General features: G+C 29.5%; 6 protein-coding genes, 1 long non-coding RNA gene and 1 pseudogene across 8 annotated transcripts in view; all 8 read right to left on the reverse strand.

Moving 5' to 3' along the window:
- Nucleotides 1–5,499, reverse strand: part of LOC145973629 (cytochrome P450 4C1-like) — a 13,307-nt gene extending 7,808 nt beyond the window's left edge. Inside the window, exons 1-4 of the mRNA XM_083103148.1 lie at nucleotides 5,368–5,499; nucleotides 4,144–4,439; nucleotides 881–990; nucleotides 557–647 (exon numbers count right to left, since the gene is read on the reverse strand). Coding sequence (XP_082959274.1) covers nucleotides 557–647; nucleotides 881–990; nucleotides 4,144–4,297 — 355 coding nt within the window. The 5' untranslated portion in view covers nucleotides 4,298–4,439; nucleotides 5,368–5,499. The remainder of the gene's footprint in view (nucleotides 1–556; nucleotides 648–880; nucleotides 991–4,143; nucleotides 4,440–5,367) is intronic.
- A 2,943-nt stretch (nucleotides 5,500–8,442) lies between these two features.
- LOC145973246 (cytochrome P450 4C1-like) lies at nucleotides 8,443–9,868 on the reverse strand. The gene is made up of 5 exons (XM_083102492.1): nucleotides 9,712–9,868; nucleotides 9,564–9,632; nucleotides 9,150–9,318; nucleotides 8,790–8,969; nucleotides 8,443–8,715 (listed from the first exon to the last, which is right to left on the reverse strand). Exons 1-5 carry the CDS (start codon nucleotides 9,835–9,837, stop codon nucleotides 8,549–8,551), a joined length of 711 nt encoding a protein of 236 aa, XP_082958618.1. The 5' UTR covers nucleotides 9,838–9,868; the 3' UTR covers nucleotides 8,443–8,548.
- A 214-nt stretch (nucleotides 9,869–10,082) lies between these two features.
- On the reverse strand, nucleotides 10,083–17,869 carry LOC145973247 (uncharacterized). Its single transcript, XM_083102493.1, has 2 exons — nucleotides 16,300–17,869; nucleotides 10,083–10,196 (listed from the first exon to the last, which is right to left on the reverse strand). The coding sequence occupies exons 1-2, from the start codon at nucleotides 17,179–17,181 to the stop codon at nucleotides 10,083–10,085; spliced, it is 996 nt and encodes a 331-aa protein (XP_082958619.1). The 5' UTR covers nucleotides 17,182–17,869.
- A 485-nt stretch (nucleotides 17,870–18,354) lies between these two features.
- Nucleotides 18,355–25,766, reverse strand: LOC145973630 (cytochrome P450 4C1-like; annotated as a pseudogene). Its single transcript, XR_014439522.1, has 12 exons — nucleotides 25,561–25,766; nucleotides 24,934–25,043; nucleotides 24,599–24,689; nucleotides 22,236–22,421; nucleotides 20,868–20,961; nucleotides 20,240–20,342; nucleotides 19,968–20,073; nucleotides 19,626–19,724; nucleotides 19,471–19,539; nucleotides 19,051–19,219; nucleotides 18,672–18,851; nucleotides 18,355–18,599 (listed from the first exon to the last, which is right to left on the reverse strand). The product of XR_014439522.1 is annotated as a cytochrome P450 4C1-like (transcript).
- Nucleotides 25,767–30,497: 4,731 nt separating this feature from the next.
- On the reverse strand, nucleotides 30,498–39,520 carry LOC145973631 (cytochrome P450 4C1-like). The gene is made up of 13 exons (XM_083103149.1): nucleotides 39,401–39,520; nucleotides 38,198–38,498; nucleotides 36,673–36,782; nucleotides 36,324–36,414; nucleotides 34,993–35,178; nucleotides 34,393–34,486; nucleotides 33,751–33,853; nucleotides 33,486–33,591; nucleotides 33,140–33,246; nucleotides 32,992–33,060; nucleotides 32,586–32,754; nucleotides 31,802–31,981; nucleotides 30,498–31,727 (listed from the first exon to the last, which is right to left on the reverse strand). The coding sequence occupies exons 2-13, from the start codon at nucleotides 38,349–38,351 to the stop codon at nucleotides 31,570–31,572; spliced, it is 1,527 nt and encodes a 508-aa protein (XP_082959275.1). The 5' UTR covers nucleotides 38,352–38,498; nucleotides 39,401–39,520; the 3' UTR covers nucleotides 30,498–31,569.
- Nucleotides 39,521–43,862: 4,342 nt separating this feature from the next.
- On the reverse strand, nucleotides 43,863–44,921 carry LOC145973248 (uncharacterized). The gene has a single exon (XM_083102494.1). It carries the CDS (start codon nucleotides 44,919–44,921, stop codon nucleotides 43,863–43,865), a length of 1,059 nt encoding a protein of 352 aa, XP_082958620.1.
- A 76-nt stretch (nucleotides 44,922–44,997) lies between these two features.
- LOC145973632 (uncharacterized) lies at nucleotides 44,998–47,482 on the reverse strand. Its single transcript, XR_014439523.1, has 3 exons — nucleotides 47,447–47,482; nucleotides 45,785–45,915; nucleotides 44,998–45,516 (listed from the first exon to the last, which is right to left on the reverse strand). It is a non-coding gene; the product is annotated as an uncharacterized LOC145973632 (long non-coding RNA).
- A 220-nt stretch (nucleotides 47,483–47,702) lies between these two features.
- On the reverse strand, nucleotides 47,703–53,577 carry LOC145973249 (cytochrome P450 4C1-like). The gene is made up of 9 exons (XM_083102495.1): nucleotides 53,538–53,577; nucleotides 52,682–52,791; nucleotides 52,351–52,441; nucleotides 50,315–50,500; nucleotides 49,128–49,221; nucleotides 48,490–48,592; nucleotides 48,222–48,327; nucleotides 47,872–48,029; nucleotides 47,703–47,792 (listed from the first exon to the last, which is right to left on the reverse strand). The coding sequence occupies exons 1-9, from the start codon at nucleotides 53,575–53,577 to the stop codon at nucleotides 47,703–47,705; spliced, it is 978 nt and encodes a 325-aa protein (XP_082958621.1).
- Nucleotides 53,578–59,171: the final 5,594 nt, after the last annotated feature.

The following is a 59,171-nucleotide window of genomic DNA, read 5'->3' on the forward strand; positions in this document are numbered from 1 at the left end:
AACGAAATCAGTTGAACGCCGTTTCGAGCGGGTAATACGAGCTTCGTTCCGAGAATTTGCATCTTCGCTTGCTGTGACCAATAGTGACTCATTAAGTTCGTAACTTTCAAAATCGGTATAAATCCTTCATTGAAGATAAAAAAAAAAGTTGCTATACTTCAATCTTTGCTCCAGAATGAAGATGTTTTGGAGCAAAAGTCCAAAAATCAATAAATTCAAAAAGTTTTAGTTGTTATTTTGTGTTTCTCTTAAATAACGTTCCACCAATTCACTAGCCGAATCTAGCCGAAATATAAATGCCGACACAATGCTCTATTGTGCACCGTGCGGTCCGAATGCCGAGTGCGCGCCGGAGATCGCTCTCTACCGGGGAGCTATAACTGTGCTATAACTGTGTCAATTTTGTCAATTGGAAATCTTTTTGTAGGCATATTTTTCATATCAAATACTTGCAAAATATCCAAAAAAGTCCGACTTGCTAGACTAGAATACTCCCTTATAATATACGACAATAAACTGTAATAAAAAAGTTTGTATGTTAACAGTGTTATGTTACCTGTACTGGTGAGGAGACCTGTGCCGAACCAAGGATGTAACATATTATATAAACGACTTTTCTCGATGTGCTTAGTGCTGCTTAATATCTTCTAAAATCACCGGAAACATCTATTTATTACAGCATTCAATCTCAGATGCACAAAAAATTTATTAATTGTATCTCATATTTTAATCTAATCTGTATAGAGTTCTGTATCAATCCTTTTTATGTTTTTAAGAAATATTTTCAGCAAATATCTTCTTGTGAAATACAAGATTCCTAAATCTCTAGCTAAAGTAATGTCTAAAAAGAATTAAATATTTCCAGAAATTTCCATATTACCTCTAGATCATCTGGATGACGGATAGACACAACAAAATCGAGTAATCCCCATAGTTTCATAATAGGATAATACTTATCATATAGTGTACACAATAATTTCCATTGTTCCACTAAAAAATATATTATAAATATCGATATAGAAATAAAATAAAATTAAATAAAATTGAATAAATTTGAAAATTATTTCGAATAATAATAATTAAAAATTAAATAAAAATTGGCAAATTAGAAACGCAGCGCAGTAGTTCGAGTGCAAGAAAGAAACAACACTTCTTTCCTTCTGATTATTCGTATATTTCAAATTAAATATAATTACACTAACAAAAGTGAACGTTTTGGATGATCTTTTAATCCCCCCTCAGTTCAATGCGATAACGCATTAAATTATAAAAATATCTGTCTTCGATAGATAACGTTAGAATAACGTAGTGTAGATAACGTTAAATTATATCTCGCAGATATCTGGTACATTTTACATTATTTCAAATAATCCTTCAAATTATTGTACAGTAATGTGCCAATGTGTTAAATCCAGGGTCTGTAAACTCCTTTGTTAGTATTTGTACCAGCGTTAGTAACGCCATCTAGAAGTCTGCTTTCAAATAATATGAACTATCTTCCGAAAAAATCAATATACTGGATCAAAAACGATAGATCAAATACGCTTGAAGACATGTGTTACAATATATTGTTGTCAATTGTAGTGTTAATTAATTGTTTAACATTACAATTGACAACAATACATTACATTATCATTACATGAGACTTTATATATTGCTGTATGAATCTTTTGGCATTATGTTTTTATGACAAAACTACGAAATTTATCTAGGCCGAAATGAAATAAATCTCGTGTGATGATCGCTAAGAATTCGTTTAAATTGTTCCGAAAATCATTATTGATATGTAAGGTATTGAAATATGAAGAGGGTTTTTCTAGGGATGGTTCTCATTAAACTCTAAATTTGTTTGATTCTTGGCTAATAGCAATCTCAGATGTTCTCGTATTACATTGAAAATGTAAGCCAGAGGATAACCATTGTCCAAGAGAATGCTTATTATCATCGATCAAAGTTTTTTTGATGAAATCTGGGATGTGACAATAAAAAGGCACGATATCCATCAATCCTACAATTATTCCTCTCTTATAGCATAGTGGATGATTCCATTTATAATTTAGATATCTCCCAGAAAAAGTGGGTTTATGATCTCAAATTCAATTAAATTATTGTTCGCGACTATCGTAACATCGAAGAAATTAAATTTATTATTCCTTCCTCCATTGTAAACTGAAATCTCGGATGAACAGAGTTGAAGATATCCAAGATTCCATTGAACATGGAAAAGGGAACCGCCAAAGATATATCATCGACATACCTGTAATAAAATAGCAAATTGAAAGAAATATGTCCAATTCCATCTCAAGTCCAATTGAATCTCAAGTCAACATGAGAGATACACAACGATATATCATTATCAATTTGTAAAAAGCACAGAATCTGATGAGTCATGTTTATGACTAGTAATTAAAATGTAAAGAGTTAATTTACGTATATTTCGTATATTGCATATATTACGTATATTATGTAATATTTCTTTGTATTCATATTTTTACTTGTTAGATTTACTTGGGATTTAACACATTGGCACATTACAATACAATAATTTGAAGAATTATTTAAAACAGATATCTGCGAGATACAATCTAACGTCTATGCGTTCTAACTAATCTACGGGTCAAAGGCAGATATTTTTATAATTTGATGCGTTAAACACTTATATAATACTTTGTAATGCATATTGTTAATATCGCGCTGAAGAGGAATCAAAAGATCATCTGAAATGTTCATTCTTGTTAATGTAATTATATTATTTAATTATATTTAATTTAAAATATACGAGTAATCAGAAGCAAGGAAGTGTTGTCCCCTTCTTGAGCTCCAATTACTGCGCCGTATCTCTAATTTGCCAATTATGATTTAATCTTTAATTACACACGCCCACAAAAAAAAAAATTTGTTTGACTATGAGTCAGAACATAGTATTCCCATGTATTTTTCGACGCTGAATCCGAATCCGATGTCCGTTTTATCGTATCACGTCAGGTTTAAGGGTAATTCAAGGTCATATCGTTGAAAAGCGCATTAATGAGGCCAAATATTGTATCTTCATGTTTTTGAGGTTGCTAAATCCAAATCCGGTGTCCATTTAACCATATCACGTCGAGTTCAAGAGTATATCAAAGTTGAATCACACTCTAACGCCCCCCTGCAGGGCAGCGCGCCTTCGCTGGCTTCGTTACTCCAGAGAATCGGAAAATGGATCATTCTACACATCCTTCATTGAGGCAGTTGTCACCATTTCCAGCATCCTCTGGGGCAGCAGGCATTCTATATGCACGCACGCACGCACGCACGCACGCACGCACGCACGCACACACACACACACACACACACACACACACACACACACACACACACACACACACACACACACACACACACACACACACACACACACACACACACACACACACACACACACACACACACACACACACACACACACACACACGAACACACGTACACACGCACGCACATATAGACCTCATGCACTCGCGCACTCATGCAAACGCCGGCGTTAGCGTACACACACAAAAGTGTGTGTCTGGTTAAAAAAGCTCAAACACGCTTATTTAATGATTTACTCACTGATTTTTTAAAGATATAAATCGTTACTGAACGTTCCAAAAAATTTATTCTCAGGCCTTTGGGTTGTTTGGGAGTAAAGTCGCTTGGGGTCTTAGAGCTCGAGGTTAGACTCTCAGACCTTCAATCTGTCTGGGGGCGCTTTTCAACGATATGACCTTGAATTGCCCTTAAACCTGACGTGATACGATAAAACGGACATCGGATTCGGATTCAGCGTCGAAAAATACATGGGAATACTATGTTCTGATTCATAGTCAAACAAATTTTGTTTTTTGGTGGGCCTGTGTTATCGATTCAAAAATTTTAGTGCTAATTTTATTGTTATTTTTAATATTAACGCATCTTAATCTTGAAAACAGACAAATAATAAAAAAAAATTAATTACAAATGATTATTCCAAAGGGAAGTGCTCAGATATGTAATCTGTATGCAATAATCTTGGTATACGTTTAGAGCAAAGGATTTATAAATTTAATATTTTTGCTTGAATGTATGCACGAATGACGAGTCATTTGTCAATTAACGTAAATAGAGTAGAAATTTTGTACTTGCCTGCTGAAACTTGGAATAGGAATATATGACCAAAAATCGGAATGCTCGGAGGTTCCGGTAAAAGATGAAGAAGTCGTCCATTTCTTCCATAATGTACGTAATAATAATATATCAATAAAATAAACATGAATAATAACAATATACTTATAAACATCGTTTCTTTACGTTGATATTCTTAACTGTTAAATTAAGCTTCTTCTCTTTATTGTTTCTTTAATTCTTCACACGTGTCACAAAATAAGTGGTATTAATTCTTCGACAAAATTGTAATTATCTTGTGATTCTAAATGGTAATCCTAAATAGAAAGAGATATAAAGAGGGAGAGAATAATAGAAAGATCACTGAAATGCGTTGAATCGTATATTTTTTTATAATTAACTTTTATTTATGATTAACTTTAAAGATTCATGAAAAAGTATGATAAATTTGTTCATTATTTATATAATAAAAATATGTATGAATCCAATAAAAATATTTTTAATTTTTTGATCATTACTTGCAATTGCTTTTTATTGTAAAAAATAAAATTTCGAGAACTTATTGCAAAATCATTAATTAGGGCGAGTATTCCTTATCTCAAGAGTTTTCTTTATATCAATTCTTATATTAATTCTTGTCGCAAACATTTAACATATAAATTGTTTTTAGCATTTTAGTATTTTAGTTATAATTTTATTTAATCTATAGCTGTATAAATGTATAAAAATCTTAAGTGATTACATCACAATATATCCACTTAAAATTCACTTGTATGCAAATATTTGTTCGAAAATATTTTATATCTATAAATAAACTTTTATTGTTTTATAAGCAGAGTTTTTTGTTATAAACCAAAACTATTTAATTTAACATTCGCAAATTGTGTCAAAACAAAGAATTATTTTATTAATTTTTATTTGATTTTTATCAAAATCATTATTCTATTATATTGTGTTTTTATATAATATACAAATTGTATAATTATCGTGATTTTTTAAAAGAATTTCTCTTTCTGTTTTGTTGTGTATCTAATTGTTAAACATATTTCTATAAAAATACTTCTGTTATAATATATATTTAATAAAATTATAACAAAAAAAATCGTATAAAACTGACAGCTTGTGATATTTGAAAAATTTATATTAAATATTTATATTAAAATTATGCTCTTAAAATAATTATAGTATTATTAACCATTGTTGGGATTTTGCAATAGTATGATAAAATTTTATTTTATATATTACCTGATAAATTTTCTAATAACACGATCAATTAGAACACTCAAATGTTTAAAATGCAATTGTAAATCTCGCCAAGCAGATATACATGTCAGCAAAACGAATCTTCTTGAACTGATAATGTAAATCTCAGACTTATACTTATAGCCGTTCATCAGTTCAAGAGCATATTAATAATCAGAATTTTATGTTTTGATATACCGACGGTTGAATAATTCCACTTTGCTTAATGACACAAACGCACACACACACGCACGTGTATATCATTAATTTATATATATACAGGGTGTCCTAGACCACCCGTACACCCCTTTTCTTTCAAAAACTAAGCATTTCAGAGAAAAATGTTTCAGACAAAAGTTGTTTGGTTTCGAGGGGGCCATAAGATGGTACCATTGGTTTGACCTTGAAGAGTCATTTGAAGGTCACGTGAAGGTTACTTCAATTTTTTTAAATGGAATACCCTACCTTTGCACGTTCTTGTAGCTCATCTCGAGAGCTTTCCAAAACACTATAATTAAGTTAGTTTTCATTAAGTACTTTCCGAATTATGAGGCTTGAAATCATTTCTTAATTTTACATAAACCGTAAAATATCTTGTAAAATATTCTTTTTTCGATTATCTTACCCTAATACTTTTATGTACAAAATAATGAAAGGAATCAATTGGTGTAAAGAAAACACATAGTTGTTTTTAAGAAAAAATATGGAATTGTTAATTGCAAATTACAGAATATTTTAATACGTACAATAAATGGACTACTTCCCATTTACCAATCCAATTGAGAAAAATCTGTTTAATATTACGAATCCCAACGAGGGATCCTCTCCTCAAAAATAATTTGTTTAATAATCTGGATCTCTCGTTGGGATTTAGAATATTAAATAAATCAAGTCAATGTTGTTCTAGTCAGTATTATAAATATTACATATCATTAATCATATATATATATATATATATATATATATATATATATATATATATATATATATATATATATATATATCATTAATAAATATCATTTATATATCATTAATCTAATGACTCGATTAGTTCGTGTCATTAAGGAAGATTGATATTGAAAGCAACATGATAATAAAACGAGATGTCACTTCCACGCCAAAAATATTGTTGTTGAAGTGTTTATAGTGCATATGTATACATATAAGTGTATATATTGTTTAAGTCTCCTTTTTTTCTATAAAAATAATTATATAACTTTTGAAAATTACGTTTATTAGAAATACAAGAATTACGAAGTTATATTCTTGATTTATCATGTTTTGAAATATTAAAAATGTTATATAATAAAGATATATGTAAAAATCATAGAAACTAATCAAGCGACGCGGAAGTATCGTGATGCCAAGTACATAACAATAAATGAACCGGACCCGACCGTTGAGAGTCACTATTTTCGACATATCGGGGCGTTATCAAATAGTTTATCCCGAATTTTTTCATAAATAAACTTTCGATTAAAATATCTCAGAAACTAAAGTCATAATCAAAAATTTAACAGCATTTTTCTAATACAATATTGATGCAAATTTTTGATTGCGACTTTTGAGTTTGAATAAAATTGGTGCTATCAATTCTGAGGTATGATAATCCTGTACCAGTTGTGACATTTTTCAACATTTACACACATACTCTTGCACGCACACATGCAAAGCGATTTTGTTTCTAATGGCAATCGCAACATTATGATTTACGATTGTAAAGGCCATCACACATGAAATTGCATAGCTGCATATGCATAACATAAGATCATGGACCAATGAGCATCGAGTATTATGTTATGTAAGTTAATATGGCGACTTAATACTCGATGCTCATTGGTTCATATGGTCTTATGCTATGCAATTTCGTGTGTGATGGCCCTAAAAATTCATTAGCAACTTTCACAAAACATGAGTGGTTGTTTAGTCAATCAGAGCTCAAATAATAATTTTATCGATGCATCAATGGTTATGATAATCAATTGTCTTTTGTTTAAAATGATAGAATATATTATTATATTTATTTATATTTATTATTCTATTTAAATTTATTTATATTTATATTTATTTAGATTTATCATTATTATTATTATTATTATTATTATTATTCTAAGCTATTAAAATTAATAACATAATATTAAAATTAATTAATTAATATTTTAAAATTGACTAATCTTCCTGTAATTTAATTTAATTTATTTTCCTTCATTTTCTTTCAATCATTCTGATTTTCGCACATCTCTTCGCACGCTCTTTTTTATTTTCTCTTATTCTATACAATTCTCTCTTTCTTTCTCTTATATTCTCATATTCTCATATTCTCTTTTTATTCTTTTCCAATCTTTTTCATTTTCTCTCATTCTATATAATTATATAATATATGTATAATATATAATAATCTCATTATATACACTGCTTACTACATAAATTGGACAGGAGAATCCATAAAGGAATCGCCGCAAAAAGTTAATGCTCTGAAGTCTTTCTTGATATTTTTCAGACGTTTGATAGAGTCTGGCGAATTGCAATATAAGATTAAACAGAATCTATGAATCTGTTATTTTACTATCATATTATCCTACTATCCTACAAGATAAAACAAAATCTGTCAATCCATTATTTTAATATTCTACAATCTTACCTTTAAGCTCGATATTTTATGAAACAAGACGCGGTCTCTCAACTTTACGGTGTAATTCCTCAGAGCAGCGTGCTTGGCCCAGTGCTGTACTTACTATATACTGCGGACTTAGTAATTATAAATGTCCGTGTAATGACCGCAAAATACGCAGATGAGACAGCCCTATTGACAGTCCACAAAAATTCAACTGTAGCTTCAAAAATCCTACAAAAAGGCCTTGACTATTTTAATCCTGAACAAAGATGTGGCGCATCAAGGCAAGCGAAGTTAAATCGACGTATGTAACTCCTACTTCTTGCAGAGATCACTTTCTAGTCAAATAATTATTTTTTAAATAAGAACCATATTGATTTTTAAATTTTAAGAATGTTAAAAATTTTCTATATCTTTGTTAGCAAACAATATCTATCTCTATATTTTTATAATTAAATATAATGTTCATATACAGTGTGTATTTTGTTTATAATTGCATATATAATATATATAAAGATTTTCTCGCAATTTGCACATTTTACATTCATATAGTATTTGAGTTTTAAACGGCTATTTGCATTTGATGGGGATAAATCTGATATGAACCGGATGAGAAGGACGAAGTATTATATCGGTCCTCAACTGAATATTCTTCAAATATTCAACGGGCTCCAAATAAAAATTGTGCACCAAAGGAGCTATCATAGCCTTCAATTCCAACATGCCGAATCGTTGACCTAATAATACATAAAATTCGAAGTCTCTCAAAAACTATCAGCATGAAGAGAAACGAAAATCACAACCAATTCACCTATGCAATTTCTTGGTCCTGCGCTGAATGGTAGGTAGGAATAAGGATGACGATTCTGCATCTTTTCTGGTAAGAATCTATCTGGATCAAATACTTCTGGATTTGGCCAAAAATTAGGATCTCTGTGAGCTCCGTAAATATTAAGATGTAAGATTGTTCCAGCAGGTACGACATATGAATCTGAAAAGTATTATAAAATTTCAAAATTTAAAATAAAAAATTAAAAAATTTCAAAAATAAGAATTTTTTGAGAAAAATAAAATGTACACAATATTGTATTTTTAAAATGTAATATAATATATTAAATTTTACGTTCGATAATATATGCTTCGTGTTATGTGACATAAAGTGATTAATTACGTAGTTTTACATCTTCCGCAGTATCTCGAAATATTAAAAACACGCTGGGATACAAACGTAGCGCTTCTCTTAAACATCTATCTAAATATGATAAATTTTGCAATGATTTCATGGTAAGTTTCCCTCCGTTCTCTTGCATCACGGTATTAACTTCAACCCTCACACGTTCCTATGACATCGATAATAATAATTAAAATATATTTTTCAATTCTTTTTATATGCATAAATATAAATAAATTTATAATAAATCAAAATATATTGTTCACATTTGTTTTGAGATGTTTTAATTTTTTCGGAATTTTTATATATTGATTTACGTATAGAAAAATTCACTGTAAAGAAAAACTTGATATTTGTATTACTTTAAATAAAAATTGCAATTTAAATAATATATCATAAAATATTGAGATGTACCTGAACATCTTTGTGTTCAGCTAATAATAACAAAGCAAACATTATGCCCGCTGCTGTAGTATCATGACCCTGTAATCAGATCATCATATTGTTTTATGTGCTTAGATAATATGTACAAAAAATTAAAAAAAATATTACATATGCGTACTTCAAACATGAAAGTATCGACTTCCTCTCTTATGTCCAAATCAGTTAAAGAACTTTCTCGAGATGCGGCTATTAAAAGGTCCAACATGGCTAGCCGTTTTTTTTTAACTAGAAATAAGCAAGGCATATTAACGATTATCACATTTTTGTATATCACGCTTTAACTATATATAACATTGTTCTCGTTTAAAATTTAAACTTCCTTAGAAATAGTAATTCTTAAAAATAGCAATAATTTATTTTTATATCGGACTTATAACGCATCATTTCGTGTCATTATATATATATTTAATGTAAATAGTTTAATTTAGTGCAAGTATAATTTATAATTTTACATTGCGAAATTGAATTTAAGTTAGAAGCTCTGATTTCTTACATACTTCCAAATACTTCGACATCTTCTGCCTCGGTCTCTTTTTCATCTTCAAGATTCTTTAAGAATCGATTATTTGTGCGATCATGATAAAGTTTTCTTTCCGCGATAACCTATACACGAAATATTTAATTTTTGTATTAAATAGCAAAGGCATATTGTATTACATTATAAATATTAATAATGTAATATGTTATTAATATTATGAGATTTATTGTAATTTTTAAAAGTGTTTGAAGGACTTGAGATAACATGACTTATAACGTACTTTCTCTGTAAATCCATGCAATATCTTCAAGATTTTTTTAGAAATTTAGGGATTTAGAATATTAAATAAATCAAGTCAATGTTGTTCTAGTCAGTATTATAAATATTACATATCATTAATCATATATATATATCATTAATAAATATCATTTATATATCATTAATCTAATGACTCGATTAGTTCGTGTCATTAAGAAGATTGATATTAAAAACAACATGATAATAAAACGAGATGTCACTTCCACGCCAAAAAAATTGTTGCTGAAGTGTTTATAGTGCATATATATGTATATAAGTGTATATATTGTTTAAGTCTGCTTTTTTTTCTAAAAAAATAATTATATAACTTTTTGTTAGCAAAGTACGATATTCTTTATGCATTAATATTCGTGAATGGAAAAAGGTAAATTATATGAACCTTGACCTCTTGTTAATTTTTCTTTATCACAACTTGTGTCTTACGTGAAAAAGTACAAAAGAACGTATCGGATCTAACGTCTATAGTATATATATATCGATAACAGTAATGTCGCCATCTACACTTTATATTGACTACATCTTAACGATCTTTTATCATTCTATCATTGCAGGGTGCATCAAACATCTATCAAATCCCCCACTTTGATCACTCTGCAATTTGTCGCAATCCTAACTTTTCAACATGCTTATTCATTATAATATGAGATAATTGTTTTGTAAATATATCCGCTACATTTTCATTAGATGAAATATATTTTATATTAATTAAACCATTCTCATGCATCTCTCTAGTAATATGATATGCAATATCGATATGCTTAGTGCGCGATCTTTCTATTTTATTTCTCGTAAAATCAATCGCTGATTTGTTATCACATCTAATAATATATGGCTTACAAGGCATATCTATACCTATTTCCTGTGTTAATTCATTAAACATCATGTTTAACCATATGATTTCCTTTACAGCTATTTCTAACGCAACATATTCAGCCTCCATAGTTGATGTTGAAATTGATCTTTGTTTATTAGATTTCCATATTATTGGATTTCCGTTTAGAAATACTACCATACCACTATAAGAATGTCTATCATCTGTATCTGACGCCCAATCTGCGTCACTAAAAACCTCTAACTCATTCGTATCGCAACTATACACTAAGCTAACATCTTTCGTTGCAGCTAAATATCTCAATACTCTCTTAGCTTGTAACCAATGTGTTCTCCCGGGATTAGAACTAAATTGTGACAATTTTGTTACCGCATACAATATATCTGGCCGCGTTGCCAACGCTATATACATTAGTGATCCAATTAACTGTTTGTATGGTACACTATTCATTTCGTCCTTTTCAACATCGCTCTGTGGACCGTCATATTTTGATAACTTTATCCCTGGTTCGATCGGTGTTTTACACGTTTTACAATCATTCATTCCGTATTCGTTTAATAATTTATTTAAATATAGTGTTTGTGATAATTTTACTTTATTTTCTTCATATTCAATAGTTATACCTAATAAATATGATACTCTACCCAAATCTCTTATTTCGTATTCTGACGCAAGTAATGACTTAGCTTCGTTTATTTTGTCAATTGATGGAGCAAACAATATGATATCATCTACATATAATGTAAGAATAAGATTATTATCGTAAATATAAACACAATTACTTGCTTGCAATCTTCTAAATCCATGTTTTATTAAAAATTTATCAATCGTATTATTCCAGTTATGCCCTGATTGCTTTAAACCGTATATTGGTTTTAAAAGTTTTGCTACTTTTATATCATAATCTTTATGTCCTGGCGGTAATCTCATGTAAATTTCTTCCTTAAGGTTTCTGTAGAGGTATGCACATTTCACATCTAAATGATGTATCTTCCAATTATTAGATATTGATATAACTATTAACAATCTAATTAACGAAATATTTGCAACGGGTGCGTATGATTCTGAATAATCTATATCCTTCTTTTGAGAAAAACCTTGTGCAACTACTCTAGCTTTATATCTTTCTATTTTCCCTGTCGAATCTGTTTTAACTTTATACACCCATTTACTTCCGATACAATTAACATTATCCGGTTTATTTAATATTTCCCACGTATTTCTATTATTCAAACTTGTTAATTCTTCATTCATTGCTATTTTCCATTTCTCGGATTGTGGTGAATTTACCGCTTCTTCATATGTTGTTGGTTCAACTATTTCCGTTAAATTAAATTCTATATTTTTGGGTTTACCTGCACGACCCCACGGATTTTTAATTATTTTCTTCGGTCTACCTACTTTACGTTTTTCTTCTGATATAATTTTATGTGATTTTTTCGATTCTACATTATCATCCGCGTGCTCTTCATGCGTTTGACTATTTTCTAATTCCTCATCTTCATCTACAGTATCTATATCTTCTACTTCATCTATATTATCGGCATTAGTAAAAGGAGTTTCAAGTATCTTTTTGCTATAAATATACTCATATCCATAAACATCTTCAACAAACTCTACATGTTTTGTTTGTATTATATCACGTTTAATCGGATCCCATAATCTATACCCTTTTGTCTGATTGGAATATCCAACAAATATACATTCTTTCCCTCTAGAATCAAGTTTGTGCCTACCCTGTTTAGTAATATGTGCATATGCTAGACAACCGTAAACCTTTAAATGTTTTACGCTCGGTTTATTTCCCGTCCAAATGCTTTCTGGAATGTCATTGACGAACGAATGTATGACTCTATTTTTAATGTAACATGCTGTTACGATTGCTTCAGCCCAAAATCTTTCAGGTAACTCGGCATTTTTAAGCATTGCGCGTACTAGATCTAACAATGTCCTATTAATTCGTTCTGCAATTCCGTTCATTTGTGGTGTATCTACGTTTGTTCGTTCATGCTTTATTCCCATTTCATCAAACATTTGTTTAAGAACTTTATTACAATACTCTAATCCATTATCACTTCTAAATCTTTTTACTTTTCTATCTGTCTCTCTTTCTACCCTAGCTATATATTTTTGGACATATTTAGTTACTTCATCTTTACTGTGTAAACAATATACTGTTACTTTTCTGGAATAATCGTCAGTAAATGTTAAAAAATATTTTGCTCCACCAATTGATTTAATTGGCATAGGGCCACACAAATCAGAATGAATTAACTCTAACACATTTTTCGTTTGTCTACTGCCTAATTCTTTACAAGGTGCTTTGGTAGATTTACTAACGCTACAACTATTACAATGCATGTCATTTATATTTATATTATCTAAGCCTCTGACTAAGTTTCCTTTTGATAATTCTTGTATAGTCTTCATGTTTACATGGCAGAATCTTTGGTGCCATTTTTCGCAATCTGTTAACTTATTAATATATGTAATGTATGTCTCGCTTTGATCTATACTATTTATATTCTTTACAACTTTCGCTTTAACAATATATAAACCATTTTTACATAAAGCTTCCCCCACTATCATCTTATTCTCTTTGTCTTGAATTTTAAGTTTTCCGTTATCTATCAAGAGTCTTTTGCGTTTCTTCTCTATTTGCGAAACTGACAATAAATTACGTCTTACATTGGGAACGTGATATACATTAAGTAACGTTAAGTTGAATCTTTTATTACCGACAAAAGTTCGTATTCTTATATTACCTACACCTACAGCCTTTAAAGTGTCGCTTGATTTACTATCTGCTGAATAAATTGTTTCATTAGCTATTGGTTTATATTTTTCGAACCACTCCCTATGTTTACAAACGTGATGAGTCGCACCGCTATCTATAAACCACGAATCATCTAACTGAGTATTATTTAATTCTAATAACAGCACACTATTGTTCTTACGTGTATTAGACGTCCAACGCTTCTTATTTCCCTTCGCATTAAATGATTTTGAATTGCAACTGTTCGCTAAATGCCCTATCTTATTACATTTAAAGCATTTTCTTTTTTCTTCCTTATTGTGTTCCTTACTGTGTATTTGATATGCCTCCTTTGGTTGTTCTTCAGTCTGTCCTCCTTCCTTCAGGGTTCGACGTTCATATTCGTTCATGAGTATCTCTTTGATTTCGGTTGATTTGAACTTTTCATCATCCAGATTTGCAAGCGCCATTACTATTCCATCATATCCATCCGGAAGACCTGATAACATAGCGTATGCTAAATCATCATCTCTAAATTCATATCCTACCTCTTTAAGACTGTCACTGCATGTCTTCAGTCTTGCCAAATATGAATTCATCGTTTCGTTAGATTCTAATTTTATGGACAACATCTGCTTCTTTAATTGTAAAATTCTTGCTCGCGATTTTGGTTCAAAAATCCTCTGTAATGCCTCCCATGCATCAGATGCCTTTTCGCAATCCAGGATATGTATTTGATGTTCAGGTTCGACGCCGAGAGCAATTGTTGCCAGAGCTTTATTCTCCTTGATCTTAAAACGTTCTTCTTCCTCTCGTGTGTGATTTTCCGACAAAACAGCTTCGCCGGTTACGTGCTGCCATAATTCTCTTTGAACCAGTGTCATTTTCATGTTAAATTTCCATGATCGATAATTCGCACCGTTTAATTTGTCAATGCGGTCAACAATTTGTAGGGACGACGAGGCCATTTTTATATGTATATGTGTGTACTTTTACCTCAGATCGAAATTTTAATGCTTCGAGAACCTTCCAAAATGTTAGGTTATCCGCTCTCTTTTTCTCGATCAAATTAACTATCTACGTATTCACCCGACCTGGGCCCATAACCTTGTTAACAAAGTACGATATTCTTTATGCATTAATATTCGTGAATGGAAAAAGGTAAATTATATGAACCTTGACCTCTTGTTAATTTTTCTTTATCACAACTTGTGTCTTACGTGAAAAAGTACAAAAGAACGTATCGGATCTAACGTCTATAGTATATATATATCGATAACAGTAATGTCGCCATCTACACTTTATATTGACTACATCTTAACGATCTTTTATCATTCTATCATTGCAGGGTGCATCAAACATCTATCACTTTTGAAAATTACGTTTATTAGAAATACAAGGATTACAAAGTTATATTCTTGATTTATCATGTTTCGAAATATTAAAAATGTTATATAATAAAGATATATGTAAGAATCATAGAAACTAATCAACCGACGCGATAGTATCGTGATGCCAAATGCATAACAATAAATGAACTGATCGATTGTAAAAATCCATTAGCAACGTTCACAAAACATGAGCGGTTGTTTAGTCAATCAGAGATCAAATAATTATTTTCTCGATGCATCAATGGTTATGATCAATTGTCTTTTGTTTATAATGATAGAATATATTATTATATTTATTTATATTTATTATTATATTTAAATTTATTATATTTAAATTAATTTATATTTATATTTATTTAGATATATTATTATTATTATTATTATTATTATTATTATTTTTCTAAGCTTTTAAAATTAATACCATAATATTAAAATTAATTAATTAATATTTTAAAAGTGATTAATCTTCCTGTAATTTAATTTAATTTATTTTCCTTCATTTTCTTTCAATCATTCTGATTTTCGCACATCTCTTCGCACGCTCTTTTTTATTTTCTCTTATTCTATGCAATGTTCTCTCTTTTTTTCTCATATTCTCATATTTCTTTTTATTCTTTTCCAATCTTTTTCATTTTCTCTCATTCTATATAATTATATAATATATAATAATCTCATTATATACACTGCTTAGTACATAAATTGGCCAGGAGAATCCATAAAGGAATCGCCGCAAAAAGTTAATGCTCTGAAGTCTTTCTTGATATTTCTCAGACGTTTGATAGAGTCTGGCGAATTGCAATATAAGATAAAACAAAATCTATCAATCTGTTATTTTACTATCATATTATCCTACTATTCTACAAGATAAAACAAAATCTGTCAATCCATTATTTTAATATTCTATAATCTTACTTTTAAGCTCGAAGAGTTACCTTCTCAAATGCTTCTAGCAATCCATCTGTTGTCGTAAATCGTTGTATACGCGCCTGGTTTTGAAGTGCCTCGTCTGGAATGCCTTCAATCACGTACTCAAGTATCTCGCTGTCGTCGATTGGTACTCGATTGCCCATAATGATTTTCTCATGGAAATATTCGTGGAAAGTCTTGTCTTTCTTCCACATACGTTCTTCAAATTTTTTCCGAATTACCACCTTGCTCTGTCGACGATGAAACATAGCTCTCAGCTCGTCCAGAAGACGATCAAATGTCATCGCAATGTATTCCGGTTTGGAATGTAGCCACTCGAGTGCTTTTCCTTTAAGCCGCATGCCCACAAGTATTTTCGCAGTATCGTCTTCCAATTTATATGTCGCTTTGAGTAGCTTGACTTGCTTTTCCCAAATCTCATAATCACTAGATTGACCGCTGAAATTACTGAGCAAATCCGCTATTGCCGTAATATTTGCTCGCGGCTGACCGGCCAAAACATTGTTGTTCGCAGCAGCAATGCTATGCGTCGATTGTTGTCGACTTTCGTCTTCTGCAATTGGCTCGGTATATACTCCTCGTCGCATTGCTTCTATTTCAAGACGTGCCAATGCTAACTCACGCTCTAACAACTCTCTCTCTCTTCTATATAAATCGATCTCTCGTTGCTGTGGATTAATCGTTAGCTGCGCATTTGACGTGCCAGCTCCTTGTAAAGAATCCCCGACATCTTCATCATCTTCTCGTCTATCGTCCAACCACGCTCCCGATGGATCAGCTTCCATTATGCGCGAGATTAATTCGGTTTTCGTGCCGAAACTGGACAAACCACGCGCTGACAGCAACTCTTTTAAGGCAGCTACCGTGAGTTTATTCAGATCTCTCATCTCTACACTACTCGAACACTTTCTCGTCCTCTCTCTTCCACACAATACAACGCGATATCCCGCGGACACACTGCGGAACCTTCTTGAAGACGATCGAATGCTCGAATATTCTTGTTCGAAAACTCTCTCGCACACTATTCGAAGATCTCTCGTCCTTTGTCTCTCTCTCTTTCGCACAACTCACAACACTGCGCGCGGAAACTTCTCGAAAATGCCCGATTAAATGTTCAAATATTCCATTGACTCGTTATTATCCCGTTATGCACCGTTATTATCCCGTTATTATCCGTTATCATCCCGGCTGAGCCCCCAAATTGTAGGATATTTTGGTGTAAGGATGTAAAATGGAATAGAATACTTTTTAGGGCAAATAACTGTTATTTATTCGTTGGATTACAGGATTAATACGAACAAAGAGATACGCTCGTCTAACGTACGTCTTCGCGCTCTCGCAACGACAGAGAGACTACTCGTATCGCGGACCGGAAAAATGCTCGGGCGACCTATCTGTTTATACCTAACTCAAGTGCTCGGGTGGTCTATCTGTTTATTTCTAGGAAAATACTCAAGCACTTGGGCAGCCCTACGGATTCACTCTCCTTCAATAAGATAAAACAAAATCTATCAATCTGTTATTTTACTATCATATTATCCTACTATCCTACAAGATAAAACAAAATCTGTCAATCCATTATTTTAATATTCTGCAATCTTACCTTTAAGCTCGATATTTTATGAAACAAGACGCGGTCTCTCAACTTTACGGTGTAATTCCTCAGAGCAGCGTGCTTGGCCCAGTGCTGTACTTACTATATACTGCGGACTTAGTAATTATAACGTCCATGTAATGACCGCAACATACGCAGATGAGACAGCCCTATTGACAGTCCACAAAAATTCAACTGTAGCTCCAAAGATCCTACAAAAAGGCCTTGACTATTTTAATCCTGAACAAAGATGTGGCGCATCAAGGCAAACGAAGTTAAATCGACGTATGTAACTCCTACTTCTTGCAGAGATCACTTTCTAGTCAAATAATTATTTTTTAAATAAGAACCATATTGATTTTTAAATTTTAAAAATGTTAAAAATTTTCTATATTTTTGTTAGCAAACAATATCTATCTCTATATTTTTATAATTAAATATAATGTTCATATAAAGTGTGTATTTTGTTTATAATTGCATATATAATATATATAAAGATTTTCTCGCAATTTGCACATCTTACATTCATATAGTATTTGAGTTAGTTTTAAACGGCTATTTGCATTTGATGGGGATAAATCTGATATGAACCGGATGAGAAGGACGAAGTATTATATCGGTCCTCAACTGAATATTCAACGGGCTCCAAATAAAAATTGTGCACCAAAGGAGCTATCATAGCCTTCAATTCCAACATGCCGAATCGTTGACCTAATAATACAAAATTCAAAGTCTGTCAAAAACTATCAGCATGAAGAGAAACGAAAATCACAACCAATTCACCTATGCAATTTCTTGGTCCTGCGCTGAATGGTAAATAGGAATAAGGATGACGATTCCGTATCTTTTCGGGCAAAAATCTATCTGGATCAAATACTTCTGGATTTGGCCAGAAATTAGGATCTCTGTGAACCCCGTAAATATTAAGATGTAAGATTGTTCCAGCAGGTACGACATATGAATCTGAAAAGTATTATAAAATTTCAAAATTTAAAATAAAAAATTAAAAAATTTCAAAAATAAGAATTTTTTGAGAAAAATAAAATGTACACAATATTGTATTTTTAAAATGTAATATAATATATTAAATTTTACGTTCGATAATATATGCTTCGTGTTATGTGACATATTCAAAAACATGTCAAATAAAGTGATTAATTACGTAGTTTTACATCTTCTGCAGTATTTCGTAATATTAAAAACACGCTGGGATAAAAACGTAACGCTTCTTTTAAACATCTGTCTAAATATGATAAATTTTGCAATGATTTCATGGTAAATTTCCCTCCGTTCTCTTGCATCACGGTATTAATTTCAGCCCTCACACGTTCCTATGTCATCGGTAATAATCAAAATATATTTTTCAATTCAGGATTTTATACGCATAAATAAAAATAAATTTATAATAAATCAAAACATATTGTACATACATATTTGTTTTGAGATGTTTTAATTTTTTTGCAATTTATATATTGATATATATGTATATAGAAAAATACACTGTAAACAAAAATTTGATATTTGTACTATTTTGAATAAAAATCGCAATTTAAATAATATATCGCAAGATATTGAGTTATACCTGAACATCTTTGTGTTCAGCTAATAATAATAAAGCAAACATTATACCTATTGCTGTAGTATCATGACCCTGTAATCAGATTGTATCAGATCATATTGTTATATGTGCTTAGATAATATGTACAAAAAAATTAAAGAAATATTACATATACGTACTTCGAACATGAAAGTATCGACTTATATCCAAATCAGTTAAAGAATTTTCTCGCGATGCCGCTATTAAAAGGTCCAACATGGCTAGCCGTTTGTTTTTAACTAGAAATAAGCAAGGCATATTAGCGATTATCTCATTTTTGCATTTCGCGCTTTAATTATATAACATTGGTCTCGTTAAAATTTAAACATTCTTACAAATAGTAATAATTTATTTTGATAGTGGACGTATAGTGCATCATTTCGTGTAATTATACAGATATTTAGTGTAAATAGTGCAAGTATAATTTATAATTTTAGATTGCGAAGTCGAATTTAAGTTAGAAGATCTGATTTCTTACATACTTCCAAATACTTCGACATCTTCTGCCTCCGTCTTTTTATCGTCTTCAAGATTCTTTAAGTATCGATTACCTGTGTGTTCATGATAAAGTTTCCTTTCCGCGATAACCTATACACGAGTACGATTTATTTAATTTTTGTATTAAATAGCAAAGTATTAGCATATTGTATTACATTATAAATATTAATAATGTAATATGCTATTAATATTACAAGATTTATTGTAATTTTTAAAAGTGTTTGAAGGACTTGAGATAACATAATTTATAACGTACTTTTTCTGTAAATCCGTGCAATATCATCAAGACCTCTTTTTGTCTACTTCCTTGTGACGATAGTGAGAATAATAAATCATTAAGCAACCAAGGCCTTATTGCTCTAAATCGCAATTCATTAAGTTATATAATTTCAATAATAATTTTATTTTGTAAAGCCTTATTTAAAACTATCATGAAGTAATAGAGTAATCTTAACTCTAAATAATCATAGATTATAGACAATATATGAAAAATTTAAAACTACATATATGTGACGAAAAAGTTATGTAGATCCTTATAAAAACATTGTATTTTCGTTTTAGCTAAACATTTTTTTATCAAAGCTAAATATGTTTTTTTATTGCCCACATAATTCATTTTTCTTAATTTTTCAATAGTTTCGAGATTGAAAGCAATTTTAAATAAAACATTTAATGGAGCACGCACAATACATTTTAATTGCTAATTACGGGCTTAAACAAATCGATATTTATATTAACATTGATATAAATAGTTGTTCACCTTCGCATGACTTTAATAATCAATCTATTTTTCCAAATGTATAGTTATATTATTATAATAATTTAAAAGATCATAGATATGTCACACATACAATTATTTGTTATACTCTCATATATTAAATTACCTATAAATTATCAGTTCGATTATTTCGTGAATTGCATTTCGATACTGTTGTTGGAACTCGCCGAGTTTTTGCAAAGAGACACCCATGGCAGTTTCTAAAATGTATTTATTATACAGAGTGTTCCAGAATTCGTGGACATAAAATGCACAACATGATTGTCTGTGCCAGAAGAAATAACTTTTGCCTGTGGTAAAATTGCGTTTAAATACTACTATTTAAACGAGAACAATTAATTAAATTATGCTTGAACCAGGAGTAGTACGCGCACAGCGCGCGTGTCACTACATTATTAAAGATTTTATAAGAACTACTCATGATATTATTCAATATCGCTATTTTGAATACAACTTATTTAATAAGAGAACATTTTCTAATTGATATCACTGAAACAACGATTGAAAATAAAATAAATAGATTAGATAACATGTGAATAATTTCGATTCCAACGTTTTTAAATATTAAAAGATATACATAAAATAACGTACAACCTCAAGTGCCATGTACGCCGTACAATGTTGGCAAATAGGTCAGGTTTTTCATGCGGACGCACGGTCTCAATAAAGTATCTAATGTAGATAAAAAGATGTACCGCTTACCCGTGTAAATTTTTTACGAACGGTAGCGATACACCTTTTTGCTTATGTAAATATATATTTATATATATATAATTATAAGAAATTTAATTAAACTGGAACAGAAAAAGATTCGTTAAACAAAACACATTTCTTGAAAATATAAATAAATAAAAAATATTTCTTATAGAAAATATGAGAAGATATATACTTTTAACTTCTCAATTTTACTGAACTTAAAATCACAAATTCAAAATAATAATCACTATTAATCACTCAATTGAAGCAGTCAGATGAGTTTGCTTAAGCCTACCAAATTAACTTCGCCTATAAACTGATACATCACTGGTTAATCGTCATTACTACGCGCGAAAAATCCGACTCTGCTAACACTCATGTACACGCATCCGTCGTATCTGATTCAAGCTTAGAGCACTGATTGGTTAGCTTAAAGTTGTTTTTATTTAAAAAGTAGTGTTTAGACAAATTTTTGCCCAAGGAAAAAGTTGTTTCTTCTGGCACGGACAGTCAAGCTGTGCATTTCGTGTCCGCTAATTCTGGGACACTCTGTCGAGATCGAACAATCCAAGATTATTATGGGTGAATATTTCATTGATAGCTTTGAGTATAAAAAATCGAATATTATTTATTTTCACTGTACTATTATGTGCGTGCGTGTGACTACGTGAAGTGTGTGTGTGTGTGTGTGTGTGTGTGTGTGTGTGTGTGTGTGAGTGTGTGATACTTCGTGTAGAAACAAATTCTTTTCTTAAGTCATAGTCATTTAGAATATTACCGCATATCGCGTTTAGCGTATATTCACTAATAAATGGTAATAAATCCTTTACAACTGTCCCTCCGACATCCTTCAAAGATTTTGTCATGCAATCACTTTCCTTGATCAAGATATCAATGAACTGATTTAATATATTAAAATGGAACGCAGGAGTTAGTATCTTTCGCCGTGTTTGCCATTTAACGCCTGAAACAGAAACAAGATAAAATTATGCGATAAAATACAAATAATAGAATATAAGATTTATAAATATTATAGTGCCTCTTTAATTTAATGTTTACTGCCCAATCTTAAATAACAATATCCCTCTAAAAAAAACCTTACAAAGGTAAAGAAAATACACCAAGTACATAAAAAATATTCTACCTTGTATGCATCTTTAATAAAAAAATTCCTTAAAAATAATTTTTTATAGTAATTTTCCCTCAAAAAATCATTTTCCTAAAAAACGAAATCTCAACAAATAATTTTCATGAAAAGATATTAAAAAATAAAATATCAAAACTAAATATGAAATTAATAATTACTATTAGCAAAGTACTTAAGAGTACTTTATTTTGTAAATTTGATATAATATTTGCCGTGAAATATCAATTTTATACAGTAGAGAATGTGTACGCACACACACGCACAGACACACACACACACATATATATATATAATTATAAATTACATAATTATATTCCACAAAATGATAACTGTCTATTCTCTTTATTAAGATTAATATATAATATGTCAAAATATATTATGTCTAAACAGATAATGAAAAAAATTTTACAATATTTTTACTTTTTGATGAATTTTTTACAATCCACTTGATTGTTGTTAAGTGTCACACACACAAGTCTGTGTTTTTATTATATAATAAATGTACTTGGCGTCGCGACACTACCGCGTCGCTTGATAATAACCTTTAATATGTCACTTCTCTTCCTTGTTCCGCACTATAGTTTTATTTATTTACTTATTTATTTATTATTATTATTTTTATTTTTATCATTTTTATTTATTTATTATTAATCTGTGTTTAATAACCTGACTGCTTAACTTGTCACTTCTCTTCCTTGTTATACACTATTCCGCACTATACATTAATAATTTCACACAACATAACTTGTTAAAGCCTTTTGCATACCGTATAACCGTATACGCACGATGTGAACGCCGCTTGAGGGACAAACTCGCTTTGCTTGTGTGCGTGCGAATATACGTACGTGAGACTGAAGAAAATCCGGGATAATGTAACAATTTTGATATATGATCATCATTTCTCGGGATTGACTGCACCGATTTTATTCAAACTGGTCGCAATCGAAAGCTTATATTCACATTATTTAATAAAAGTGCCGTTAGATTTTTTCTTAAGGTCTTAGTTTCTGAAATATCTTAATCGAAAGTTTATATGATGTGAAATTCCGGATAAGCTACTTGGTAGCGCCGCGTCGAGAGCAGTGACTCTCAATGCTCGGATCCTGTTTTTTATGTACTTGGCGTCACGACGCTACCGCGTCGCTTGATATATCGTAAAATTCTTTTATAATCGTTTAAATATATCTTCTCGTGAAATTTCTAAGGTAAATGTTGAAAGTATTAACTTGAATTTAATTATTATTTTGTACTTAAATCTTAGATTGGTAAATAAAAAACATACTAAAATTTATTAGAAAGTTACGTAATGATGTTTGATTTAAAATTAAAAATTTAAGGGAGTAATCTAGTCTAAAAGTCGAATTTGTATGCTATTTTTGCGAATTTGTTTAAAGAAAAGAATAAGTTTTATTGGGATATAGTTTTCTCTCACATATTTATATGTACATACTTCAAGTATGTTTCAAAATTTTTTTACTAAAAAATAATTATAAATAAGCGCGGTATACAAAATTTAATAAGGTTATGAAGAAAAGTTAGTCCATCACTTTCATGACTCCGGCTATTTTGCTTAACTACCAGAAAAGTTGCCATTTCAACAATCTTTACCAGAATGAAGGTGTTGTGGAGCAAAGTCCAAATCAATGCATTAAACGAATTTTCATTGTTATCTTGTGTTTCTGCTCCTAAACAATGTTCCAGCAATTCACTAGCCAAACCTAATCGAAATATAAATGCCGATACAATGCTCTATTGAATACTGCGCGGCCTGAGTGCCGAGCGCATGCCAGAGATCGTTCCCAGGTACTATAACATTGTCAATTTTATGAATCGGGCTAAATTTTCTTGCAGGCATATTTTCCATACTAAATATTTGCAAAATATGCAAAAAAAAAGTCAATTTTTCCGCTAGACTAGAATACTCCCTTAATACACGATAACAAACTGTAATAAAAAAGTTTGTATGTTTTCATATGCTAACATTATTATGTTACCTGTACTGGTGAGGAGACCTGTGCCGAACCAGGGATGTAATATATTATATGTACGACTTTTCTCGATGTGTTTAGTGCTGCTTAGTATCTTCTAAAATCACCGGAAACATCTAGTTATTATAGCATTCAATCTCAAATGCACAAATAATTTACTAATTGTATCTCATATTTTAATCTAATCTATATAGAATTTTGCATCGATTCTTTTTATTTTTTTAAGAAATATTTTCATCAAAAATCTTCTTGTGAAATACAAGATTCCTAAATCTCTAGCTAAAGTAATGTCTATGGAGTCTATAGAGAATTAAATCTTTTAAAAGAAATTTCTTTATTACCTCCAGATCATCTGGATGACGGATAGACACAGTAAATTCGAATAATCCCCATACTTTTAAAATAGGATAATATTTATCACATAGTGTACACAATAATTTCCATTGTTCCACTAAAAAATATATTATAAATATAGTGATACGGAGGACTTGCATTTGTGACAATAATCGATAATTTATCGAAAATAGATGAGATGTTTTTTCACATATTTATATTTGTTATTATCAAGTAAACCGAGTTTGTTCTCGGTTGAGTCTATGTTTATGTCCTGACAACCGAAGACATATTTATACATTTGAATTTCAAACCAACATGAGAGATACATAACGGCATACCGTTATTAATTTGCAAAAAGCGCAGAATCTGGTGAGTCATGGTTCTGACTAGTAATTGAAACATAAAAAATTAATGTACGTTTAATATTTCTTTGTATTCATATTTTTATTTGACTGGTTATATTTATTGGGATTCAACACATTGGCACATTACAATACAATAATTTGAAAAATTATTTGAAACAGTGTGCTTGCCAGATATCTGCGAGATACAATCTAATGTCTGTGCGTTCTACTAATTTACGCGTCAAAGACAGATATTTTTATAATTTTAGTAGAAACTTTTGTACTTGCCTGCTGAAACTTGGACTAGGAATATATGACCAAAAATCGGAACGCTCGGGGGTCCCGGTAAAAGATGAAGAAGTCGTCCTTTTCTTCCATAATGTACATAATAATAATATATCAATAAAATAAACATGAATAATAACAATATATTTATAAACATCGTTCTTTTCTAACGAATCTAACGTTGATATTCTTAACTGTCAAATTAAACTTCTTCTATTTATTGATCTTCTTCTATTTCTTTGATTCCTGAATCACACAATAATATGTCACAAGATAAATAGTATTAATTCTCCGACAAAATTGATAATTATCTTGTCTAATTTTAAATGTTATCCTAAATAGAAAGAGACATAATGAGAGAGAATAATAGAAAGATCACTGAAATTCGTCCATCATATATTTTTTTATAGTTAACTTTTATTTATGATTAACTTTAAAAATTCATGGAAAAATATGATAAATTTGTTTATTTTAAAGGAAAAAAATATTATTTATGTAATAAAAAAAAATATATGAATCTCCAATAAAAATGTTCTTAATTTTTCGACCATTACTTGCAATTGCTTTTTATTGTAAAAGATAAAATTTCGAGAACTTATTGCAAAGTCATTAATTAGGGCAAGTATTATTCCTTACATCAATTCTTATATTAATTCTTGTCGCAAACATTTAACATATAAATTGTTTCTAACATTAGTATTTTAATTATAATTTTATTTAATCTATAGCTGTATAATGTATAAAAATCTTGAGCGATTACATCACAACATCCACTTAAAATTCACTTGTATGCAAATTTTTGTTCGAAAGTATCTAAGATCTATAAATATACTTTTATTGTTTTATAAACAGAGTTTTTTGTTATAAACCAAAACTATTTAATTAAGCATTCGCAAATTGTATCATAAACAAAGAATTATTTTATTAATTTTTATTTGATTTTTATCAAAATTATTATTCTATTATATTGTATTTTCATATAATATACAAATTGTATAATTATCGTGATTTCTTATAAGTGTTTGTTCTTTTGTTTTGTTGTGTATCTAATTGTTAATATTTCTATAACAATACTTCTGTTATAATATATATTTAATAAAATTATAATTTAAAAAATCATATAAAATCATATAAAACTACCAGCTTGTGATATTTGAAGAAATTTATGTTAAAATAATGCCCTTAAAATAATTATAGTATTATTAATCATTGTTGGGATTTTGCAATAATATTATAAAATTTTATTTTATATATTACCTGATAGAGCTTTTCTAATACAACGATCAACTGAAACACGAATGTTTACAATGCAATTGTAAATCTCTCCTAGCAGATACACATGTCAGTAAAACAAATCTTCACGAACTGATAATGTAAATCTGGGACCTATACATATAGCCGTTCAGCAGCTCAAGAGCGTACTAATAATCAGAATTTTGTGTCTTGAAATACAGACGGTTGAAAATAATTCCACTTTGATTAATGACATATATATATACATAGAGGAATCAATTGGTGTAAAGAAAACACATAATTGTTTCGAAAAAGAAATGTAATTTGCAATTAACAATTACATTTTTTTTCTTAAAAATAACTATGTGTTTTCTTTACACCAATTGATTCCTTTCATTATTTTGTACATAAAAGTATTAGGGTAAGATAATCGAAAAATGAATATTTTACAAGATATTTTACGGTTTATGTAAAATTAAGAAATGATTTCAAGCCTCATAATTCGGAAAGCACTTAATGAAAACTAACTTAATTGTAGTGTTTTGGAAAGCTCTCAAGATAAGCTACAAGAATATGTAATAAAAAATAGGGAGTTCCATTTAAAAAATCCAAAGTGACCTTGCCCTGACCTTGTCAACGCCACTCAAGGTCAAACCAATGGTACTTTTTTATGTCCCCCTTCAAGCCATACAACTTATATCTGAAACATTTTTCGATTTAATGCAGTGTTTCTGAGATATTCGCGTGTATTGATTAAAATGGTCTATCCTGTATACAGGGTGTCCCATTTTAATCGATCACCTCGAATAACTTTTTTAATTTTGATTGTAGAAAAAAATGTTTCAGACAAAAGTTATATGGCTTGAAGGGGGCCATCAGATGGTGGTAACGATTTGACCTTGGAGAATCATTTGAAGGTCACGTAAAGGTCACCGTCAATTTCTTAAATGGAACTCTATTTTTTATTGCATATTCTTGTAGCTTATATCGAGGGCTTTCCAAAACACTATAGTAAAATATTTTTCCCTCAAGTACTTTTTGGGTTATAAGACTTGAAATTATTTCTTAATTTTACATAAACCGTAAAATATCTTGTAAAATATTCATTTTTCGATTATCTTACCTTAATACTTTTATGTACAAAATAATGAGAGGAATCAATTGGTGTAAAGAAAACACATAATTGTTTTGAAGAAAAAATATGTAATTTGCAATTAACAATTACATATTTTTTCTTAAAAATAACTATAATGATACGTTTCTGTGGGGTGGCAATTGGTATCAATTCTCTATCACTTCGACCTTGATGCTCTTCTATTATATGTTGATAGCTGGAGAAAAGGGACGAAAGATAGCGATCGATATGATACTTATCAATCATGGTGACATCAAAGAAATCACTCGGTCAATGTCGCTGTGAGGCTAACAATGTATATATGGGACTGCCGTGGATAGTGACGCATTATTAGGGAAGACCGGGGACAAACGTAACAACGTCATGAAAGTAACAAGCCTCGTAATAAACTACACAATATGTTGAATAATTTGTACTATGTAGTCAAACGCGTACGCTCCGATTCTCTTCCTTTTCAGCTAATTGTTGTAGAACGATCGTGCCGGTTGCACATGCAGGAGTGAAATTAGTGTATCTGCATTATTCACCTACGTATTTCTTGTGTTAGTTTTTTTGTATCTATGCCTAATTAAAGTGTATATATTGACGTAATTATTTGCCGGTGTATTCTTCTAAAATGTATTCATAAGTTTTTATAGTTGATTTGGCTAAGTCTTGCATCATATTTAGGTTATAATGCTTTTATTCTAAAAAATGTGTTTGAGGACAAAAGTAACTTTGTGGACGAAAGTAACATGTTTCAATGCTTAAAGTAACGCGCGGCTGGTCCCATAATAACTGTACCAAAGGCGATTCTTATTACGTATGCCATAATTGTGATTCGGAATAGATCCTAATCTCTTTTGTATAAGCAATTATCATGCAATTTTTACACTATTATTTAGAACTATTATTTAGACTTAAAAAAGTACAAGACTGGTGTGATATTAAGTATAATTATTTTATGATATTACTTATAATTATTTTGCTTAACGAAGATTATTTCTTTTAAGTTTTTCAAAGATGATAAAAATAAATATTTATTTTATTTTTTATTTTAATATAATATAATACAAATTTATAAAAAAAAGTTATCTTGCTTAATAAAAGATTATAATAAAAGTTGCCTTAAATTGAAAAAAGTCATATTTATTTTATTTTTCCGAAAATAAGAACTGGTACTTTTATCCCCAGACTATGTTACTTTCGTCCCCGGCCCCCAAAATAAAAATAACAATCAACGTACTTGCGAAAAACTATAATGGCTCTTTAAATATCTATCATTTGAGATTGAAACATAGGTATAATAATAGAGCAATAAATGGAGTATTTTAACATATAATCTTTTTTTTATATTTCTAACGATAATTAATTAGTGACCTATAATACAAAAAATGTTATTTTTGTCCCCGGTCTCCCCTACTATACAAAAGTTGTGAAATCAACACTATTGAAATCAACAAACAAAAACTGTGCTTTTGTCAAAGAATCTCGTTCGTCAATGTTGAATTCACCGTGCAGTGCAATATACCTTCCTGTTTTATTCTCTATTTTTACATCAAGGTACGAACGACAATCTCGATGATCCAACAATAATTGATCGATCAATTCTTCTTTTTTATTCGTTATCAATCAATACATTTGTAGTCAGGAATTTCCTCGCGATCTTAAAATGAAAGACCGCAAGATTCTGCAAGTAAGACAAAATTTTGAAAATCTGATTTTGAATATCATATTTTGAATCACTTATTATTTGTAATTGGAATAAATATAAAAATTTTTTTTTGCGCGTAATGATAAAAGAAAAGCAATTCGTTCGGTTGAGTTGTCCGTTTAAGGTATACTTCCATGATTATAATATCCCACACAACACAGAAATTGCAGCAACATTGCAGCAACATTAAGGTAATATTGCTGCACTGCTGTATGGGATATTATCAAATTAAGAAAGTGTTAGTATTTCGTTCATGAGCAACAACAATAAGACGCTTTATGTATTTATGCATGAGTCGAATAATATGAACATTTTAAATGATTAAAATTTGCATGATATATTTTTCATTTTTGTTTAGCAGAATATACATTATTATTTCATTATCAAAGTATTTATATATTATGTCATTAAATTTAGATACTTCATTGCAACAGCCTTTAATATACACTAGTGTAATGTAGTGCGGATAATGCAAATTCATCATTAATACGCAGTTTTTCAACTGGTGCATGTACTTGACTCCTTTCTTTTATATTTTTTTAAAAAGATTATATTATTATTATATAAAAAACTTTGTACAAAAAATCATGATATTAAAGATCACTATATTAATGATTTTCTGCTTTAGCCAATGCATGAGCAAATGTAGTACTTCAGTGGCTTTTAATATGTCGAACATACATGTACTCTTCTTCTTTCTCTATTCTATTTATTTATCATTTTAAAAGAGACATGAAGCGTTCGTCTGAAAAAAAGTCTGCTCATGGAACGTTAATACATCAAAAATATTCATCACCGAAAATATCGATCACCGAAAGATCGATAATATTAATGATGAATAAAAAGAATGATTAGGCGTATATTAAAACATGGTCTTCATGATAAAAATAGAATCATATATTGTTACATTTTACATAATTACATATATCATTTTTATCTTTTGCGCTCATTATATCTGCATTACATACTAAAATAAATTATATTATGTATCAACAACAAGTATGTCTTTGTTATAGGTACATCTTAATCGAAAAAACTTAATTTCCTTGTCCTATCATATTCAAGTTTTATAACATGCAAACACTTTTTGCCAATTCGTAATTAATATTTAACAAATCATTCGTGTTATATGAATAAAAATATTGATTTTTTGAATAAATATATTATTTTCTTCAGTTATTATAATCCCTCTAAAAACAAACCTTATAAAGGTAAAAAAATACGCAAAGTACATAAAAAATGTTCTACCTTGTATGCAACAAAATGTTTAATAAAGAAATCCTTAAAAATAATTTATTATAATTAATAATTTTCCCTTAAAAAATCATTTTTAAAAAAAAAATAAAACTTCAAAAAATAATTTCCCTAAAAAAATACTAAAAAATAAAATATCATAACTAAATATGAAATCAATAATTACGATAATACATATTAAATATCATAACTCTGTATATATATGCAGAGTGTCCCAGTTATCGTGTGTCAGAGAAAAACCATAAATAGATATCGCTAAACTAAACTAAAAAGTTCTAAATACCATTTTGCAAACAACCATGTAAAATTTAGAGATATTAATTAAAGAAAATCGTCTAATAAGCTCCCGATTGGCGTGATTAAGCAGTCGGCCATTTTAGCAAGGATGGCGCGGAATAATCGGATCGTATCTTTACATTTCCACGCAATTTATAAGAAATTTTAATCACCTTCTAGTCAAATAATTATTTTTTAAATGAGAACTATATTGATTTTTAAATGTTAAAAGTATTGAAAAATATCTATATTTTTTTTAGCAAACAATATCCATCTACATATTTTTACAATTAAATATAATGTTCATATACAATGTGTATTTTGTTTATAATTGCATATATAACATATATAACGATTTTCTCGTAATTTGCACATCTTACATTGATATAGTATTTGCATTAGTTTTAAACGGCTATTTGCATTAGATGGGGATGAATCTCACATGAACCGGATGAGAAGGACGAAGTATTATATCGGTCCTCAACTGAATATTCTTCAAATATTCAACGGGCTCCAAATAAAAATTGTGCACCAAAGGAGCTATCATAGCCTTCAATTCCAACATGCCGAATCGTTGACCTAATAATACATAAAATTCGAAGTCTGTCAAAAACTATCAGCCTGAAGAGAAACGAAAATCACGACCAATTCACCTATGCAATTTCTTGGTCCTGCGCTGAATGGTAAGTAGGAATAAGGATGACGATTCTGCATCTTTTCTGGTAAGAATCTATCTGGATCAAATACTTCTGGATTTGGCCAAAAATTAGGATCTCTGTGAGCTCCGTAAATATTAAGATGTAAGGTCGTTCCAGCAGGTATGACATATGAATCTGAAGTTTTACAAAATTTGAAAATTTACAAAAATATGTTTTTTTTGAGAAAAATAAAATGTACATAATATTGTATTTGTAAAATATAATATAATATATGTATTAAATTTTTATATGTATTAAAGGATCCCGCATATTTTATATGAAAAAAGTGGCTTCGGTCAAATTGAAATATGTTGTAGTTTAGGTGGTGCTGATCAAAAGTTTCCTGGGGCAAAAAGTCCAAAAATCAAAAATGTAAAAGATACGTTGATTTGAAGTAAGTAGTATTGAAGTTTAAAAAATATTGTAGAAGTGATACACATTATATATAAATATTTTTTTCAAACATTTATATATTAATTTAATCTATGTATTCAAAAACAGATGTTTTTTAAACTTCAATACCACCCACTTCAAATCATCGTATCTCTTATACTTTTGATTTTTGAACTTTTTGCCTCAGGAAACTTTTGATCAACACCACCTAAACTGAAACATATTTCAATTTCACCCAATTTGACCGAAGCCACTTTCTTCATATAAAATGTGCGGGGTTCTTTTACGTTCGATAATATATGCTTCGTGTTATGTGATATTTAAAAATAATAAAGTGATTAATTACGTAGTTTTACATCTTCCGCAGTATCTCGAAATATTAAAAACACACTGGGATACAAACGTAGCGCTTCTCTTAAACATCTGTCTAAATATGATAAATTTTGCAATGATTTCATGGTAAGTTTCCCTCCGTTCTCTTGCATCACGGTATTAACTTCAACCCTCACACGTTCCTATGTCATCGATAATAATTTAAAAAAATATTTTTCAATTCAGGTTTTTATGTGTATAAATATAAATAAATTCATAATAAATCAAAATATATTGTTCATATTTGTTTTGAGATATTTTAATTTTTTTCGGAATTTATATATGTATAGAAAAATATACTGTAAAAAAAACCTGATATTTGTACTACTTTAAATAAAAATCGCAATTTAAATAGTATATCATAAGATATTGAGGTATACCTGAACATCTTTGTGTTCAGCTAATAATAATAAAGCAAACATTATACCCACTGCTGTAGTATCATGACCCTGTAATCAGATTGTCATATTGTTATATGTACTTAGATAATATGTACAAAAATTAAAACAAAATATTACATAAACGTACTTCAAACATGAAAGTATCGACTTCCTCCCTTATGTCCAAATCAGTTAAAGAACTTTCTCGAGATGCGGATATTAAAAGGTCCAACATGGCTAGCCGTTTTTTTTTAACTAGAAGTCATTAGCGATTATCTCATTTTTGCGTATAGCGCTTTAATTATATAACATTGTTCTAGTTTAAAAATTTAAACTTTCTTACAAATAGTAATAATTTATTCTTATAGCGAACATGTATTGCATCATTTCGTGTAATTATACATATATTTAGTGTAAATAGAGCAAGTATAATTTATAATTTTAGAGAGATTGCGAAGTCGAATTTAAGTTAGAAGCTCTGATTTCTTACATACTTCCAAATACTTCGACCTCTTCTGCCTCCGTCTCTTTATCATCTTCAAGATTCTTTAAGTATCGATTACCTGTGCGTTCATGATAAAGTTTTCTTTCCGCGATGACCTATACACGAGTACGATATTTAATTTTTGTATTAAATAGCAATGGCATATTGTATTATATTACAAGTATTAATAATGTAATATGCTATTAATATTACAAGATTTATTGTAATTTTTAAAAGTGCTTGAAGGACTTGAGATAACATGACTTATGACGTACTTTTTCTGTAAATCCATGCAATATCTTCAAGACCTCTTTTTGTCTACTTCCTTGTGACGATAGTGAGAATAATAAATCATTAAGCAACCAAGGCCTTATTGCTCTAAAGCGAAATTCATTTATAGTTATATAATTTCAATAATAATGTTATTTTGTAAAAGCCTTATTTAAAGTCATCATGAAGTAATAGAGAAACCTTAATTCTAAATAATCATAGATTATAGACAATATATGAAAAATTTTAAACTATATGTGTGACGAAAATATTATGTAGAACCTTCTAAAAACATTGTATTTTTGTTTTAGCTAAATATTTTTTTATCAAAGCTAAATATTTTTTACTCTACAAATTTTATTGCCCACACAATTCATTTTTCTTAATTTTTCAATAGTTTCAAGATTGAGAGCAATTTTAAATAAAACATTTAATGGAGCATGTACAATACATGTTAATTGCTAATTGCGGACTTAAACGAATCGATACTTAATATTGATATAAACATTAGTTGTTCACCTTCACATGACTGGTTAATAATCAATCTATTTTTCAAAATGTATAGCTATATCATTATAATAATTTAAAGGATCATAGATATGTCACACATTTATAATTATTTGTTATACTCTCATATATCGAATTACCTATAAAGTATCAATTCGATTATTTCATGAATTGCATCCCGATACTGTTGTTGGAACTCGCCGAGTTTTTGCAGAGAGACGCCCATGGCAGTTTCTAAAATATATTTATTACACAGAGTGTTTCAGAATTCGTGGACATAAAATGTACAATATGATTGTTTATGCCAGAAGAAACAACTTTTTCCTCTGGTAAAAGTGCGTTTTAATACTACTTTTTAAACGAGAACAATTATTTAATTTACTCATGAATCAGGAGTGATACGCACACAGCCTGCGTTTGTAAGAACTACAACTATGCATGATATTTTTCAATATCGCTATTTTGAATACAATTTATTTAATAAGAGAACAATTTCTAATTGATATTACTGAAACAATGATTGAAAATAAAATAAATAGATTAGATAATATGTGAATAATTTTGATTCCTACGTTTTTAAAAGAATTAAAAAATAAACATAAAATAGCGTACAGCCTCAAGCACCATGCACACCTTACAATATTGGCAAATAGGTCGGGTTTTTCGTGCACGCGCAGTAAACACGGCATCAATAACGTATCTAATGTAGATAAAAAGATGAATTATTCACAGAATATTACCGCATATGGCATTTAGCGTATATTCACTAATAAATGGTAATAAATCCTTTACAACTGTCCCTCCGACATCCTTCAAAGATTTTGTCATGCAATCACTTTCCTTGATCAAGATATCAACAAACTGATTTAATATATTAAAATGGAATGCAGGAGTTAATATCTTTCGCCGTGTTTGCCATTTAACGCCTGAAACAAGAACAAGATAAAATTATGCGATAAAATACAAATAATAGAATATAAGACTTATAAATATTATAGTGCCTCTTTAGTTTAATGTTTACTGCTCAATATTAAATAACAATATTATTCTACATTTATTTCTTTTTATATCGCAAAATTCTTTTATAATCCTTTAAATATATCTTCTCATGAAATTTCTACATAAGTGTTGAAAGTATTAACTTGAATTTAATTATTATTTTGTAATCAAATCTTTATAGGTTGATAAATAAAAAATGTACTAAAATTTATTAAAATATCTGTTAAGTAATGATGTTTGATTTAAAATTGAAAATTTTTAACTGAAATATCTCATAGAGAAATCATCTCTATTACTTTTACTTAATTAAGAATATATATGTATCGGGCAAAATTATTTCTCGATATTTTCTCATTTGCAGGTTTCTTTTAAATATTAATTTATTAATTTATAAAACGATAGTTATATATTATACAGGGTGTCCCAAAAATCCTGGAACAGTCGAATATTTCATAAACTATGCACTTTAGAAAGAAATGTTTCAGACAAAAGTTGTATGGCTTGAAGGGGGCCATAAGATGGTGTCATTGGTTTGACCTTGAAAAGTCGTTTGAAAGTCACGTGAAGGTCATCTTCAATTTTTTAAACACAACTGCCTACTATTTATTCTATATTCTTGTAGCTCTCGAGAGCTTTCCAAAACATTATAATTAAGTTAGGTTTCATTAAGTACTTTCCAAGTTATGAGGCTTGAAATAATTTTTCAATTTTACATAAACCATAAAATATCTAGTAAAATATTCATTTTTCGACTATCTTACCTTAATACTTTTATGCACAAAATAATAAGAGGAATCAATTGGTATAAAGAAAACACATAATCGTTTTGAAGAAAAAATATGTAATTGCTAATTTGCAATTTTGCCGAGATCGCTCCCATACCAGGTGCTATAACTTTATCAATTTTGTGAATCGGACTAAATCTTCTTACAGGCATATTTTCCATATCAAATATTTGCAAAATAGGAAAAAAATCGATTTTTCTGCTAGACTAGAATACTCCCTTAATACACGATAACAAACTGTAATAAAAAAGTTTGTACATTTTTATATGCTAACATTATTATGTTACCTGTACTGGTGAGGAGACCTGTGCCGAACCAGGGATGCAATATACTATATACACGACTTTTTTTGATGTGCTTAGTGCTGCTTAGTATCTTCTAAAATCACCGGAAACATCTATTTATTGTAGCATTCAATCTCAGATGCACAAATAATTTATCTCATCAATTCATATTTTAATCTAATATGTATGGAGTTCTATATCGTTTCTTTTTATTTTTTTAAGAAATATTTTTATCAGCAAAATCTTCTTGTAAAATACAAAATTCCTAAATCTAGGTAAATTGTAATGTTTGTAGAGAAATAAATCTTTTCAGAAATTTTATTATTTATTTTATATTAAATTTCTTTATTACCTCCAGATCATCTGGATGACGGATAGACACAGTAAATTCGAATAATCCCCATACTTTTAAAATAGGGTAATACTTATCACATAATGTACACAATAATTTCCATTGTTCCACTGAAAAATATATTATAAATACCGATACAAAATTTAAATAAAATTAAATCAAATCAAATAAAATTGAAAATTAGTCGGAATAATAATAATTAAAAATTAAATCAAAATTGGGAAATTAGAGACACAGCGCAGTAGTTGGAGCGAAAGAAAGAAACTTCCTTCCTTCGAATTTATTCGTATATTTCAAATTAAATATAATTACATTAACAAAAGTAGAACGTTTCGGATAATTTTTGATCTCGCTTCAGTGCAACTTTAATAATATGCGTTACAAAATGTTTTCAAGATTTCAAAATCTCATATCTCAAGAACGAGAGAGACCGCCGCAAAATTCAAACGGTGTATTACTTAGGAATGTATCCTTTACAACATATGTGAAAATAAAAATTTTTCGAGCTGTGTAACCTAAAGTAAACATTTACCATTTATTTTGTATATTACATATATTACGTAATATTTCTTTGTATACATATTTTTACTTGTTAAATTTATTGAGATTTAACACAATGGCACATTACAATAGAATAATTTGAAGAATTATTTGAAATAGATATTTCCTGATATAATTTAACGTGCTTGCCAGATATCTGCGAGATAAAATTTAACATCTATGCGTTCTACTATTCTACGTGTCAAGGACAGATATTTGTATAATTTGATGCGTCACACACTTATATAACACTTTTTTTATGCATATTGTTAATATCGCGTTGAATAGGGATCAAAAGATCATCCGAAACGTTCATTTTTGTTAATGTAATTATATTATTGAAATGAAAGTAATTTAAATCGACCACACTGGCAATTTATTGGTTGAAAATGTATCACAACGTTTCGACCATGGGTTTTGGTCCTTATCAAGTGAAAGTATCTTAGGTAACTAATACATGGTGAGAAATAAAGAAATCACAGTGATGTCTTTATTTCTCACCATGTATTAGTTACCTAAGATACTTTCACTTGATAAGGACCAAAACCCATGGTCGAAACGTTGTGATACATTTTCAACCAATAAATTGCCAGTGTGGTCGATTTAAATTACTTTCATTTATTTTATCTACTGGCGACGTTTAAGAATTTATCATTATATTATTTAATTATATTTAATTTGAAATATACGAGTAATGAAGAAAGAAGGAAGCGTTGTCTCCTTCTTGAGCTGCAATTACCACGCCGTGTCTCTAATTTGCTAATTTCAATTTAATTTTTAATTATGGATTCAAAAATTTTAGCAACTAATTTTATTGTTATTTTCAATATTAGCGCATCTTTATCTCGAAAATAGACAAATAATCTTCATAGGTATACGTTTCTGAGCAAAGGATTTATGAATATTAATATTTTTGCTTTTATGTATGCATAAATGATAAGTCATTTGTCAATTAACGTAAATAGAGTAGAAATTTTGTACTTGCCTGCTGAAACTCGGGCTAGGAATATATTGCCGAAAATCGGAACGCTCGGGGGTCCCGGTAAAAGATGAAGAAGTCGTCCTTTTCTTCCATAATGTACGTAATAATAATATATCGATAAAATAAATATGAATAATAACAATATATTTATAAACATCGTTCCTTAATGTTGATATTCTTAACTGTCAAATTAAGCTACTTCTGTTTATTGTTTCTTTGATTCTTGAATCACACGTGTCACAAAAAATGGTATTAATTCTCCGACAAAATTGATAATTATCTTGTCCAATTTTAAATGTTAATCCTAAATAGAAAGAGAGAATGATAAAATGATCACTGAAATGCGTTAATCGCATATTTTTTAATAGTTAACTTTTATTTATGATTAACTTTAAAGATTCATGAAAAAATATAATAAATTTATTCATTGTAAAGGAAAACAAATATTATTTATGTAATAAAAAATGTATGAATCCAATAAAAATATTTTTAATTTTTCGACCATTACTTGCAATTGCTTTCTATTGTAAAAGATAACATTTCGTGAGAATTTATTGCAAAATCATTAATTAGGGCATTTATTATTCCTTATCAATTCTTATATCAATTCTTGTCGCAAACATTTAACATATAAATTGTTTTTAGCATTAACATTTTAGTTATAATTTTAAATTTAGTCTATAACTGTATAAATGTATAAAATTCTTAAGCAATTACATCACAATGTCCACTTAAAATTCACTTCTGTGCAAATCTTTGTTCGAAAGTATCTTAGATCTATAAATATACTTTTATTGTTTTGTAAACGTACAGAGTTTATTTATAATAAACCAAAGCTATTTAATTAAGCATTCGCAAATTGTGTCATAAACAAAGAATTATTTTATTAATTTTTGTTTGATTTTTATCAAAATTATCATTCTATTAGATTGTATTTCCATATAATAAAAGTTTTATAATTATCGTGATTTCTTTAAAGGATTTCTTCTTTTGTTTTATTGTGTACCTAATTGTCAAATATATATTTCTGCAAAAATATTATAATATATATTTAATAAAATTATAATAGAAGATCATGTAAAACTAACAACTTGTGATATTTGAAAAAATTTATGTTAAAATCATGCCCTTAAAATAACTATAGTATTGTTAACCATTGTTGAGATATTTTGCAATATTATTATAAAATTTTATTTTATATATTACCTGATAGATTTCCTAATACGATTAATGAAACACCCGAATGTTTAAAATGTTTAAAATGCAATTGTAAATCTCTCCAAGCAAATACACATGTCAGTAAAACAAATCTTCGCGAACTGATAATGTAAATCTGAGATCTAGGCTGCTTTGCGTTTCACGCGCAAAAATCTATAATATACGTAACGTAAACTATAGATTTTCTGCGCATAATGCATAAAAACAGGACACAAGGCTAACCGCTCACCAGCTCAAGAGCGTATTAATAAATCAGAATTTTATGTCTTGAGATACAGACGGTTGAGAATAATTTCACTTTGATTAATGACGCATATATACACGAGATTTGAAGTATCCAGTTTTTGATTAAAATGAATTTTTTTTTCAATCAAGATATCAATATCGATATTAACGATAAATAAGGAAAAATTTTGCTTCTTTTATCAATTTTCGTGAAAAAAAATGTATATGGTCAAACTTTTATCAATTCGATAGTTCAATAAATAAAAAAGACGCACATTGAACGATTTAGTAACTTTTCGTATTATTTTTAGAAAAGTCACAAACGATGATCGTTGCTACTCTTGAATTATTTTAATTGTGATAAACGCACTTATTACTCTCAGATCAGGTGGCCTATTTCGAGAGAGATTATACTTATATATGTATAGAAAATACAATACAAATGTGATTTACTTCCGATTTTGATGAGTTTTAGTGTAGTATCGATTTTTTTCAAGGGAGAAAGAAAATAAATAAAAATATATATATCTATTATTTTAATCTAGATCATGAATGTTATATATACATACATACGTATACACATACACACAATTACTATATATTCCATTTTAGTGTTACTTTTAATTTTATAATTTATAACTTATAATAATGATAACTTTTGAATGAATTAAAAGTGTAGGGAAAGACATGTCAAGCTCCATATGATTTGCAATTAATTCCTGAACTCGAGTGTCTTACGTCTCCGCGAAGAGTCCAGATGCTATGAAACAAAAGAAGTGGGGATGATAGTAGGCTAAAAAGTGTAAATCGGATGCAAGCTTGATTTAGATAACATATCCAAAGTTCATCAAAGTTCATTAGAGATATTTGTTTCACTTTCCTTGTAAGATATCTCATTTCTTTCTCTTTCTTTATCAAACTGTAAACTACTACTTGGTAGAGTACATGAGAATTCGATGCAATGTAAGGAACGAGAACAATAGTCTTTGAAAATATAATTTCTTTAATCTCTTCTTTTTCTTCTTCTTTAAGAGTTATTTATTTCTTTAAGAGTCTTTATTCATCCACTCCTGGATATAAGCTTCCCTTTTTTCCTCCACTCTGATCTGTTTTGTGCCTCCTGAATCCATCTTTTGCCCACTCTTTTCTTGATGTCGTCTATCCATCTCCTCTGTGGTTTGCCAGCACTCCATCTATGTTGCCTTGGTCTCCATTGCACGATATACTTGGTCCACCTTTTGTCCCCTTGCCTTGCAATGTGTTCCACCCAATTCCATTTTCAGCTTCATAATCCTTGCTATGATGTCTTCCACCTTTATCCTTTCTCTGATTTCCTTATTCCTAACTCGGTCGCTCTGGCTGATTCCGAGCATAATTCGTTCGATACTTCGCTGCACTACTCTGAGTTTATTAGCTGATTTTACAATCAATGCCTTTTCGTATCTTATAACCGAAAGGACACATGCAAGAATTTTCTTTTCAAATTTATTAGAATACTGCGATCTATCAGAATGAATCCCAACTTTCCCATTGCAACCCACGTCATTTGGATTCGTTTCACTATTTCGGCCATTTCATTTGATTTTCCTTGTATAGTCTTATTGATCTACACAATATGTGATCTAGTATATGTGATCTAGATATATGTAATCTTCAACTTTGTCTATTATTTTATTCTTTATTTTAATAATTGTTTGTTCTAGGGTCATAACCTTGATTTTCCCGACATTTATTTTGAGACCTCCTGCAGATACAGCATTTAGGTCGATCAACATTTTTTCCAGTTGTTTTAGATCGATATTAATGAGTAAAATGTTGTCCGTAAAGTAGAGATGGTTTAAATATCGGCCATCGATGTTTATACCCTTTTTATCTCAAGGGTGTTTCTTGAAAATATCCTCCAGTGCTAGGTAAATAGTTTCGAAGATATTGTATCTCCCTGTCATACTCCCACCCTTTTCATAGGTATTTTGCCTATAGTTATATCTTCTGCGAATTTGACCAATAATATCGAATTTTAATTCTTTTGTATCTCCATCAGTATTCTTCAGCTGATGTAATGGCAATTGGAATCCATCGATCGAAATTTCAACATTGCTCTGGAGTCGATAAAGATCTTTGCTAAATATATACTGAGCAAGGAGTTAATTGCATAATTTAAAAAAATAATATAATTGCATAGTAAAATTAATTATAATTGAGATTTTCTATTTTTAATTATTACTATTATAATGTTGATAATAATAATCTTGTGCCTAGTAATAAAAACTTTAACTTTATAGTTGACGCTGAAAATAACTATATTTATGATAATTACAACTATTTTTTTAATCCTTTCTAAAAAAGGCATATTATGTCGAAAATCTCGAAGTATATCGTTGCTTCTTTTTTACGGTGCTGATATGTGCACTGCGAATTGCTTCGCTTATGTTATTTGCAGTTGTCAAATCAGTTATCAGTTTTGACAGTTGTGTAAAATAAAATAAAATTATCATTAAAAATGTATAATCCCATACAACATCGAAAGATTCCAAAAACGTTACAAAGACCTAACATTGAAACATTGTAATATTGCATAGAAGATGCGAAATGTTACTGCAACATTACACTGCAAGCTTGCATAAACGTTGAAATGCCCGCTCTTAGAAATATTACAATGTAAGATTATAGTAATATTACGGTGCAACGTATAATATTAAAACGCGTTTTGCTACAAGTGCGGAACGCTTTAAATTTAATAAATAAATTTTGAAAAAATAAAAAGATGTGCTTAAGATGGATAAGAAAAAACGCCTTTAATAAATATCTATTAATTTTATTAATTAGTGTTTATTATTAAGTATTTCTTATTAAATACTTATCTTGATCATATATATACAATTAAATATTCGACATAAAAATATCTAATTTGCAATTAACAATTACATTTTTTTTTTTCGAAACAATTGTGTCTTTTTTACACCAATTGATTTCTCTCACTATTTTGTACATAAAAGTATTAAGGTAAGATAATCGAAAAATGAATATTTTACTAGATATTTCATGGTTTATGTAAAAATTAAGAAATTATTTCAAGCCTAATTCGAAAAGTACTCGATGAAAAAATACTTTATTATAGTGTTTTGAAAAGCTCTCGTGGTAAGTTACAAGAGCTTTTTTGGGAAGAGATTGCCCTGATACCCTGTATATATACAGGGTACCTCAGTTATCATGTGTCAGAGAAAAACCATAAATAGATCTCGTTAAACTGAACTAAAAAATCCTATACCATTTTACAAACACCACGTAAAATTTCAAGATATTAATTAAAGAAGATCGGCTAATAAGCGCGTGATCGGCGTGATTAAGTAGTCGGCCATTTCAGCGAGGATCGCACGGAGTAATCGGATTTTTACGACATTTCCATGCGATTTTATAAGAAATTTTAATCACTTTCTAGTCAAATAATTATTTTTTAAATGAGAACCATATTGATTTTTAAATATTAAAATATTATTTGAATTCAACATTGAGTTTGTAATTACATGATTAATAGTAATTGCATTATTCAAACCTTTGGTTGGGCATTGCATATTACCAGATACAACCCAACCGAAGATTGTTTTTTGTGCAATGGGTTCATCAATTTTACCTTTGCGTACGCCATCGAGAAGAAATGCTCCATAAAGATTAGCACCAATTAGTACATGTATTGGATCATCATTAAAAAAGTCATCTGCAAAATCGAGGTTCGACAAGTGAGACCACGAGGATAAATCACCCGTGTATTGAGGTTTGTATGAAGTAATTTTTTGCAATATCATAGTAGTAGTATGAACAGATGAGTGGCCATGATGATTAGCGGAAATGCGAATATGCGCGGCTGATGAGACAGGCCCAGCGTTGGATTCTCCAACGCCAGAGAGTGATTCTGAAATTCGTTCCGTCTTTACGCCAAGCGCGCGTGCGAGATCGTGGGATATGAAATCACGTTGATCCAGGATCGAGTAATGCTCAAACTCTTATTGCTCTTTGCGACGGACTTAAACACCAAACGCGAGCTGTTCCGAGCTGAATATTTGTATGTGATATTGTTGTCGAGCAAGACAAGTGTGACAAAGTTGGAGATTTGTTTACGATCTGCATACCGCTTTCGCAAGATAGTTGCTGTGTCGCGTTTGAGTTATCGTCTTTTGATTTAATTTCTACATCTCTATGTAACCATGTATGATGACGTTTTTGACATTTATAACAACTTTTTATAACAACTTTTATCGCTTTTGCAATCTGTTACTTTATGATTTGGTTTCAAACAATTGATGCACCATTTATGCGTTTTCACTAAGTCAAATCGTTCTGTTGGACTAATTTGCTTGAATTTTTTACATTTGAATAACTTATGATTTTCTTTGCATAATTGACAGGAATCTTCTGTATTAGAAGCTAAATGTGATTTGATCGATGATGATTGGAATTTTGTTTTCGACTTCGAAATCATTTGATTGTTTACATGTATTGATTCGGACGACGATGTTTCGAGTGACTCTAGTACTTGTATACGAGCTAAGAGAAATTTATCAAGATCATCGAATTTTGGATACTCTGTATTGGAAGTAAGCGAGAGTTCCCAATCACGTTTGGTGCGTAAATCTAACAAAACAACAGCGCGATTAATCAAAATGTCGTCGTAGCCATCCGTATTGCGGCCTAATTGTTTCAACGCTCCAAGATGCTTTGTAATTGAGTTACGCAAATTTCTAAGTAGTGCAGGCGATTCCTTTTTTATAGGATCAATAGCGAATAACGCATTCAAGTGAGCATTTGTTAATGCAATTGTATTATTATATTGTCGAACAAGTAAATCCCATGCTACTTCGAAATTCGCATTAGTTACATCCATAGTAGAAATCAGATCAAAGGCTTCTCCATTGAGAGAAGTGCGTAAATGCCACAATTTTGTTACATTGTCATATGTGCGATTATTCTTTACAAGTGCGGTAAAAGTATCACGATAAGATTGCCATTCGGTTTGTTTGCCGGAAAATTTCGGTATTTCGATACGAGCTAACCTTACATAAGATTCGCCGAGGCTTGTAGCTGCCATGGGAAGTGTCGCTACTGGAACATCCCGTGGTTGTAGCTCCGCGTGTCGTTCAGCAAGAGAGTCGAAGGCCTCGAAGATGAGGTTTTCCATGGTGGCAAATTCTTTCCTAGTGAAGTATGTGAGTGCCTTTTTCTCTTCGTCAGTGGCGATGCGATATGCTTGAGAATTTCGATGTTGACATTTAATCCACAAGTGTTTCATGTATCCTTCTCTACATGAAAGAACTGAGCTTGGTTTGTTATTTTGTATAAGAGATGCAATTTGTTTTATCTGGCGTTTCAGAGATTCAAAATCTTGCATTTGATCAGAGAGCAAGTCTGCTAAATCCATATCCTGGAATTCTTCCATATTGGTTGATATATTTTCTTGTTTGAAGCTTTTTTCTATAATTGTTTGGTCGAACGATGATCCAGATTGATTGAGCGAAAGATGGGACATTCTATTGTCGACTCGTACTGAATATCATATTGGGCGGCAATGCGTTACATAAGTGTAAACTCTGGTAGGTCGAGTCTATCGAAAATGTCTATTTGTTCGGTATGTTTTGGTTTAAGCGTTGATTGTGTGTGTGCGCATATCGTTTCGAAGAGTATGAGCGGTTCGTCGTATGAAGAAGCAAATAACGATGGTTGCTTCGTTGTGACGTCACGAGATTGGAATTTTTCCTTTGTTCTTTGAATAGCGTTGCAGTCGAAAGAAAATTGATGATGCAGTTCCCTTTGATCCTGGCAGGATCGCCAAATTTTTGTAGAGGAATAGATGATGAAATGGTCTTCAGGATCCCAGTTTTTATCTACTGGAGAAAGGAATAGCAGGATAATTTGCGTCATAAAACGCAAATTAGATACAACACTATTCACTTAAATGTCTTGAATTTATTAATTAGCCAAAGCTGCACTCTTACTCGCACATCCACACAATGCTTTCACACTTGTACATAGTTTCTCTCAAATTCAATTAATTGCGCACGTGATTTTAAATGCTAACAATTTATGCATAGGCGATGTACACACATGCCGCGTTCGACTTAGACTGCCGGAGACCGGTGGAATTTGAGTACTTACAATATTTCATATGCGATGGCGCTTTTAATCTAGAATTTCGGAGATCGTCACGTGATATAATTTGAATCCTTAACCGTAAGTTTCCCTCCGTTCTCTTGCATCATAGTATTAACTTCAACCCTCACACGTTCCTATATCATCGATAATAATTAAAATATATTTTTCAATTTTTTTTATATGTATAAATATAAATAAATTCATAATAAATCAAAACATATTTGTTCATATTTGTCTTGAGAAGTTTTAATTCTTTCGGAATTTTCTCAATATTTACATAAACCATAAAATATTTAGTAAAATATTCATTTTTCGTATATCTTACTTCAATACTTTTATGTACAAAATAATGAGAGGAATCAATTGATGTAATAAAAATACATAATTGTTTCGAAAAAAAAAATGTAATTGTTAATTGCAAATTACATATTTTTTCTTAATATCTCGAAATTTTACGTAGTTTTTACAAAATGATAAAAGACTTTTTAGTTCAGTTTAACGAGATCTACTTATGGTTTCTTTTGGGTACATATACGCTTGACACCCTGTATATAATACAGGGTAGGGCAAAAGTTCCGGAACGGCTAAATATCTCAGAAAATATTAATTTTTTGAAAAAATAGTTTAGACAGAAAAGAATGGCTTAACAAAATCTATTAGCTGATGGTATTTATTTGACCTTGGGATGCCCTCGAAAAGCGCGGTCAAGGTCACCATAAAAATCTTAAATGGCAACCCACATTTTTTATTATATTCTCTTATAACTGAGGTCGAGAGCTTTCCAAAACACTATAATTAAATATTTTTTCATCAAGTACTTTCCGAGTTATAAGACTTGAAATAATTTCTCAATTTTACATAAACCATAAAATATCTAGTAAAATATTCATTTTTCGATTATCTTACCTTAATACTTTTATACATAAAATAATGAGAGGAATCAATTGGTATAAAGAAAACACATAGTTGTTTTTAAGAAAAAATATGGAATTGTTAATTGCAAATTACATATTTTTTCTTCAAAACAACTATGTGTTTTCTTTATACCAATTGATTCCTCTCATTATTTTGTGTATAAAAGTATTAAGGTAAGATAATCGAAAAATGAATATTTTACTAGATATTTTATGGTTTATGTAAAATTGAGAAATTATTTCAAGTCTTATAACTCGGAAAGTACTTGATGAAAAAATATTTAATTATAGTGTTTTGGAAAGCTCTCGACCTCAGTTATAAGAGAATATAATAAAAAATGTGGGTTGCCATTTAAGATTTTTATGGTGACTTTGACCGCGCTTGACAACTATGTCTTTACATCAATCGATTCCTCTCATTATTTTGTACATAAAAGTATTAAGATAAGATAAACGAAAAAAAAATTTCTTGCTAGATATTTTATGATTTATGTAAAATTAAGAAATGATTTCAAGCCTCATAACTCGAAAAGTACTCAATAAAAAAATACTTTATTATAGTGTTTTGGAAAGCTCTTGAGATAAACTACAAGAATATGCAATAAAAAGTAGGGAGTCCCGTTTAAGAAATTGAAAGTGACCTTTACGTGACCTTCAAACGACTTTCCAAGGTCAAACTAATGACACCACCTTATAGCCCCTTTCAAACCATACAACTTTTGCCTGAGGCATTTTCCGCTATCGCCCTTACCTGAGGAGATATTCCCGTGGACGTATTAAAATGGCCCACCCTATATATATATATATATATATATAATGTTTGCTTCATTACTATTAGCTGAACACAAAGATATCCAGGTATACCTCAATATCTTATGACATAATATTTAAATTGCGCTTTTTATTCAAAGTAGTACAAATATCAAGTACTTGTTTACAGTGTATTATATTTAAATATTAAATATTTAAATATTAAATATTTAAATATTAAATATTTAAATATTATGTCATAAGATATTGAGGTATACCTGGACATCTTTGTGTTCAGCTAATAATAATAAAGCAAACATTATACCCGCTGCTGTAGTATCATGACCCTATAATCAGATCGTCATATTGTTATATGTGCTTAGATAATATGTGCAAAATATTAAAAAAAATATTACATATACGTACTTCAAACATGAAAGTATCGACTTCCTCTCTTATGTCCAAATCAGTTAAAGAACTTTCTCGAGATGCCGCTATTAAAAGGTCTAACATGGCTAGTCGGTTTTTTTTAACTAGAAATAAACAATTAGCGATTACCTCATTTTTGCGTTCATTGCGCTTTAATTATATAACATTGTTCTAGTTTAAAATTTAAACTTTCTTACAAATAGTAATAATTTATTCTTATAGCGAACATGTATTGCATCATTTCGTATGTAATTATACATATATTTAGTGTAAATAGAGTAAGTATAATTTATAATTTTAGATTGCAAAGTCGAATTTAAGTTGAGAAACTCTGATTTCTTACATACTTCCAAATAATTCAATATCTTCTGCCTCCATCTCTGTATCACCTTCAAGATTCTTTAAGAATCGATTACCTGTGCGTTCATGATAAAGTTTTCTTTCCGCGATGACCTATACACGAGTACGATATTTAATTTTTGTATTAAATAGCAATGGCATATTGTATTACATTATAAATATTAATAATGTAATATGTTATTAATATTACAAGATTTATTGTAATTTTTAAAAATGCTCGAAGGATTTAAGGAGATAACATGATTTATAACGTACTTTTTCTGTAAATCCATGCAATATCTTCAAGATCTTTGTTTGTTTTCTTCCTTGTGGCGATAATGAGAATAATAAATCACTAAGAAACCAAGGCTTTAATGCTCTAAAACAAAATTCATTAAGTTATATAATTTCAATAATAATGTTATTTTGTAAAAGCATTATTTAAAGCTATCATGAAGTAATAGAGTAATTTTAACTCTAAAGAATCACAGATTATAGAAAATATATAAAAAATTTAAAACTATATGTGTGATGAAAAAGTTATACAGAGAGAGAGAACCTTCTAAAAACATTGTATTTTTGTTTTAGCTAAATATTTTTTTATCAAATCTAATATTTTTTAATCTACAAATTTTTCCCATACAATTCATATTTTTTAAATTTTTCAATAGTTTCAAGATTGAAAGCAATTTAATTAAAACATTTAATAGAGCATGTACAATACATGTTAATTGCTAATTGCGGACTTAAACAAATCGATATTTAACATTGATATAAACACTAGTTGTTCATATGACTGTTTAATAATCAATCTATTTTTCAAAATGTATAGCTATAACATTATAATAATTTAAGGGAGACATGTCACAGACATGTCACACAGTTATTTATTATACTCTCATATATTGAATTACCTATAAATTATCATTTCGATTATTTCGTAAATTGCATTTCGATACTGTTGTTGAAACTCGCCGAATTTTTGCAAAGAGACGCCCATGGCAGTTTCTAAAATTTATTTATTATTATAGAGAGTGTTCCAGAATTCGTGGACATAAAATGCACAATATGATTGTCTATGCCAGAAGAAACAACGTTTTCCTTCCTAAAGTTATAAAGGAATAAGCATATTGAAGAACATCTCAATTTCTTTGACCTTTGCATATACATCGATTATAATTGAGAATCTGGTTTTGTGTGGAAAATTACAAACCTATGTGGAAGCGTACAATAATAGACTTTGTTTCGCACTGACTCAAGGATGGTGTGGGGTGAACCTCGCTTCACGTAGAAAGTTGCAAAGCTATGTGAAATCATACAATAATAGATCTCTATTGTACAGTTCCACATAGATTTGATTTCATATAGGTTTGCAACTTTCCACGTGAAGCGAGGTCCACCCCACATCACCCCTGAGTCAGTGCGAAGCGAGGTCTATTATTATACGCTTCCACATAGGTTTGCAACTTTCCACACTAAACGAGGTCCACTCCATATCACTTCTGAATAATTTAATATTTATTAATAACTATTTCTTATTTTTAAAAACGCAAAATAAATAATTAAATAACCACGTATATGTCAAAAAAACATTCCATTAAATGCACAAGATGTTTAAAGATTACGTGAAATTCGTGTCTTTTTTGTTTATAATTTTTTAATAAACAACGAACGACGCCTAAAATCTTTTGGATGTTACTCAGGGCAGTGATCTTAATAATATATGTCAAAGTCAAGTCATTTGGGGCTGGCTATGTAAAGATAATGTAAATATTTACCCAGATTTTATAAGAACTATGCATGATATTTTTCAATATCGCTATTTTGAATATAATTTATTTAATAAGAGAACAACTTCTCTAATTGATATCACTGAAACAATGATTGAAAATAAAATAAATAGATTAGATAACATGTGAATAATTTTGATTCTGTTTTTAAAAAAATTAAAAAATAAACATAAAATAGCGTACAGCCTCAAGCACCATGCGCACCGTACAATGTTGGCAAATAGGTCAGGTTTTTCGTGCACGTGCAGTGAACACGGCCTCAATAACGTATTTAATGTAGATAAAAAGATGAATTATTTATAGAATATTACCGCATATCGCATTTAACGTATATTCACTAATAAATGGTAATAAATCCTTTACAAATGTGCCTCCGACATCCTTTAAAGATTTTGTCATGCAATTACTTTCATTGATCAAGATATCGACGAACTGATTCAATATATTAAAATGGAATGCAGGTGTTAATATCTTTCGCCGTGCTTGCCATTTAACGCCTGAAACAAAAACAAGATAACGCAAAATTATACAATAAAATACAAATAATAGAATAAGATTTATAAATGTTATATTGTCTCTCTTAGTTTAATGTTTATTGCCCAATCTTAAATAACAATATTATTCTAAATTTATTTCTTTTTATGTCGCAAAAAGTTCTTTTATAATCCTTTAAATATATCTTCTCATGAAATTTCTACGATAAATGTTGAAAGTATTAACTTGAATTTAATTATAATTTTGTAATTAAATCTTTTATAGATTGGTAAATAAAAAATATACTAAAATTTATTAAAAAGTCTGTTACGTAATGATGTTTGATTTAAAATTGCGATTTTGAAGTATTCCAGTCTCGAATTTTTTTGTATGCTATATTTACGAATTTGTTTAAAGACAAGTATTAATTTTTTGAAGATATGGTTTTTTCCCAAATATTTATACATACTTGAAGTATGTTTCAAAATTTTTTCACTAAAAAATAATGTTAAATAAGTGCGATATATAAAATTGAATAAGATCATGAAAAAAGAATTGATCCATAGCTCTCATGATTCCGGCTGTTCTTCTTATCTGAAACAAAAAACCAAAGAGATTCTTAATTACTATGAGTTTGGCTATAGCAAGTACCAAAATAAAAAAAAATATTGAAAAAATGACGTTATTTAGAAAATTAAATTTCGATTTTTATCATTTTTTCACCATGCTGAAGATGTACATATGCATAAGTTCGGCTTAATTGATCAACTGGTTTTTGAAATATCATGAGAGCCAAAAAGAAAAACATGATTTTGAGAAAAACATGTTTAAAGTTTTTTGTACTGAATATAGAGTACTTACATGGAGATAATTTACGATCAATCAGTTAGTGCAGGACTATAGAGGGGACCTTCCTCCTGCTCATAGAAGTCCTGCCGAGCAGTTCTCTCTTCCCTGCGATTTATTCTCTCGTCTCTAACGAAGTCAATTGAATGCCGTTCTGAGCAGGTGATACGAGCTTTGTTCCGAGAATTTGCGTACATCTTCGTTTGCTATGACCAATAGTCACTCTCATTACGTTCATAACTTTCAAAATTGGTATAAATTCTTCATTGAAGGTAATAACTGTCAGAAAAGTTGCTACTTCAATCATCTTTGTCCCGGAATGAAGATGTTTTGAGGCAAAAGTCCAAATCAATAAATTCAAAAAATTTTCGTTGCTATTTTATGTTTCTGCTCCTAAACAACGTTCAAGCAGTTCATTAGCTGAACTTAACCGAAATATAAATGACAAAATGCTCTATTGTGCGCCGCGCGGCTCGAGTGCCGAGATCGCTCCATACCAGGTGCTATAACTTTATCAATTTTGTGAATCGGACTAAATCTTCTTACAGGCATATTTTCCATACCAAATATTTGCAAAATAGGAAGAGAAAGATAGGGATGTATGTGGGAGGAGGTCGGACGTGTCTTTACGCCCATTTGATCAACGAGCGACAGAATCCATCCGTGGCAACGGCATTGACGCATATCCTGTGGAGAGAGCATTCACACATTTTTCAGCCTAACGAATAATTGCTAGAAAACAATATTCGCAGACTAGAAAAATATGTGAGGCGCAAGTGGCTGGATCGGGAATCGAACCCGAGTTTTTCGCTTTCCGGGCAACTGCTCTAGACCACTGAGCTATCCAGACCTCACACCTAATGCTGCTTTTTAACACAGTGATATGCGACTCCAGAGCGATGTTGGTATCTTGCTCGATGGAAAAAAAATCAATTTTTCCGCTAGACTAGAATATTCCCTTAATACACGATAACAAACTGTAATAAAAAAGTTTGTACGTTTTTATATACTAATATTATTATGATACCTGTACTGATGAGGAGACCTGTGCCGAACCAGGGATGTAATTCATTATATGCACGACATTTATCGATGTGCTTAGTGCTGCTTAGTATCTTCTAAAATCACCGGAAACATCTATTTAGTAGCATTCAATCTCAAATGCACAAATAATTTATTAATTGTATCTCATATTTTAATCTAATCTGTATGGAGTTCTGTATCGATCTTTTTATTCTTTGAAGAAATATTTTTGTCAGCAAAAATCTTGTTAAATAGTAGATCTTGTAAATCTAAATTGTAAATCTAAATTGTAATATCTATAGAGAATTAAATCTTTCCAGAAACTTTTTTATTACTTCCAGATCATCTGGATGACGGATAGACACAATAAATTCGATCAATCCCCATAGTTTGAAAATAGGATAATATTTGTCAGATACTGTACACAATAATTTCCATCGTTCCACTGAAAAATATATTATAAGTATTGATATAAAAATTAAATAAAATTGAAAATTGGTTCAAATAATGATAATTAAAGATTAAATCAAAATTGGCAAATTAGAGACACAGTGCAATAGTTGGAGCGCAAGGAAGAAACAATACTTCCTTCCTTGTGATTATCCTTCGTATATTTCAAATTAAATATAATTACATTGAGAAAAGCGAACGTTTCGGATGATCTTTTGATCCCTCTTCGGTGCAACTTTAATAATATATCTTACAAAGTGTTATACGCATCAAATTATAAAAATATCTGTCTTCGATAGATAACGTTAGATTAACGTAGCGTAAATATACGTGTTACAATATATTGTTGTCAATTGTAGTGTTAATTAACTGTTTAACTATACCATTATGTATCTATCGTTGCAAATGCGTGATGCAAGTCCTCTATATTACTCTGCAAATTCAAGCTATTTTTTGTCGTTTGATAAACAGTATTTCAGAGACAAATCTTTTGTCAAATCAGGACTCTCTGTCCAAAATTTCAGATTCTCCCCAATTAAAATCATGACCAAATTTGAGTCTATGATTGGTTATGACTAAAAATTGCGAAGTATTACTCTGGATATAGTTTCGGTATCCCGAAATTCGTTTTTTTATTTGTCTACTAATCTAACCGACATATGACGCTTCGCAATCATTGCATGAGACTTTATATATTGCTGCATGAATCTTTTAGCATTATGTTTTTATGACAAAACTAACTGAAATTTATGTAGGTCAAAATAAGATAATCCTGTGTCATGATCGCTAAGAATTCATTTAAATTGTTCCGAATATTATTGTTGATATGTAAGGTATTGTGAAATATCAAGAGGGTTCTTTAAAGGTTCTCATTAAACTCTAAATTTGTTTGATTCTTGGCTAATAGCAACCTCAGATGTTCTCGTATTACATTGAAAATGTAAGCCAGAGGATAACCATTATCCAAGGAAATACTGATTATCAGCTCAAAGTTTTTTTAGTGAAATCTGGGATGTGACAATAAAAAGGCACTGGGATGTGACAATAAGAATCCACCAATCCTACAATTATTCCTCTCTTATAGCATAGTGAATGATTCCATTTTTAATTTAGATATCTCCCAGAAAAAGTGGGTTTATGATCTCAAATTCAGTTAAATTATTGTTCACGACTATCGTAACATCAAAGAAATTAAGTTTATTATTCCTTCTTTTATTGTAAACTAAAATCTCGGTTGAAAAGAGTTGAAGATATCCAAGACCTCATTGAACATAGAAGAAAGAATCGCCAAAGCTATCCACATACCTACAATAAAATAGCAAATTGAAAGAAATATGTCTAATTCCATCATTGAATCTTAAGTCAACATGAGAGATACACAACGATATATCATTATCAATTTGTAAAAAGCGCAGAATCTGATGAGTCATGTTTCTGACTAGTAATTAAAGTATAAAGAGTTAATTTACGTATATTTCGTATATTACGCATAATATTTCCTTGTATTCATATTTTCACTTGATTTGTTAGATTTAACACATTGGCATATTACAATAATTTGAAGAATTATTTGAAACATGTGCTACCACATATCTGCGAGATACAATCTAACATTTATGCGTTCTACTAATCAACGCATCAAGGACAGATCTTTTTATAATTTGATGAGTCATGTGCAACACTTTGTAACGCATATTGTTAACATCGCACTGAAGAAGGATCAAAAGATCATTCGAAACGTTCATCTTTTTTAATATAATTATATTTAATTTGAAGTACACGAGTAATCAGAAGGAAGGAAGTATTGTTTCTCTTTTGCGCCCCAATTATCGTGTTGTATCTCTAATTTGCCAATTTTGATTTAATCTTTAATTATCTAAAAATTTTAGTACAACTAATTTTATTGTTATTTTCAATATTAGCGCATCTTTATCTTGAAAATAGAAAAATAATTAAAAAAATTAATTACAAATGATTATTCCAAAGAGAAGTGCTCAGATATGTAATCTGCATGTATAATAATAATCTTGATAAGTATACGTTTCAGAGCAAAGGATTTATGGTTTTAATATTTTTGGTTGTGTATGTATGCATGAATGATGAGTTATTTGTCAATTAAATAGAGTAGATAGTTTGTACTTGCCTGCTGAAAGTGGGAGCTGGAATATATTGCCGAAAATCGGAACGCTAGGGGGTCCCGGTAAAAGATGAAGGAGTCGACCTTTTTTTCCATAATGTACGTAATAATAATATATCGATACAATAAATATGAATAATAACAATATATTTATAAACATCGTTCCTTAATGTTGATATTCTTAACTGTCAAATTAAGCTTATTCTGTTTATTGTTTCTTTGATTCTTCACATGTATTACACAATAAATGGTAGTAATTCTCCGACAAAATTGATAATTATCTTGTTATTCTAAATGTTAATCCTAAATAGAAAGAGACATAAACAGAGAGAGAATAATAGAAAGATCACAGAAATGCGTTAATTGTATATTTTTTATAATCAACTTTTATGAATAAATATGTTGAACTTGCTCATTGTAAATGGAAAAAAAATATTATTTATGAAATAAAAAATATATAAATCCAATAAAAATATTTTTAATTTTTCGACCATTGCTTGCAAATCGCTTTTTATTGTAAGAGATAAAATTTCGTGAGAATTTATTGTAAAACTATTAATAGTATCATAAATAGGACTAGTATTATTCTTATATCAATTCTTATATCAATTCTTGTATCAATTCTTGTCGCAAACATTTAACATATAAATTGTTTTTAGCATTAATATTTTAATTATAATTTTATTTAGTCTATGACTGTATAAATGTATAAAATTCTTAAGCGATTACAACACAATGTCCACTTAAAATTCACTTCTATGCAAATCTTTGTTCGAAAGTACCTTACAATTAGATCTATAAATATACTTATATTGTTTTGTAAACAGAGCATTTTGTAATAAACCAAAACTATTTGATTAAGCATTCGCAAATTGTGTCATAAACAAAGATTTATTTTATTAATTTTTATTTTACTTTTTAACAAAATTATTATTCTATTATATTGTGTTTTCATATAATATACAAATTTTATAATTATTGTGATTTCTTATAAGTGTTTGTTCTATCGTTTTGTTGTGTATCTAATTCTTAAACATATTTGTGTAAAAATACTTCTGTTATAATATATATTTAATAAAATTATAACAAAAAAAATCGTATAAAACTGACAGCTTGTGATGTTTGAAAAATTTATATTAAATATTTATATTAAAATCATGCTCTTAAAATAATTATAGTATTATTAACCATTGTTTGGATTTTGCAATAGTATTATAAAATTTTATTTTATATATTACCTGATAAATTTTCTAATACGACGATCAATTGAAACACTCCAATGTTTAAAATGCAATTGTAAATCTCACCAAGGAGATACACATGCCAGTAAAATCATTCTTCTTGAACTGATAATGTAAATCGCAGACTTATAGCCGTTCATTAGCTCAAGGGCATATTAATAATCAGAATTTTATGCTTGAGATACAGACGATTGAACAATTCCTCCTTGCTTAATGACACAAACACACACACACACACACACACACACATGTATGTATCATTAATCTCTCTCTATATACAGGGTGTTGAAAAAAAAGGGTCACATATTTTGATAGCAGGTAGTATTGATCAAAACAAGAAGAAAAGGTCTAATTAACATGGGTCCTAAGACTAATATCTTCAAAGATACAAGCTATTTTGTTATTTGAGCTCTTTGTCATTTTCTTATTAGTCGTGTCATCTTTAGAATGTAATGAACAAGTGCGTGATTCTCTAAGACGTAGGGCTGAAAGATGCGTGAGAGTGAATGGCAATCACATAGAGCACCTCCTCTAATGCTGAGTCAGCATTAAAATTTTTTGTTTTTTGTAAAAAAAGAGTTTTTATTTTGTTATCATACATTCAGTTTCTTTACTTCAGTTTTTTTATGGAAGATAAATGATTACATTTCATATTAAAATAAAAATTGTTTCTTTATCTCTCTTTGTTTATTTTTTATTTTTTAAGGCACATAGAAAAGAGATATCCCCATTGTACCCCACTCTCCCCTACTCCTTTGTTCATTACATTCTAAAGATGACACGACTAATAAGAAAATGACAAAGAGCTCAAATAACAAAATAGCTTGTATCTTTGAAGATATTAATCTTAGGACCCATGTTAATTAGACCTTTTCTTCTTGTTTTGATCAATACTACCTGCTATCAAAATATGTGACCCTTTTTTTTCAACACCCTGTATATATATTTATAGGGCAGACCGGGGGCAAAGGTAACAGCGTCATGAAAATAACAAGCCTCTTACTAACCTACATAATATGTTGAATATAATTTTTACTATACATATAGTCAAACGCGTACGCTCCGATTCCCTTTCTTTTCAGCTAATTGTTGTAGAATGATCGCGTCGGTTGCATATGCAGGAGTGAAATTAGTGTATTTACATTATTCATGTAAGTATTTTGTGTTTTAGTTTTTTTATCTATGCTTAATTAAAGTATATATATCGACGTAATTATTTACCGGTGCATTCTTTTACAATGTGTTTATAAATTTTTATAGTTGATTTGGATAAGTCTTGAATCATATTTAGATTATATTACTTCTATTCTAAAAAATGTGTCTAAGGACAAAAGTAACACTCTGTGGACGAAAGTAACATATTGTAAGGGTTGGTCCCATAATAACTGTACCAAAGGCGATTCTTATTATGTATGCCATAATTGTGATTCAGAATAGAATAATAACCTTGTGCCTAGTAATAATAACTTTAACTTTATAATTGACATTGAAAATAACTATATTTATAGTAATTACAACTATTTCTTTAATTCTTTCTAAAAAAGGTATATTATGTCGAAAGTCTCGAAGTGTATCGTTGCTTCTTTTTTTTGATACCGATATGTGCGTTGCGACTTGCTTCACTTATATTATTTGCAGTTGACAAATTAGCTAATTTTCAATTTTGACAGTTTGTGTAAAATAAAATAAAATTATCAAAAATAATCTTATCTTAAGTATAATCCCATACAACACCGAAAGATTGCAAAAACGTTACATAGACTTAACATTGAAACATTATAATATAATAGTAATATTATGCTACAATGTATTTATAATATTAAAACGTGTTTTGCTACAAGTGCAGAACGCTTCAAATTTTATAAATAAACTTTTAAAATATAAAAAGATGTTTAAGAAGTATAAGAAAAAACGTCTTTGAAAAACGTCCATTAATTTTATTAATTATTGTTTATTAAATGTTTTTTATAAATACTTATCTCGATAATATATGTACAATTATCTTGCATACACTCGACATCAGAATATTTTAATACGTACAATAAATGGACTACTTCCCATTTACCCATCCAATTCAGAAAAATCTGTTTAATATTACGAATCCCAACGAGGGATCCTCTCCTCAAAAATAATTTGTTTAATAATCTGGATCTCTCGTTGGGATTTAGAATATTAAATAAATCAAGTCAATGTTGTTCTAGTCAGTATTATAAATATTACATATCATTAATCATATATATATATATATATATATATATATATCATTAATAAATATCATTTATATATCATTAATCTAATGACTCGATTAGTTCGTGTCATTAAAGAAGATTGATATTGAAAGTAACATGATAATAAAACGAGATGTCACTTCCACGCCAAAAATATTGTTGTTGAAGTGTTTATAGTGCATATGTATACATATAAGTGTATATATTGTTTAAGTCTCCTTTTTTTCTATAAAAATAATTATATAATTTTTGAAAATTATAGTTTATTAGAAATACAAGAATTACGAAGTTATATTCTTGATTTATCATGTTTTGAAATATTAAAAATGTTATATAATAAAGATATATGTAAAAATCATAGAAACTAATCAAGCGACGCGGTAGTATCGTGATGCCAAGTACATAACAATAAATGAACCGGACCCGACCGTTGAGAGTCACTATTTTCGACATATCGGGGCGTTATCAAATAGTTTATCCCGAATTTTTTCATAAATAAACTTTCGTTTAAAATATCTCAGAAACTAAAGTCATAATCAAAAATTTAACAGCATTTTTCTAATACATTGATATATTGATGCAAATTTTTGATTGCGACTTTTGAGTTTGAATAAAATTAGTGCTATCAATTCTGAGGTATGATAATCCTATACCAGTTGTGACATTTTTCAACATTTACACACATACTCTTGCACGCACACATGCAAAGCGATTTTGTCTCTAATGACACTCGCAACATTATGATTTACAATTGTGAAGGCCATCACAC

This window comes from Camponotus vicinus, unplaced genomic scaffold (genome assembly GCF_025532165.1).
Source record: "Camponotus vicinus isolate PSW18456_S1 unplaced genomic scaffold, iyCamVici1.0 SCAF_6, whole genome shotgun sequence".
Taxonomy (NCBI): domain Eukaryota; kingdom Metazoa; phylum Arthropoda; class Insecta; order Hymenoptera; family Formicidae; genus Camponotus; species Camponotus vicinus.

What these genes read in the sequence shown, in the direction of transcription:
- LOC145973246 (XM_083102492.1), bottom strand. Translation starts at nt 9,837, where the DNA reads ATGCCTTGCTTATTTCTAGTTAAAAAAAAACGGCTAGCCATGTTGGAC. An exon ending in TGCGGAAGATGTAAAACTAC is followed by an intron (nt 8,970 to 9,149) that starts GTAATTAATCAC and finishes AATACTTTTCAG; the next exon opens with ATTCATATGTCGTACCTGCT. An exon ending in AGGACCAAGAAATTGCATAG is followed by an intron (nt 8,716 to 8,789) that starts GTGAATTGGTTG and finishes ATGTATTATTAG; the next exon opens with GTCAACGATTCGGCATGTTG.
- LOC145973247 (XM_083102493.1), bottom strand. Translation starts at nt 17,181, where the DNA reads ATGAGAGATCTGAATAAACTCACGGTAGCTGCCTTAAAAGAGTTGCTG. An exon ending in TGCTAGAAGCATTTGAGAAG is followed by an intron (nt 10,197 to 16,299) that starts GTAACTCTTCGA and finishes TTTCGTGTATAG; the next exon opens with GTTATCGCGGAAAGAAAACT.
- LOC145973631 (XM_083103149.1), bottom strand. Translation starts at nt 38,351, where the DNA reads ATGTTTATAAATATATTGTTATTATTCATATTTATTTTATCGATATAT. An exon ending in CCTAGCCCGAGTTTCAGCAG is followed by an intron (nt 36,783 to 38,197) that starts GCAAGTACAAAA and finishes TATATTTTTCAG; the next exon opens with TGGAACAATGGAAATTATTG. An exon ending in CTGAACACAAAGATGTTCAG is followed by an intron (nt 32,755 to 32,991) that starts GTATACCTCAAT and finishes TCGATGACATAG; the next exon opens with GAACGTGTGAGGGTTGAAGT.
- LOC145973248 (XM_083102494.1), bottom strand. Translation starts at nt 44,921, where the DNA reads ATGAAACACTTGTGGATTAAATGTCAACATCGAAATTCTCAAGCATAT.
- LOC145973249 (XM_083102495.1), bottom strand. Translation starts at nt 53,577, where the DNA reads ATGACACAGGATTATCTTATTTTGACCTACATAAATTTCA. An exon ending in GTCATCCAGATGATCTGGAA is followed by an intron (nt 52,442 to 52,681) that starts GTAATAAAAAAG and finishes CGGTGATTTTAG; the next exon opens with AAGATACTAAGCAGCACTAA. An exon ending in TACGTTAAATGCGATATGCG is followed by an intron (nt 49,222 to 50,314) that starts GTAATATTCTAT and finishes AATAAATTTTAG; the next exon opens with AAACTGCCATGGGCGTCTCT.